The following is a 72,089-nucleotide window of genomic DNA, read 5'->3' as shown; positions in this document are numbered from 1 at the left end:
ATGTTACTTATGCGTTTTTACCAAGCGTCAAAAATAGCATTTGAGCCACTCAAACTTGCTGCCTTATTTGTGTCTGCGAGAAAAGCATCAATCTAATACAAAGATTTATAAGATCTATTTAACTTTATAGGTAAACTACCATTCCACTATTGAATAGGTTACATTGATGAACCAAATAATAACATTACCATTGTGTCTCTTTGGTTAGTCTCAATCATGTAGTAGCTTTAATCTAGTCAGCAATTGGATCAGTGAAGAATCAGAGAGAAAGAGCACCATGTCTCAGTGTTGCACAGATTAGCCAAGATTGTGCTGAATTCCTATCTGTGGATTTAATTAATCTTATCTGGAATTGCACCAGGGATTCTGCCATGGTCACGTTTTATCCAGGAATCCTTATGACTCAATGCGCAATTCTTGAGTAGAGTCTAGACTGATAGTCTGAAGTTATCCTATGCCTTTTCTCTTGAAAATGGTACAGACTGACAGAGATGAATGTGGACTAAACATGATTAGAGAACTTAACACTGGAACTAAAGCTACTGAAAATCTTTGGTAAATGTATTAATAGAAATACATAAATACTTATAAAAATAATTTATACTTTAACTGTTGATTTCAGTAAAGCTGCTTTGAGACAATGTCTGTTGTGAAAAGCGCTATAGAAATAAACTTGACTTGACTTAATGAGTGCCTGCCTCCTTTCTTTGGTCTTTTTATATGATTTGAAGTTTGAAGTAAAATATACTTCATGCCAACTTACAATATATTGTAAAAATAATAATAATAATAATAATAATAATTGATTTTCATATTATTCTTTTCAGTGTCTTCAAAAAAGAAAAAAAAAATTTCTTTTTTTTATGTTAAATAGTGTAACAGAAAAATAGAGGAAAGTACAAAACTACAAAAAATATAATTAAGCTATATATTTTTGTATACACTTGAGAAATATAAATGTCCTTATGAAAGAAACTTCATCTTGCTACTTGTTTTTTTAACATTATTGATGTAGTTTATATCACAGATTATGATTTTTCTAAAATTGTAAAACTTTTGGGTGCCATCTTACTTTTACCCAGGTTAAGCAATGGCTGCTGAATAATGTAGGTGATTTTATTTTTGCTCTTGGCGTTGTCTAGATAGAAGGGAAAAAATTAGTCCAAAAAAAAAAGACCTGTCCTGAAGCAGGTTGGCCAGTTGGAGCCATTATCATACTCCCTTCTAAGAAGATGCCCAGTCCAGATAGGTTGAGCTCAAGATGTTTTTGTTCAGAGGTTTCTTCCTGGATTCATACTGTACAACAGTGGTGGACAAAGTACACAAAGCATGCACTTGAGTAAAAGTAGGGTTACAGTAGGTAAAATATTACTCCAGTTAAAGTAAAATCTTTAAACTTTCACTTGAGCAAAAGTACATAAGCGTTTGTCTTCAAATGTACTTAAGTATCCAAAGTAGTATGATTTATTATGGCTTTAATGTCATATCATAATTTTTATCATGAGACTCTAGCTTAAATAAACTCAGTTTATGTAAATAGACTCTAATGTTACTCTAAGCACACCAATCTATTTATAGAATGATATTAATGACTTAATTTATTAGAGATCAATCAGTGTTTATCATGAGCCCAAAACCTTCTCAACAACTTGTTGATGTGTGTAAATGAAGCCACTGGTGTTATGGCAAGTTATAGTCAGGAGTTTCTTCCTAAATTTATTACTCTCAAAATGTTTTGCTTGATGTTGAAATGACACTGAACTGTATGTTGTTTCTAAGTAGATAACATTAATGAGCAAATGCGGTTCTAGCTTAAATGACACCCTATGTGAACCACACCATGACCCAAAGTCTCCATTGATTAGTTTTAGCTTTGAGCTTCTCTGCTTCAGCTAACATCACTAGATGAGTAAGACATATTTTCATAGCAGTCCGAAAAGGTTGGGTACATTTATAAGAGCTCCCTTTCATGTATAAATATCACCCTAAATGCATTTATTGCACAATTAAATATCATTGTGCAAAATTTATTAAACTCTCAGAACCAAGAACCATACAACTCCTTGGCTAATTATACCCATAAGATACATACAACACATATTCCCTTATAATAAGATGTCTTTTAAAATGATCCTTTTAAAGTGCACTGTAGATTCCGCTTACTGAACTTAGTTCAGGTCCTATTCAGTACAATCACAGAAAACAGGGAACCAAATAAATAAATGCTAGTTTACTTACAATCCAACAAGACTAGTGATGTAATTGTTTTGTTGCAAATACACACATTATGATAAACTACATGCTATAAATAGCAGGCATCACAGCATATCCTAAGTGATATATAGTTAATAGCCTATTTAATTAAATGCATTAGCCTTTACTATCCTAATAACAAGATGAGCTGCATACAACTGTATATAACCTCTGTACTATACATGTACATATTACATACTTTTCTATTACTCATCACATCTGCACTATTTTTATCTATGTATCTTTATATCATTACTGTACATTCTGCCCAACATTTCATTCATTTGTGTATATAACCTACTATATATATATATATATATATATATATATATATATATATATATATATATATAGTAGACTGTTTATTTGACTTGATAACTTCTAATTACTCTTCAATGCCATAACCTTAAGAACCATTCCTGTACTTCCTTATGATGACCACACATCTCTGCACTGTTACTGCCTTTATATTTATTCACTGTACATATGCTTACATATTTATATATATAGTAGACTGGTTATTTAGCTGCTAATTCTTAAATGCCATAATCTTATAACATTCACTTCTGCACATTACTCTTTAATGACATAGCCTCAGAACCATTCCTGTACTCTAAAATGATGTCAACACATCTCTGCACTGTTACTGCCTTTATATTTATTCACTTTACATATGTTTACATATTTATCACTTTATCATTTGCTGTAAATATGCCATATATTTATCTGCACTTTTGCACGACTGCTACATTTTGCACTTCTGGTAGATGCCAAACTGCATTTCGTTGCTGTGTACCTATACAATGCAATGACAATAAAGTTGTATCTATCTATCTATACACACCTTTTATCGTTCTCACATTTCCCCCCGATTTCTTTTCTTATTTTTCTAAACCTGAGGGCTTAGACCTTTTTTGTCATCCATAATTTTAATTTGGATTCAGCTCTTCCTAATGATGTGACATCACTCTTTTATGATTAATGATGTGACGCCTCTTCTTTCTGAGTGTCTAACTGAGGGAACCTCTCCAGGCAGTGGGTGCACAGTCCGAGTCATGACCAGGTTCATTTACCATATGATATGATATAATATTTGATGCAACTGTGTAAATGAGTGGTAAAAAAAACAAAAAAAAAACACATCGATTGTGCTTGACCAGGTATGTTTTTATCTGCTTATAAATAAAAAGGAATGACTGATTTCACAATATGTAGCTGAGGTATTTGACTTTGAAATACATTTAAAGTAAAAGTCTCCTGAAGCAGAAATACTTCATTAAAGTACAGATACGCGAAAAAAACATCTGTTTACTGTAAGTACAGTAACAAATTACATTTACTTTATTACTGTCCTCAACTGCTGTATAAGTCCCTGTTAGTTACATCCTAGCAAAAAAGTGTGGTCACACTACTGGCCGGATATAACTTTTTCTGGATTAAATATTAAAAATATTGCCATGTCTACTGCTTGTAGTTATTTCAGTAATCTCCCTAATATATAAACTTTGATTAACTCACCTTCTGATTCCAAAGAACTTAAGCAACTGAATGCTTACGCTTTACTTTTAAATAAACATAATAAGTGAGAGAGACAGAGAAAACATTAATGTGGATGCAACAATCACACATGCACCTTACAACAAATAACTCAAAAATGAGAAGTGGTATTAAAGTGCATTGGTAGTATTCCAAATAGCATGAAAAGAGAGCCTCCTGAGCTGTTAATACTGCTAGATCAACAAATATAATCCTAGAATCTGAATATACTCTATATAGCAAAATAATAACAACAAAAAATTATATATATATATATATATATATATATATATATATATATATATATATATATATATATATATATATAAATCATAAATATATAGGTGCAATGACTTTAATGATAAAATGTAATCTAATATTCAGTTCTTTCTTGAGCATTGGCTATGTACCAAACACCTTTAAACTAGAATTAATGATTCCATGGTTAAGGCCCTGATTTACCATTTATAAGGTTTGGGGTTTAGGCTCAACACTGCAGAATTGTTGTAATTCAGCCACATTGGAGGGTTTTTCGAGGATGAACCGCCTTTTTAAGGCCATGCCATGGTCATTATATATTATATACATACATATTATATATATACACAGTGGAACCCACTTATCTCGACCTCGGGTAACTCGCCAACCCTCTTAAGTAGACGTTTTGAACTGGAACCGCCAAATTCTCGCTTTGTCTTAGCATTTTCCTCATCGGTTATGTCGGTTCTTTTATGTCGCCGAACCCTAAAATCTCGAGCACATGGGGGTGGCAAATTTGCCACTTAACGTCGGTTATCTCGATCGGCGCTGTGTAGCCGCAGAAGAACTCGCGGAAGTGGCGAAAAAATCTAGCCTTATAGATGCTACAGGTGTAGGATACTTTTCAGAGCTGTGTCAGAGTAAAATGACTCGAGAATTAAATTTTGACACTGGTTAGCTTTTTGTAAAAACAAACTACACCCTGCACGTTTTTAGTGATTTTGTGAGCGATCTTTGTGTTTATAATGTTGGAGAATATAATAAAAGTTTGTATCGAGAATCGACTTTGGTTTGTTTTTATACTGGTAAATCTCTGCTGTTAGTTGGTGTACATATGCCTTTTGTTGTTAAATGTTATGCGATGAACGGGAGGCGAAAGCCGAAGTGAAAGCAAAACAGTTTATTGCAACACAGGGCAAAGCCAAACACAAACACTCGCCTTGAAAGTAAGTATTTCTTTCTGGGAGCGCAGTCCGCTAAGACCCAAACTGAAAAGAGGCAGTCTGTATATATAATCCACGGGTGCGCTTGGTGGAAGCGCGGCACTGAACAGCGCACGGGAGAACGTGGGATGAGCAGTAAAAGCATAGAATTAAACACGGCAGGATCGGGGAATCCGCGATGCCCTTTGGGGAGAAAAGCGCAGCCGTTGAGAGAGTGCCGGTGGGAAGGCGCGTACCGAGATCCAGATTTTTTTATTTGTCAAGAGATTTTGCACTAAAATTCAGTTGTTGGCCCTATAATTATATTATTATTTTTTCTTTTTTGTTATTGATGCAAACTTGAAACAATGTTTAAACAAATATACCAGTGTAAGTTCAGTTCAGTTTGTGGTATATGATGAAAGAGCTGTGAATTTGTCACATACTGTATGTGATGAAACTGTGTGCTGATTTTGCTGTGCTGGAGGCCCTTTAACTCAATGGCAATGCTCTCATGAGGCCTGGCATCACATGTGTGACAACTCCATAGCTACTTTATATATTCCACTGACATGTTCGACAGCTGTGGAATGTCAGTGGGCGAACCCAAGGCAGTAACTCCCTGCTAGAAGCAATAATCTCACTCGCCCACCTTGGCAGGAAACTCATCAGGGGCAAAACTAAGGGCAACATGTCAGAGAAGAAGAAAGAAATGACAAAGATGTAGTCCCAATGTGCAATTGCTGAGTAGTAATCACAGATTTGCTGGACAAAGCCTGTTCTCCAGCCTTTAATGAAAAGGACAAACACAGGACATTACAACAGATCACAGGTAATGAGCATAATGTATCACAAGTATAAAAATGACCATTTTGTCTTGAATCTCTCTCTATCCACCACACAAATTAAAATATTTCATCCTTCCTTTCCCTTATTTATTTTGCTTTAATTTGATGCTGGAAACAGAATGCCAATTTTAGAACACACCATAACATACAAAATTGACCCATTCATAGTTACCTGATTTCTTTACTCAGTATTTCAGAACTTTAATTCTGCATTGCAAAATTGCATTCCGTGTAGTATGAATTTACAAAGCCTTTTTTTATATCTGTGGTGTTGTTCTTTTCTTTTCTCTGCTCTGCTCTGCTCTGCTCAGTTTGTAATGTTTGCACTAGTGTTTTTTCAATAAAACTTCAATTTGCCCGTTTGCATTTGGAGGTTGAAAATTTGAATGTTAATATAATTTTTAATGCATTACAATGTTCTTTGGGACCAAGATTATAAAAAAAAGTTGAGTAAAATGAGCTTCAAAATCTCACTGCATTAGCTCACTGTACTTTTACATCATTGCATCATATTCCTACATCATATTTATACTATGAAAATTTGAAACAGTCAACAAACAAAAAAAATGTTTTGGGCCCAATTAAAATAGAACATTATCCTTATGTCAGCAGATAGAATAGAGCAATATGCAAGAAGAATTATAAAGTGATTTGTAAATAAATTGAACAGACTGACTTGGTGACATTGGCTGCATCATATTTGAGCAACACATTACAATGCAAAATCCAGGAAACATCACTTGGCAGGTCCAAATTGCCTCTTAAACTGACAGCTCTTAATCAGCACAATCAGCAGCAGAGTAGAGTATGATGGCATGGTGGAATTATGTGCCCTCTATTCCATTCATAATTTGACATTTTTTTCAGACCTTTACTTAAAAAAGAGTTATTAGACCAGTGTGCACACCACTCAAAAATCAGCATGACAGGTGATATTTAGGTACCCCCTTGCATGAGGGTTGAAAGCACTCAATCAAATTGCATTACTTTCTGCAAGACTGGCAAGCATAATAAACAATTCATGACAATGTAGCATAACAAAGGTTCCATTTCTGTCCTGATTAAGTAGGTAATTTAAAACACCATAATTTCTTCAAAACGTTCACAAGAATATTCCGTCTTCATGCTCTAAGCTGAGTATGGTTTCACTAAAAATAAACATACATTTGCATGAAGCACCAATTTTTGTCATTGCCCATTGATTAGAGTTTTTAAAACTTGAAAAGTATTCATTTAAGGTACATTTAGAACAGATAAAAATGTGCGAATAAGTTGCGAATAATATAGAGTTAGCTCGTGACAATTGTGCGATTAATCGCAATTAAATATTTTAATCGATTGACAGCACTAATATTAATATGAAGGGGTTCAGTTACTTGCGTGACACTTAAACAGGTAGTAGTAATGGCTACTTTTAATTTAAGTACATGTCAAAGCCCAAACTTTTTACTTTACTTCAGTAAGAAAGTAAAGTCAGTACTAAGTGTACAGTATTTAAAAACATAAGTATCTGTATTTCTACTTGGAGAAAGATGTTTGTACTTTTACCACCTTTGGTCCAGCATGACACTAAAACAGGTAGTAGAATTGGTTACTTTTTTAATTAAATACATGTGAGCCTCCAAACTTCTTTACTTTAACTTGAGGAAAAAAGTAGTAAAACTGACAAGGGCCAAATTCTAATGGCAAGATGATTGAGTCAAAAAAATTCAACCATTCATCAGACACCTTTCTACGTTCATGGGCACCCAAGGATCACTGTTGCAAAGGCTTGATGAAAAAGTTGATATAGGCTAAGGTAAAAATGTGTCAGAACACAATGCATCACAGCTTGCAACAGAGCTGCAGACATGACAGAATACCCATATTGGGCCTGAGAAATTTACCAGAATTGTGCGATGCAATCATGTCCATATTATCTTAATCCAACAGTTTTAGAATCCATGCTATAAAGAATTAAGGCTGGTTTGAGTGCAAAGGGAGGCCCTCCACAGTATTATTATAGTGTTCATAATAGGGTGACCAGTGAAAGTCTTGTGAAGGTTTTGCATTCAAACCATTGTTCCCCGAGGGAATGAGATGCTGTGTCAAAATGCTTTCGGAATGCCTCTGTGTTGTCCATGCTCTGAATCACGTGTATAGTCAGTCCAAATGGTAAGCGCGGCGTCACTGTCGGGGTGATGTCATAACCAGAAAGCTTAAAAGCACATGGAGTAAAACCAGCAGCAGCTTCTGAAAGGAGAAGAAAGCGCTGCAGGGATGGCAGTGTGGCATTGAGAGGCAGCATCTTGATTGCTTAGGGGAACCATGGTTACATAAGTAACCTGTACCCCACAGCGTTGCAGATATTCTGGAGGGAAACTCCAGAGGAAAAAACCTTAGAGGCCACCACACCTGAGTAGAGTGCGTTCTGACCACAAAGGGAGCAGGGAGACCAGAGGACTCATAAGAGGTTGAAATCACATCCACAAGCCATCTGCTGAGAGTCTGCTTATTCACAGTGGAACCTCTCCTCGGAAGGCCATAGCAGACAAACAGCTGCACCGACTTTCTTCACAGTTGTGATATGTGGACGCGCACTGGACACAGTCGGTTAAGCTTGTCCTGGCAGTGTGACATCTCTTAAAACACAAACAGGTTCACCTGAGCTCTGTAAAACTTTTCCTAGATTTGCTCCACCACCCGGGGGGGTTGGCCCTTGCCTCGAGAAGGCACCTGCTCTCTGGTTAAAATGGCCCAGGATATAGGATATAGATATACGCAGGAGGCCAAGTGGAACCACATTGGACACGGCTGCCATAAGACCCAGCAGTCTCTGAAACTGCTTTACAGTGAGTGACTAGCCTTTCCCCACTCTCTCGATGACTGTGAGAATGGACTCGACACTAGTCAGGGACAGATGTGCCCCCATAAGGGTCAAATCCTATGTTACGTCTAAGTAAGTGGTCCTCTGTGATTGAGAAAGCATTGTCTTTTTTCCCGGTGCCAAAATGCCAGTTGCTCTGATTGAGACAATATCAACCAATCGTCGATTTCTTTTAGAATGCAGATGCTCCAAAGCCTCAGTGGGACCAGCACCGCATCCACATACTTTGTGAAGGTAAAAGGGCAAGACCAAATGGAAGGACCCAATACTGGTAAGCTTCGGCCCTGAAAGCAAACCTCAGGAACTTTCTGTGAGCTAAAAAGATGGATACATAAAAGGATGCATCCTTCAAATCTATGGTCACAAACCAGTCCTCTGACCTGATTTGGGACACAACCTGCTTTAGGGTCAGACACCTACACTATACTTCAAGAGGAATAAGGCAAAGCCCATGACCTGGACACCACAGTGCAGGTCTGGGAAAATCTCGGCGCAGAGGTAGTATGGACAAGCCTTCTGCCAATCGACCAGCCATTCTATTTCGAGTTTGAGGATTGCATTGGTCACTACCTCTAGGTGCTCCCCGAAAAGGACCACCGGAGGAGTGGTTTTAGAGACCTCTATTCCCCTTCCCCTCCTTTGGAAAGGGAAAGACCCATCAAAAGGCATGCTTCTGTGCCTTGAGATCGGGTGCTGGACCCAGCAGGTGAGGGCGGCGAAAGGGACGAGCCCATCTCCAACCTCTCTGCGAGGTCCACTTGCGAGCCCCAGGTCCTAGCACCATGAGCCAGAACCACGAGGAGTGGGAGCACCATCCTCAAAGAGTGCTCTCCGAGAGCTGAGTGTTCGGATGGCATTGTGAGCGCAACCTGGGCAATCAACTCCCTCGAGATCCGACTTAGCATGCTCTGCTCCCAGACAAGCGGCACACAGTTTATGCATATCCCCCGTAATATAGTAGGGGCAAGAAGGAAAGCAAGGATGGAAGCAATGCTTTCAAGAAAGGATGTAAACAGCTTCTACTTGCTTTGGACAAACACACACAGACTGCTTCCTGAATAACAGAAGCTGCCGCTGATTTTACTCTTTGTGCATTTAAGCTTCCTGGTCATGATGTCACCCCATCGGTGATGCTGCACTTTCCATTTGAACCGATTATACACGTGATTCAGAGTGTGGACAATGCAGAAGCGTTCAAAGTCTTCCGACGCAGCTCAAGTTCCTGAACGGGAACATATATGCAAACCAGGTAAATGTTTTTCTTGTATATTTTTGTAGTATATGCATATTTCTTGATTTGCAAGATGGTATGCTTACTGGCACAAGAGAGTTAGCCACAGTCTTGCATTATGAAATGCTGCTCTTTCTTCTGCCAATCTGTTAATGTCCATTAATTAGAGCTGCAAGAGTAGAGTAACAAGGGCACAGTTCATAACACACTATGATTGTCACAGCTTTTTCTAAAGGATTAAACATTTGTAAATTGACAAATGTTTTTCTAGATAGATAAAAATAGAACTGCATGATAGGATAGAGGCACTTATAGTTTGCACTGCAATTGGAAAGAGGCATGTTTAGTTTATTAAACTGCTGGCCTATTAATATATGTGGCAAAAGCTTACAATATCACTTCGCTTATCTTGCTTTGTAAAACTTAACGATAAACTTTGACAATTTTTATTTTTATAAATGTTTACCCAAAGTATGTGTTGTATTAGAAAACAATTTTTCTGACCTGATTGTAAAAAAATTTAAAAAGGGAAGCACTGGTTCTCACCATGTACACCTGCAAATGTCTGATATAGTGTCTTCCTGCATGCAGTCATGGCAACAGCAAGTTCGTCTGAAGCGTGTGCTGTCGGGAATAAAAAGTTAAACCAGGCAAAACAAGATCAATAAAGCCACACAAGAAAACATATAATGTGACTAAAAATATTATATATAATGTAAAAATATGATACACAACTTTAAACATGTTTAATAGTTTACTACCATGTCCTTTCCAGTTTTTAGACTGAACAAACACCTAAGCAGACTCCCACACAGGTCATCTGCATTCTACTGAGCCAATGCCATAAAGGCCACTGCTCTAAATTAAAGGCAAGAAATACTATATAAAAGAGGCTATATGCTTTTATAACCATTTATCTGTGTGTTGGTAAAGGCATTTGAAGCTCCAAGAGTAGATAATCATTGAGAATCAGTAGTTATTGAATACATCCCACACAAAACTTCACTGTCTTGTTCTGCTGTGTCTAAAACATATCAGACCTTTCCATCTGTAGCATAAACCATTGAAATGACCCCCTCCCAGTCTACTTTATTGAGATTTCTTGTTATGTTGCAGGGGGGCAGGTTCTGGGTCTCCACTGATGCATTTATGGGCCTGCTGAATCTCTCATGCAGGAGAGCACAACATCCTCTGAGATAATCTTACATAAATAACTTGACTTGCTTTCTGTCTCAGTTGAATTTAAATCGTTCTTCAGAGGCTCCCACTCTGGGCACTGAGCCAGAGCTGCACTTGAATTGCCATGAATCCCTATGACCAAGATAGAACACCGAACAAGATCATTCAAAAGGATCACAGATTTATCACTGAAGTAATACCTTATGTTATTCTATGTTTTATGATGTATTTTATGTGTTGTGCTTTATTAACAAACTGGGTATATTCACTTTTTATTTTTAGCAATACATCAGTTGTTCCAGAATTATTAAAACTACACAAACCAAGTCAATACAGTGTGCAGTGTTAAGTTTGTCTTGTTTGAGATTCTGTCTCACATTGACTTTTTTGTTGTGCACAACCCCATCTTAAATGTCAGCATAAGCTTTATTGCTTGGGCTAATGTGATGTTGCAAACTTACTTTGGGCCATGGGAACTCATTGGACTTAAAAAAATCTTTTTTTTTTTGTCTCTATATCCTTTTGACAGGAAGCATTCTTTTTGGGAATTAGTTTTTTGTGGGAGCCTACAGAGGGTGGCTGGAGAAAAAAAAACATTCACTGGGGTCTCACAAATGAATATGTAAAATGAAAAACTAAGGAATGGAAAAACATTGTATTAATCCTTTTGTGGTACTATTACATTGATTAGCCTTTTGTACACACCCATTTAATGGTATCATTGTAACTTATTTAAATAATCACAAGAATATTACAAACTATCTGACTTTAGGTGTTTGGTTTTGTTTTAATTTATTTTGGAATTAATATGAAATTTAATAAAAAAAAAAAAAAAAGATTTAGAAAGATTGTGATTTTAGTAACGTGTTATCACATCTGTCACTAATAATTAATAATAAAAAAAAGCCAAATTCCTGAACATCCCAACGAATTAAAACCCACCACATGACCATTTACATGATTAGTATTTCCATTTACAGTCTCCATCAAATTGGATAAACCTGTTTTAACATACTACACACAAACAAAACAAAAAAATTACTTAACCACATATTGCAGTCTTTTTCCAGCCATTGACAGTGGTGTGGTATTGAAAGCTTTCCAAGAACAGCCTGTCTAAACATGGCCCATAAATCTGGTTAAGACTAATTTCTGATTTGCAGGTTATGATGTCGAGGCTGTCCAAAAAAGAATAGTACTGGAAAAGCAACTGCTGGCTGCCATTCAGGCCATATTAGATAAACTCATTAAAAGACTGAAAAAGAACAGCAATTTCACAAAATTATAATGTTTTTTATTGGCAGATTTGCTTTATTTCTTCTCATAAATGTCACAAATTTTTCTGCTCACTGTACAAGCGATAACCTGAGATTTTTCAAAAAAAATGCTGTTGAGGTTTATAATAACAAGATCACCCAGTCTTAAGTTAATTTCATTACACTATTCTTAAACCTTTTTGATCATCCCCTGGAGCAAAAAAAGGCTGGTGAGCAACTTCTGACATTCAAGAAGGATGGAGAACTGTAGCTGAGTATGATCTACAGTTCAGAACCCACACAGCAGGCAATGGATGAAACAAGCCAGCCCTCATTTCCATTTTCCATCAGGGACTTTGACAAGGCATTTGGACTGAATTGGCATGCTGCGACAGCCATTCATCTCAGATCCATTCACTGATCATGCCAATTAGATGATCAAGTTGTTAAAAGATAGATGAAAAATTCCAATTCTCAAGCTTGCCAAAACATAACCACAATTCTGTACTCAGTGGTCCCACATGACTCATCCCAGCTGTTTGCATTACATAGAAAAAGTTATATATTCTTACTGTGAAAAATAACTGCAACCTCTGTTCTACTCACAAAGTCCAACATGCCCTAAAGTTGAAGAGTTTCCTTCAGATCCCTTTCAGGAACTCCATGTTTGTCAACAAAGTTTTCGGAATGCTTCTACAATGGAAAGGCGTGATGTCATCCACGGGGTGGGATACGTGGAAAGAACCTATGTTCCTGTCTCAAGGCCCAGTCCTGGGAGCTCCTTGTCATCGTGTAACGCTAACAATGGATGCATCCCTCACGGGGTGGGGACCCCCGTGAGGGATTCCCCGTGAGGGTCCCCTGGGGACCCCGGGGAATGAAGGCTCCACCCCGAGTGGTGGAGCAGATATGTCGGAGGTTTTACAGAGCCCAGGTAGATCTGTTTGCGACTTAGGAGACTTCTCACTGTCTCCTCTGGTTATCTCTCTCTCACCCAGCCCCCCTTTGGGGTTGGATGCCATTGTACAGACGTTACGAGGCTACGCCTGTATGCCTTTCCCCCTATTGCGCTTTTTCCAGGAGTTCTGGAAAGAGTTCGCCGGGAAAGAGCCCATCTCTTCCTGGTGGCACCTTGATGACCCCCGGCCAGAGTTATAGAGGCTATAGCTATGGACACTGAGGGGGCATAGTTTCTAGCAGCTGGTCTCTCTACTGAGGCAGTGGAAACTATCTTCCATTCCAGAGCTCCCTTAACGAGAAGGTCGTATGACACTAAACAGCACCTGTTCGCCACCAGTTAGACCCAGATAACTGCCTGGTTGGTTCAGTGCTGGAGTTCCTGCAGGAACATTTTGCCACAGGGTTGGCTCCTTTAATCCTAAAGGGTTACGTGTCCGCTATCACGGCTTATTGACTTGCGGGGTAGTCGCTGGGTAAACATCCCTTGGTGACACGTTTCCTGCATGGCACCCAAAGGCTGAGGCCCGGGACGCGACCCAGAGTGCCTGTGTGTGACTTTGCCGTTGTGCTGGAGGCTCTGTTTAAGCCCCCCTTCTAGCCCTTGGCCGAGGTGGCCCATAGGTACCTGTCTATTAAGACTGCGTTTCTTTTGGTTATATCCTCCCTAAAAAGGGGTTGGGGACCTACAGGCTCTTTCTGTAGCCCCTTCTCTCCTGGAGTTTACACCTTGCATGGCCAGTGCCTTCCTTTACCCTAAACCAGGGTACATACCTAAGGTGCCTGCGTTTCCACCATGATCTGTTGTGGTGCAGTCATTCTACCCTCGTGCCTTTCAAGCCCGAAAGGGAATGTCTTTAGGTTACGTATGTGGGAACCAAGGTTGCATACATAACCTAGAGACATTCTGGAGCCTCTTAAACTGTGACCTCTTTGTCAGGTGCATGATTCCACTAACTTAAGGAACATCAACATTCAATCAAAGTGTGTTTTTTCAGCCAGACAGGCCATATGATATTCACTGAGATGACATTTTCCCATTCTGATGTTTAAGCATTTAATGAAACTGTTAATGACCTTTATTTGTTGGCCTGTTTGCATAAAAGCAGAATGAGCACAGCAGTCCTTTTAAAGAGAGTGTGAGTGCGATTGGTTTAGAATTATGTGGTTTCATAATAAGAACATACGACATGCTACATTGATTGCCGAACAGTGAACAGAAAATTATTTGTCGTTGAGACATGCAGCATTTTTTTTAATATGTTGGAATTGCAGTCTGTTAACCAAAAATCATATTGCGCTTTACAGAGCAGAGATACAATATATTAACAAAACTTTGTAGACACCTACTGTAGTCATAAGGTCAATATGTGCATTTTGAAATCCTTTTCCACGATTAGTGCATATTTGCCTGTACTTTTCTGAGAAGATGCTCCACTATATTTTAAAGTGTAACTGTGGAGATTTGTGCTCATTCAGCCACAACGTCTTTAGTAAAGTCAAGTATTGATGTTAGGTGAAGAGTCCTGGGGTACAGTCAGTCTTCCAATTCATTCCAAAGGTGTGAGGTATGGGGTCAGAGCTAAATACCCCCTGTAATCCAACCCATGTAAATTACAGTATATCTTCATGAAACTTAATTTGTACATAGGAGCACTTTGAAACAGGTTTGGATATCATAGTTCCAGTGGAAGGAAAAATTAATGCTTCTAAAACCACATCATATACAATTGTATACCTCAACTTTGTGGAAAATTCAGAAAGCACCTCAATTGGCTGGAAAATTCAGGTGTCCCAATAATTTCGTCAATATGTTTCACATACTTTAAAGTATTTTTAGAACGTTATAAATTATAAAGACTTTAGTCAATATGTACTATACTGGTAAATGTATATAGACACCTGCCCAATTGTAGCTATTTGTGCTTGCTGAACATTGCATTTCAGATTTAGCCCCCCCACTTTGCTATTTTAATAATCTCCTGTACTTTAGTAAGGCTTTTTACTAGAATGTGGTCATGGCTGTGGGGATGTCTTGCCTATTCTCCCACAAGTGCTCTGAAGTTGTATAAAGGTTTTTTTTTTAATAGAAATGTTCAATAGGGGTTTAGGTTTTTCCACACTTTATAAATCACATCTTTATAGACCCCTCTTTGTGCATAGGGGCATTTTCATGCCAAAAAATATTAAAGCTGGATCACCTAATTCAAGTGAATGGGAATCTTAATGCTATAACATACATACATACATACATGCATACATACATAACATATTCTTGAAAATTGTAAGCCTCCAATTTTGTTTCAGCAATTTAGTCCACATATGGGTGTAGCCACTTCTTTGCATCTAAAGAAAAAAAGATTGACTTGTATGTCAACTGCCACTCCCTTTCAATGACATCTCTTACTATTTCACAGCAGAAAGCAGTCATAATTATATGCAGTTCAAAGATTTTTTGCCATTTTTTGTGCAAAATTAGAAGCATAAATGGAGTGGAAGAATCAGACAAGCTGTTCCATTTGCATTTAATGAGGTGCAAAAGTCCATGGTCAGGGTCACCCGCAATTTTGAAAATGCATCATTACAATAGATACCAGTTTTCATTTGGTACTTTTGGCTTGCTTTCTATTTCAGGACCAAGAAACTCATCTAATTGGAAAAAAAATGCATGGCAGCACACTCCTATTTTCAAGTTCTTCTATAATAAATAATAGTTCTAATCAGCCTAAAACAATTCACTATTATTTCTTTCAAATAAAGCATTTTTTAGAAAGAAAAAACAAATGTCATTTTAACTCTGAGGTTATTGTAAAATCATATTAAAATATTTGTATATATCAGTTACACATGTGAACAGATATCCTTTACCTCAAGCGTTTCTTTGTTCCTTTTTTTTAAATTTAAATCAACTATGCTACTCAGCTTGAAAACATCATTCAATCTCAAACAAGTTAAAAAAATTTACCATTATTTAGAATCCAACATGCTACTTCGCCAAATATATTAGCTACTGCAATTGATGATTCTGTAACTTGGCATTAGCACAGAGGGTCCTCGCGGTTCTGGCCCCGCTCTCGGTGTGGCAGTTCTTGGGGGTTGCAGATAGACTTTGCAGAGGGTTTTCGAGACTGGCTTGTCCCTATCTCCGACCTCACCTGCTTGGTCTAGCTCTCACTCGCAGGCTTTGGAAGCACACCTTTCACCAGTTTCTTCCCCCTATGATGAGGGCACGCAGCTCCACCTCTCTTCCTCTGGGGGGGGTGGGATGGGGTGGAGTGCTGGACTCTGCGCTGTTGCCAAGCTCGACATAGCTTGGCCGGCTCATAAGCAGAAAGTCCCTACATCCGGCAAGCTGGACGAGTGTTTTCTGACACCAGTGTCGCAACCTCCACGTTGGGGTCTCCCTTTCTTTCCCAACCTGCACACTGAGGTTTTGAGGTCCTGGGCGAATCCTTTTTCGGCCTGCCCCTTTAGCCCCAAATCGAAATTATACTTATACATCATGGGGCTGAAAGAACAGGGGTATGGAACCCTTTGTAATACGTCAGCTTGTGGGGAAGGCAAATGCCTCAGCCGGTCAAGCCGCTGCTTTCCTGCACACTATGGTGGTGTTGCAGGCATATCAGGCTGCATGCTGCAGGAGCTGAATGTGAGGGTGCTTCGGACGAAGCTCAGCGGGCGCAGCCCCAGGATCAAATGAGCACCTCTCATCAGGAGGCACAAAAACGTGTCATGCACTCCCCGTCATCCTGCACCGCACTCTGGGTCCCCAGGAAGTGACAGATCAGAGGACTATCATTTTCAACAAGATGGCCCTTCGAGGAGAGGCCTCCCTGCCAACAAGCAGACACTAAGCAGATGGATAATTGATGCTATCGCATTATCAAATGAGCTCTCTGGACTCCCGGCTCCATTTGAAGTCAGAGCTCACTCCACCCTGTGTGTGGCTGCCTCAAAGGCTTAGTCCCCTCGAATACCCTTCCAAGACATTTGCAACGCTGTGGGCTGATCCACCCTGCTGATCTTCTTTCGGTTCTACAACCTGGACCGCAGTGCCATTCCTGGCCCCTCTGTCCTTTGACCTAGCTGTGCTTATACACACTATTCAGGAACTGGTCATTCGTGATTTGACGCTTGTTCCCAAAGCGTTTCAATGCAGCTTGAGTTCCTAAAAGGAAACGTCTCTTGGTTACGTATGTAACCCTAGTTCCCTGAGGGAATGAGAAGCTGCATCTCTAAGCCACACTGCCAGCATCCCTGCAGCGCTTCCTTCTCCCTTACAGAAGCTGGTGCTCGCCACGCTTCATGTGTGTTTTATACTTCCTGGTCGTGACGTCACCCTGCCGGTGATGGCCAGCGTCCATTTTTTGACTGATTACACACATTATTCCCTCAGGGACCTCAGGGACCTAAGATTACATATGTAACAGAGTCGTTTTGTCCCTTGAGAAGATATAATACATTTACATTTGCAGCATTTAGCAGACACCCTTGTCCAGAGAGACGTACAAACAAATAATAAAACGGTTGCTGAAATGTTTTGTGAGATACTGTGTGTGTATGTATATATATCATATAAACATCATTTCATCTACAATTGCAGACACAGGCTTCTTTGGCAATGGTATTAGGAAAGGGTTCTTTCCATCTACAAGCACTTCATTAATTCTGTCTGAAGTGACAAGGGTTTTATTGTTGGGTGTAGTCAACTGAAGGTTACCCAGTATATTGTGTAAAATACTTGCAGAATAATGACAGAAAAAATCACTAGGCAATCAATCAACTTTTGTCTTTCCACACAAATGCCTGTCTTCTGTTTAATGGAAATGCAACAATAGTGTCCTTGCAAAGAGGTCTCAATGGGATAGATAAATAAAGACCATTTACTTTGTGACTTAGCATGACTTAGTTCATCACTTCTCTGTCATTTTGAATTATTTTGTTGATTATAAATATTGTCTTATTTTCCGGCATGCTGTCTCTATTATCAGCTTTACCAATTCTAAGCATGCTTTTGTTTTTTCTGCCTTTATGCATTTCATTTAGATTATAATTTTTCCCTTAAAATTGAATTTCTCATTTGCTCAATGAGAGGCCAGATTATTATCCCTGCCTAAATTTTTCAGCAACCAGACTCAATCATTATCTCACAGCAGTGTAGAAACTAATGTTTTTCGACAAATAAAAGTTATATGTTTGAATAAGCTGACAAGATCACTTGACAGTGAGACTTATTGCAGCATATTGCAGCTTGTATTAAAATAAGCAATTGGGCGGGGAGGCAAACCTAGGTTTTAACATAGGATGTAGGTTTGAAAATGTGACAGTTTCTATCCTTGCTGTCAACCTAGTTTTATGTGCATGTAAATGAAAATTGCATGAATCAAATGTAGAGCTGTTGGGATAGAATTTTACTAGGAATGCCTTAGATAAAACGGATTATGATCCTGCATATAAAATTATTTGATTAGTGTAAAGCCATACAGTCTTAATAAAACTAATAAAAAGACAACACATGCAACAACCATACCTTGAAAAAAACACCATAGTGTATTATGCATATACGGCTCATTTAGTTTTTTGTTCTTTTTCCATCAGACAGGATTGCATTGTGTTCCACATTGTGTTTTACCTTTCAGTATACAGTACAGTATACAGGAAAACAAAATGTTCTCACAATAACAATTTGCTACATAAGACAACAACAAATTAACAAAAAACTAACAAGGACACTTTAAAAGTGCATGTGAGTCCATTTAGTGCAAAACAAAGACAGTGAGAAGATAGACACAGTTACACTGCAGAAATGAGCAGTCATTTGTGCAAAACAGCAATTTTGTGCAAATAGTTAGTTTGTTAATTTGTGTGCATGTGAGTGCATGTGTGTGTGTGTGTGTGTGTGTGTGTGTGTGTGTGTGTGTTTCTACTACTGTAGAAAAAAAACCCCAATAATGTTTACCTGATTTGTCCTATTGCAGTACAGACATCTCAAATTATCATTAGTCACAGACTAATAAATAATGTTGACTGAGGTAATAGTCTATTTATGATGTCTCCCATAAAATATTCAATCCAGATATGACGCATATTCACTGAAAGATGAGTCTTGCTGAATACAGAATAAAAAGATTGGGACGCTTTCTCCATATCCAATATTTAGCAGTCACTGTGCTTCTGTGTTAAGTTTAATTTGAGTCAAGTTATGTCTCATCTACCACAGTAAATAAAAAACTATATGATTTGTTACATTTTCAATACATGGTTTAGTCTACAAGCTCCTCCTTTTCTCTTCCCACCTCTAATAAACATGCCAGTACATGAAATGGTGACTCTAAGTTGCCCCTAAATTTATTGAAATTTTAATGTATAACAATTGGTATACATGTTTAGACCATTTGGTTTGACACGGAGACAAACAATATACATAATATTGCAATATTGTATTATCCGCCAAATAAGACTGAAGCACACAATCTATAAAATAGTCATATGGTTGAATATTCTGCAAGGAAACATCAACTGTTCACTATAGTATTTTGATGAGATAATTCATTGTTTGAGTTTTGTATCTTTCATAAGTGCTTAAATTGAGGAGGGGCTGGGGAGATCCAGGATCTGCAAAGGCATAAGGGACCCCATTGAAAAGTAAAAAATAGACTTAGGGGGGTCCCCAAGATTATTTTAGTAAAAAATATATGAATTACACAACTGGGGACCCCCATAAGACTTGACTCAATTCGAGCACTGTTTTTCATGATACACAAATGCACACAGGATTTTTTTTCACAGGACTTCCAAGTGACCAAGCATGTGCAAATTATCTAATGGTGTTCCATTTTTATTATTTTAGCTGCTTATAGACATCAACTGCATGTTACAGAGATTGCTTTTAATTTTACTCACAGTGGAATGCTCCTCATATTCTTTATGTGTATGATTTATTTACTTTTATCATTTGAAAGCTAGAAGTAAGTTGGCTGTGAGTTTCTTATTTATTCATTTACCAGATTTGGAATTTTCTTTCATAAATTTTCTTTTAAAATTTAGCCATGTCACTGTAACACTGTCTTACCAGATATTAATACATGCCTGCGAGTTTATAATTTTCTTTGTCATACTTTATAGTTTGTATAAAACACTCAAGATATTCTGAGCTATAAGAGTGTCACTTGGTACCTAAAATATAAAAATTTTAAAAGTGAAACTGACATAAAGTAAGTAAAACTTGTTGTAAAATGAAACACATTTAATAGTTAGATAAAGACATTCACATGGCTATACGGGGAAATGTTTTTGCATTAAATTATAGCTTCAAGCTTGTATAAGGAAAATGAGAGAGAGAGAGAGAGAGAGAGAGAGAGAGAGAGAGAGAGAGAGAGAGAGAGAGAAGGTTGGATGGTGTGGAGATGGTAAAGCAGGAAGTGAATAGGATTAGTAAGGAGGAAGTGAGAGCAGTGATTAAGAGGATGAAGAGTAGAAAGTCAGTTGGCCCAGATGGCATACCAGTAGAAGCATGGAGATGTTTAGGAGAGATGGCAGTGGAGTTTTTAGCCAGAATGTTTAACAAGATTTTGGATGGTGAGAGGATGCCTGAGGAATGGAGTGTGCTGGTACTGGTTTTTAAGAATGAGGGAGATGTGCAGACATGCAGTAACTACAGGGGAATAAAGTTGATCAGTCACACCATGAAGTTATGAGAAAGAGCAGTGAAGTCAGACTGAGTGAAGAGGCGACCTTCTGTGGGCAACAGTATGGTTTCATGCTGAGGAAGAGCACCACAGACACATTATTTGCTTTGAGAATGTTGATGGAGAAGTATAGAGAAGGTCAGAAGGAGTTTCATTGTGTATGTGGATTTAGAGGAAGTGTATGACAGGATGCCAAGAGAGGAGTTGTGGTATTGTATGAGAAGGTCAAATGTGTCAGAGAAGTATTTGAGGGTGGTGCAGGACATATATCAGTGTGACAGCAGTGAAGTGTGCAGTAGGAAGGAGAGACTGGTTAAAGGTGGAGGTTGGACTGCAATAAGGATCGGCTATGGCCCTTTCCTGTTAGCAGTGGTGATGGACAGGTTGACGGACGAGGTAAGACAGGAGTCTCCATGGACTATGATGTTTGGGGATGATATTGTGATTTTGTGGTGAGAGTATTGAGCAGGTTGAGAAGAATCTGAAGAGGTGGAGGTATATACTGGCGAGAAGGGGAATAAAAGTCAGTAGGAGTAAGACAGTACATGTGTGTGAATGAGAGGGAGGGCAGTGGAGTGGTGGAGTTGCAGGGAGAAGAGGTGGTGAAGGTGGAGGAGTTCAGGTACCTGGGATCAACTGTGCAAAGTAATGGAGAGTGTGAGAAGTGAAGAAAAGAGTGCAAGCAGAGTGGATTGGGTGGAGAAGAGTGGCAGGAATGATTTGTGATAGTAGGGTATCTGCAAGAGTGAATGGAAAAGTGTATAGGACTAGGGTATATCGGTAGGAGAATGCTGAGAATGGAGCCACCAGGAAGAAGGAAAAGAGGAAGGCCAAAGGGGAGGTTAATGGATGCTTTAAAGGAAGACTTGCTGGTAGTTGGTTTGAACAGGGCAGTTGTGGAGCACAGAGTAGTAAAGAGACAGATGATCCGCTAAGGCGATCCTTAATGGGAGCAGCTAAAAGAAGAACAACAACAACTTCAAGCAAAGTTTATTTTACACACACTTTTAAAAAAATTATAATCATGGGACTCTTACACAAAGAGGTATTTTAAATCAGTATTAATTATGGTAATGACAAGGATTATATCATAACAGAAAGCTGCAACCAGAAAAACTTTTTTAAACAGCAATGCTTGATACAGCCTTAAAGTGGCCCTACAAATTGATTAATGTAGATGTTTGGTGATTTGGTTTAGTGACAAGACTAAGGGATGCAAACAATTTTAAGAAATGTTCTTGTTAGCTTAAGATGACCTGATATATGTGAGACACAAGAATTAATTAAAGTACATGCTTGCCAAGACTCCTATTACCCAAGAACATTGTGTTACTCACAAGAGATCAGATCAAAGTGTCAACCTAATGACTGCCATTAGCAAGGGGTTAGTGTTTTGTTTGCCTCAGGGGAAAATGGGTTAAGAAGTAGTTAATTGGATCATTTAGATAGTGCTGATATCAAAGAGTGAGTAGAAGTCTAGAAAAGCTCATTTTATGCATGAATAGGATTATTTTTCCTCCTCAGTAAGCAGTAGAGTCCCAAAGTTTATTTGGCTTGCGACCTACTTCACATAACTGGGGTGGCTTTAAAAGAAAAAAACAGACATGCACTCATTTAAAACTGGTTATTTAGGTAAAATCATATGTTTATATACATATATTTGTACTGCGCATGATGGGTGGGTGGATGGATGGATGGATGGATGGATGGATGGATGGATGGATGGATGGATGGATCATGGAATAAGCACTGAGGTGTAGAAATGGGGGGAAAAATTCACTCAAAAAACAAACAAACAAAGGATTGCAGATTTTAATTTGTAAATCAATAAGAGCATGCTGAATGAACCATATTACGGCACTGCAGCACACAGCCCTAAGGATCGATACACACCGGCACAAAATTGCATTAGCTTGAGAAAATAAATAAAAGGATTAAAGCATGTATAATCTTATTAAACCAAAGTAACGGTTTGCCTCAACACTGGCTTAGGAGCCTTCAACACAGTGAAAAGCTGCAAAAGACTGCTTTGGCTGCAGTGTTCAAGGTACAACTGGCAGTATGTGAGAGGGCATTAAAGCGCTTCATCATATTACAGAAAAAAATACAAATCATCTTATATTGTTTTTTGGTGATGTAGAAATCAGAATTTTCAATTTTAAGTAGTCCTCTTTGCACAGGCAAATATCAATATACACAGTATTAGTTGCACTGTACACAGTACACAATAGATTTTTAATGTAATATACAGTATTACACAGCAACCTAAGTAGGTACAACGTAGATAATACAAATTAGTTTGGCTGAATTGGAATATATTGATATCAGTTAATATTATAACAGTCAATTATAGAAGGATCCACATTTGAATGCTTCCCAATGGCTAATGAAAATTTGAACTGGGTATAATCAATTAATTTCACCACCTAAGTTATTAATCTTATTATCAAACTTATTAAGATGCAATTTGTAATAACCTGTTGCATTCAGGGAGACAATATAATGAATTGGCAGGTAATTTGTAACTGCCATCTTTCAAAGGTCTAAACATATATAGACTGTAAAAAAATGAATTTTTAATGTGCAAATATAGTGATTAATAGCGGAGTGAGTGTGCGAGTGTGTGTGTGTGTGTGTGTGTGTGTATGTGTGTGTGTGTGTGTGTGTGTGTGTGTCTGTGAGGGATGATTGGTATTGGGTCATGATTAGAATGACTTTAAAAACAATTCTATTCCAAACAATGACTCACACTTCATTTATGCACAATTTTTCATCCAATAACCATTTGCAGCTTTCTTTGTGCGGGCTGTGCCAAAATGCCTTCCCTCCTTTTTCTCTATGGGGTTTGAGTTGGAATGAAAGTGTATCGCAGTCAGGAGCATCCACCCACACTTCAGCATTTAGGCATAAATGGGAGGGTGGACAACAAGACATCTGATGGGTCTAGTTGCAGGCAGCTAAATGTTACGGAAACTAAATGACAACAGGTTGAGAGGGTTATGATCAAAGTGTCCATGTGGCAATGGGAGACGGGAGTGTGGGGCATTTCAATTTTCTATAAGCCACAGCATCACACAGTGCTTCATGAAAAGGAACACAAAGGGGTTGCCTTAGTTTTGGTAGATCTCCATTAAAGGATTGATTGGAGTCAAGCAAAGGCAGAAAAGGGGAAAATATCAACTGTAACACAAACATAAACATACTTTGGGATTTAATTTGTTGTAGCTTACTTATTGAAAAAAATAGGTTAGATTACACAGATTACCTACAACTCCAAATAAATCAGTGTTACTAAGATTCAAGGAAATTATCAGCAGGTGAAAATTCAGCCCCACGTATAGAACTTTTTAAATGCAATATTATTTATCATTTATTATTTATAACTTATTTAAGTATAATTTTTTGTTGTATAAGTGTTTATAGTGGGACAGTGATCACCTCATGACCTATGCCGTTCAGTCAAAAGCCACTTATCTAGGACATCATTGGATGTTTACAGCTCACTAGTCCTGCAGGCAGGGGCAGCCATGATCGATATGCCCCTCTTTATTCGCTTCATCTCAACAGCTCTGTAACTGAACTCCATGCTTCACCAAAGAAAGGTAAACAAAGTTTGAATGTGAAAGGTGAGTTTGGGGAGGTAGGTATGAGAATTTTGTCATCACTTTTTTATTTTTTTTTTTTTCTTTTAAGGTATACCTTTTGTGAATTTTTGGTTTAATCTTAATAGGATAGGGTCTTTTTGTCCTCTCTCAGTGAATGTATTGTATCTTTCACATTCTAAGCTTTCCTTACAAACTAGATAGAGCATAATACTTCTAGTGGGAGGCATTATAAATGCTATGTAATTAACTAGTCTTTGGAATAACCATATTGTTTCATGGTAAAGTATTGAAGTCTAAATAAAGATTTGGGTCAAATATGCGGGTCACGAATTAGAATTTCATACCGGATCAGTCGAGGACCAGGTTACCAACAACCTCCACAGGTATTGTTAGCCAACAGGATACCGGTGGAAATTGGGCTACTGTTGACCCAAATGATGAGAAGGAAAGGATTAAGACAGTTTCCTGTCTACAGCAGGAAAATGAGAAGTTGTGCTGGACTGTGGAGGTTAGGGTTGGTACTTTAAATGTCGGTACTATGCCTGGTAAAGGGAGAGAGAGGTAGCTGATGTGATGGAGAGGTGAAAGGTAGATATGTTGTGTGCTCAGGTAACCAAGTGGAAAGGGAGTAAGGCCAGGAACATTTAAAGCTTTAAACTGTTCTATCATGGTTTGGATGGAAAAAGGGAACAGTGTAGTGGAGGTTAAGAGAGTTTCTGAGAGTGATGAATGTTGAGCTAGAAGTTGAAGGGGTGATAATAAAAGTCACCAGTGCTTATGCGCCACAAGTGGGTTGTGAGATGGAGGAGAAAGTACAATTCTGGAGTGAGTTAGATGAAGTATTGGAGAGTGTACCTAGGAAAGAATGATTGGTGATTTGGACAGACTTCAATAGCCATGTTGGTAAAGGGAACAGAGGTGATGAGAAGGTAATGGGTAGGTATGGTCTTAGCAAAAGGAATGTGGAAGGGCAGATGGTGGTAGATTTTGCTAAAAGGATGAAAATGGCGGTGGTAAATACTTATTTTAAGAAGAAGAAGGAGCATAGGGTGGCGTATAAGGGCAGAGGAAGGTGCACACAGGTGGACAATGTTCTATGTAGGAGATGCAACCTGAAGGAGATTAGAGACTGTAAGGTGTTGGCAGGGGACAGTGTAGCTAGATAGCATCATCTGGTGGTCTGTAGGATGGCTTTGGAGGTAAAAAAGAAGAAGAGGAGAGCGAGGACTGAAAAATAATTAGATGATGGAAACTGAAGGAGGATGACTGTAGTGTGAGATTAAGGGAAGAGGTCAGACAGGGGCTTGGTGGTGATGAAGAGGTGCTTGATGATTGGGCAACTACTGCAGAAGTGATAAGGGAGACAGCTAGGAAGATACTTGGTGTGACATCTAAATAGAATAGAAGACAAAGAGACATAGTGGTGGAATGGGGAAGTACATGAGAGCATAAGGAAAAAGAGGTTGGCAAAACAGAATTTGGATTGGCAAAGAGATGAGAAAAGTAGGCAGGAGTACAAGGAGATGCGGCAGCAGGTTAAGAGGGATGTGGCAAGGTATATGAGGAAATGTATGAGAAGTTGAACACTAAAGAAAGAGAAAGGATTTGTACTGATTGGCCAGGCAAAGGGACCGAGCTGGGAAGGTTGCTGCAAGTTAGAGCAATAAATAATGGAGATGGAATGTGTTGACTAGTGAGAAGAGTGTCTTGAGAAAATGGAGGGAGTATTTTGTGCAGCTGATGAATGAGGAAAATAAGAGAGAGGGTTGGATGATGTGGAGATGGTGAAGCAGGAAGTGGATAGGATTAGTAAAAAGAAAGTAAAAGCAGTGATTAAGAGGATGAACCGTGGACTAGATGGCATACTAGTAGAAGCATGGAGATGTTTAGGAGAGATGGCAGTGGAGTTTTTAACCAGATTGTTCAACAAAATTTTGGAAGGTGAGAGGATGCCTGAGAAATTGAGAAGGAGTGTGCTGGTACCATTTTTTTAAGAATAAGGGAGATGTGCAGACCTGCAGTAACTACAGGGGAATAAAGTTAATCAGTCACACCATGAAGTTATGGGAAAGAGTAGTGGAAGCCAGGCTGAGAGAAGAGGTGACCATCTGTGAGCAACAGTATGGTTTCATGCTGAGGAAGAGCACCACAGACGCAGATAAGTGAGAAAAAGAGTGCAGGCAGGGTGGAGTGGGTGGAGAAGAGTATCAGGAGTGATTTGTGTAAAAGGGTATCTGCAAGATTGAAAGGGACAGTTTATAGGTGGGACCTGTAGTGGGACCTGCTATATGGTTCCAGGTACCTGGCCTAAGGTACCAGGCCTTCGGGGACGTGTTCACTGCCCAGGCTGCTACCCGTCTTCCCCCTCATCGACCCTGGGACTGTTGCATTGACCTGCTCTCCGGAGCTAAGATGCCCAAGGGCCGTGTGTACCCGCTGTCTGCTCCATAACACCGAGCGATGGAGGAATACGTACAGCAGGCTCTCCGCCAGGGTTTCATCACACACTCATCCTCCCCAGCTTCTTTTTCGTGGGAAAGAAGGATGGAGGTCTTCGCCCCTGTATCGACTACCGACAGCTGAACTCACAGATCGCTCCTCTTCCTCACCCCCTCCCACTCGTGCCAGCTGCTCTGGAGGACCTAAGGGAGGCGAGGGTTTTCACCAAGCTCGATCTACGGAGAGCTTATAACCTGGTACGCATAAGGAAGGGAGACGAGTGGAAGACCGCCTTCATCACACCTTTGGGGCAGTATGAGTACCAGGTCATGCCTTATGGCCTCTCCATCTCTCCAGCCGTCTCCTAGGGGTTCATGAATGAGGTGCTCCGGCCCTACCTCCAAAGGTTCGTCATGGTTTACATAGACAAAATCCTGATCTACTCACAGAACCTGGAGGAACACCTGAGACACATGCGTGCCGTCCTGTAAGCACTTCGTTCACACCGGCTCTACCTGAACCTCTCGAAGTGCGAGTTCCACTACCCAACGATCCACTTCCTGGGCTACGTCATCAGTGTGGAGGAGATCCAGATGGACGAGAAGAAGTTTAGGGCAGTGAGGGAGTGGCCCATCCCTGAGTCGATCAAGGAGATCCAGCGTTTCCTGGTGTTCATGAATTTCTATCACCGGTTCATCCAGGGTTACAGCTGGATCACCGCCCCCCTCACCTTGCTCCTCAGGGGTAAAGCACAAATCCTGAGGTGGACCAAGGAGGCTCAGGAGGCCATCCACGAGCTCTGCCGACACCCTCTCCCAGATGTCAGGAACCCCTCCTCAGCTCCACCCGTGTGCCTTCTTCACCCACAAGCTCTCCACCGCCGAGCACAACTACAACATCAGCAACCACAAGCTCCTGGCCATCAAGCTGGCCTTGGATGAATGGAGACACAGTACCTATGGGAGGCCCGGAGGCTCAGCCCTCGACAGGCTCGCTGGGCCCTCTTCTTCACCAGGTTCCGGTTCCAGATCACCTACCGGGCCAGTGCACTGAACGGCAAGGCCGACGCCCTGTCCCGGATGTACGGGCCGGACGAACCCAGCGACCCAGAATCCATCCTTCCTCCCGCACTCATCCTAGGGCCTATCGTCTGGGACATAGACCGCGAGATTCGCATGGCATCACTCCAAGAGACCAACCCTGCGGGGTGCCCAGAAGGGCGTATCTTCGTCCCGACCTTCTGCCGGCGTGGCCTCATCAGGTCAGTCCACGAGGGACCGGGCATGGGCCAGCTGGGTGAGAAGCAAACGGTCCAGCTCATCCAAGCGCGTTACTGGTGGCCGGGGATGACGGAGGTCACGCGTTATGTGCAGAAGTGTCCCACCTGCACCGTGTCCAAGGTCCCGCGCCACCTGCCCGTGGACAAGCTGATGCCGCTCCCCATCCCTCAGCGCCCCTGGTACCACCTGGGAATCAACTTTGTGACGGATCTGCCCAGGTCGGAGGGCCACACCTGCATCCTGGTGGTGGTGGACTATTTCTCTAAAGCCTGCCGCTTCGTCCCCATGAAGAGCCTGCCTACCGCCCTCGAGACAGCAGAAGCCCTGTAACCCTAACCCTGCCCCTGTTGCCCTGGTCGAACGAGCCAAGCAATGGGACTGCGGTGGATTCCTGGTTCCGGGAGATCAGCTGGGTTTGGGAGTCAGCGCACACTCAGCTGCGTTGGGCCCTCCGCAACGCCCACCGACACGCTGACGCATGGCGGCTGGAGTCTTCGCGTTTCCGTCCTGGGGACCTGGTGTGGCTGTTGACAAAGGACCTGAAGCTGAAGCTGCCCTGCTGTAAGCTGAGCCCCCGGTTCAGTGGGCCCTTCAGGATCTCCGACCAGATCAGCAACGTGTCCAACCGGCTGGAGCTGCCTGCGAGGTACCGCATCCACCCTACCTTCCACGTGTCCTTACTCAAACCTTGTGTCTCTCCTATCTCTCGCCCCCCAGGTGGCCCCGCTGTGCCTGCCCAGCCGGAGGTCGTGGATCAGCCCGGTGTCTATGCAGTGAGGGAGGTCCTGGATTCCAGGCGGTGCGGGAGTCGCCTCGAGTACCTGGTGGACTGGGAGGGGTACAGTCCGGAGGAGCGGTCATTGGTGGCCAGACAGGACGTGCTGGACCCTGCGCTGCTGGCGGAGTTCCACGCCTCGCATCTGCGCCGCCCAGCGCCCCAGGCGAGGGGACTTTATTGGACTTTATGTACGCTCTATCGCTCGATACATTTCGGCCTGGCTTTCCACATCACTTCTTCCCCCCGAAGCGCTCACTGGACATTCCTTCATGGACTCACTTTCGGCAGGGTGGGACTTTACCGAACGCGCTCCCTAAGCATGCCCCGCATTTACCTACACACCGAGGGTATTTGTGTGTTTCTCTGCTTGCTATTCATTAAAGCTCTGTTTGCTGGTGCTTCGGGCTTATGCCTCCATCACTGCCGCCCAACACTTAGCTTGCTTTTTACTTAATATTATTTTATTTAAGGTCTAAAGACAAAAAAACGTAATTTCTCGCTATTGTTACTGAAATGGTAGCAGGAAAATGTGAAATGTTCCCCCCGGACATCTTGAAATTCACATTTAATTTCCTTTGTTTTGTTTTTTTGTCATAGTGTACCAATTTCCCCTGAACAGGGTTGTTGTTTTTTTTTTTCTGACTGTCACTCATGAAACGTTAAGATATTTAAAACCATATAGACATGAATAAGATTTTAATTGGTGCACAGGCCAGTTGCCATGACAGGGGCATCTAGAAGAAAGGTTCTGTCCCTGCCACTGAGATCAGAAAAAGTCAACCACAAGTGCTTCTTGATGGCAAGAGTGCCTGCAAGACTGCCATAGTGTGCAGCCTGACATGCCGCCATGTATGCTTTGCCCAACAAAGCCAAGGAGGTCTGAAGAGGCGTGGTAGGCAACACTGGGGCCTTAAGGGAGGATGTAGCACTAGGGGAGAGATAGCTCGCAGGCATCCACGACCCTGGGAATCGTCTCATAACCACACTCTTTCAGTACAACTACATTAGAGTAGAAGGTGACATTGGGGCTGAAAAGGCGGGCACCTGACCCGTCACAGAGTCAGCATTCCATTTTATCCTGAAAGTGTTCAGTGAGGTGGAAATCAGGTTCTGGGCAGGCCATGTAAGTTCTTTCACACAACTTTGTAAAAAATAAAAAACATGTCTAATTAGTTATTAGGTAGTTAAGTTGAAACGCACAGTTGCACTTTAGGTAGAGATTAAACTAGGCCTAAATCCCACTAACACCTCTGTTACCTGACAAAAAGCATTGTGTACAAATTAAAAAACTAATAGTAAAAAGGGAAATTGATCAACCAGTTAATGAATGGAGTTTAACCTAAAAAGTCATCTCCAAAATGCATTACAAAATAAATATTGGATGTCACTGAAGTTCACATTATGAAATCATAATGATTAATATGCAAGTCATTCAGACAGGATTTTTCCTTTAATGCAGGTAAGCTGCCTTTTCTAAAGGTTGATTTATGGCATACCGGTCCATTAAAGACTAAAATCAAAACTGACCTTTTTACCTCGTTAGCTCTTGTCCTTGGACACACTGTGGATGATTCATCTGTACCAAACACATAAAAGATAAAAAATTCTTCTTTGTCCATAAACTTTCACTAAAATACATCATCATTTTAACCTTCTCAGAGGTCCCTGACTTTTGACATTGAGAGTTGCAGGTGAGATAGAATTAGTAAGGACTGCTCAGCAAAGACACTCCTGAATATGCTTACAAAGGTTACAAGCTTTGGCCATAACATTCAAGTCTGTATATCTACTCTTATTTAAAGGTACAATTTCAAATACTTATTTCCTCACTTCTGGAATGAAAATTTTATCTTTCTGAACCAGCAGGATTTTGTTCCAAAGTCTGGCCCATGCAAATATTCCTTTTCACCATTACACAATTTTGTGAAAGAAAATGTGATCCACATTGTTTTTAAGATTTCCACATGCATTCAATGAAAAGCCTGCACAAATGCATGTTTGCTTTGTCTTAGTTATAACCTCAGCTCCAGTCAATGCAAGGAGTTCATGATTGGTCTGAACCAGATGCCTTGTGGAAAGCTTTCTATTTAATGTGACTGAATAAGCTAGAGAACTTTATTATTTGGTCATATATTACATCGACAAAGTATGTGGACACCTGACCTTCACACCTACAGTATATGTATAAAAACACTACTCACCCCGGTAAAATGCCAGGCTTTTATGTAGATAAATAATTTTAGCTCAGTTTTCTATCTTTAATGTGAAATTGCAATATACAAAAATTAAATGAAAAAAAAAGAAAATATTTAAGATAAAAAATTTACACCATTTTGTTTCACATTGAGTATAGTGTTCTTCTTGTGATGTGCTTTTTTGTAGCATTTTTGTCTGCTTCTTGATGATGGCATTCACCGTGTTTAGTTGTACATTTAATAATTTGGAATGCATTTATCCCTCTTTCCTGACTGATATTGTGACAAAGTCAGCTACCATGGATCCAGTGTAGCTATGTGCAGACTGTGACTTTACCAGTCAAATGAAATAAGGAAGGTGCCAAGAAAATCCTAAAGAAATAACATCTTTTTTGAAGACAGTTATATGATAACTACTTTTAAACATCATGTTCAAAGTGAGTATTATATATATATATATATATATATATATATATATATATATATATATATATATATATATATATAGTACAATATAAATGTCTTAACATTTAGTTACATTCCGAAATGTGCAGCACTGCCAGCTTGATCTTTGAATTCTGGCAGCATCAATGCAGTTGGTCAAGTTTTTTTTTTTTTCCCCAGAATAGGTATAGTATACCATTATACTATTATACATTCGAAATAATTTAGTTGGTTTTCCCAAAATAGCAAAATGCAATGAAAAACTTAAATAAATAAATAAGATGCCTCATTTAATCTTGGGCAAGCCTGACCACTGCATCTTCACATTAATTATTATGGCCTTAAGACCTCAAAACAGGAATGTAATATTTCCTTAATGTTATTTAAAAACAACTAACAAACCAAACAAACAAAAAAGAAATAGCAGCAAAAGATCTATAAATCACTAGTGTACTTACTATTTATTTTGTTCTATTTTCCATTTAGGACATATTTAAAGCACAAGTCAAGTCAAGTTTATTTCTATAGTGCTTTTCATTGTCTCAAAGCAGCTTTACAGAATTTAACAATTAAGGTGAACGATGTGTATTTATAATGATGAGCAGGCCATCGCGACTGTGGAAAGGAAAAACTTATGTTATAAGGAAGAAACCTTCAGCGGAACTAGACTCAAAGGGGAACCCATCCACATTTGGGTGACATCAAGAGTGTAATTATCTATTCAGCACATGGATTATTCAGTCCAATTAACAAATAAGTAGTCACTAAAATCCCGTAATTTTATATTAGCTTAATATGTCACTGTCTGTACTGAGTCTCTTTCATGTACACAATGTTTGTGTCTGTATGAACCTGCCCCCAGGATTTTCTAATACATTTGGTTGATGCTAATTACCATAAAAAAAATAAATAAATAAAAAAATGAAGTTCGCAAAAGCATCACCAAGTTATGATCAGATTAGCTAGAAGAGTGTTCAATATGATGCTACTCTTTAATTATAATCTTTGTGGTGTAAAGCATTTGGCAACCTCAACCAAAACTATTAGCTTAATTTAAAGCACTGAGGACCAGGCCGTCAATATGTCAAAATAAAATGTGCAGTGCTAAACTTTTAAATTAAAGACCATGGTCTTTATTTCTGACCATTTATGTCAGCCTGAAGGTAAAAACCACCTGCTTGTGCTAAGCACACTACTAGTCTCAACCAGATGCCATGTGACCTATTACCTACCTGGTAATAATAAAATATAAAAATTCTAGTTTTGCTTGTAGACCCCATCACCTAACCATATTACACAATAAACTGGCACAAAAATCAAACAAATAGCCCCTACCCTGCCACACATACACATACACACAAACATAATTTGGCAGTTTTCTGTTATGACAGTAAAATCTTTTGGGCAGGTAATTCTCTCAACAGAAGAAAATCTAGCCCTATACACATAAGTTGGGTAGGATGCAGGATTTGTTGACGTGTTTTCAGTAAGGGAGTCTCTTCTTCCTCATCTTTTCTTTTTTACATTTTATCTCTTTCTTTTACATGGATATTTAATTTGCCCATTCATCACATGCCATGTACTGGTTACATTAATTCCCATCACAATAATGTAGTTTTTTCAGATTTATAGCAATTTTGGTACGCATGCAGCGAGGCAACAGCAGCCACTTATTTAATTTGAAGAAAGATAGAGAGTCCAAAACCAGGAGGTAATAAATGTGTTTCTCTTTTGGAGCACAGAGTGAGAGAAGAGCATCAGTCTTGATAGTAGCAAAATTTGGTAGCTTTGGATTTGCATGCTGGGCAATGAGAGACAGGCTGTCGGAGTGAGTACAATAACAAAGATGGAGCACTTAGGCCTTGTTCAGGTATGAGCATTGCAGAAAGTTTATTTATGCGTGAAACTGTGTGTATGTGTGATAGCACACAGCATGGGAAACAGCTGGTAAGGTATTAGCAACTGTGAGGTTGTTGTGTGCAAAACAGCCTGCTATTAGCTATAATGATGAGCATCTTAAGGTTGAGCACACAAAAAAGGATGTACAAACACTTTTATTATGTGTGCAAAAAAAATAAAAATAAAAAACAAGCACCTGGGGTTTAATCTTGCTTGATTTCTTAGTGAAGCGAAAATAGGGACGTTTATTGCAAATGCAATTATCTAAGAAAGTGCTGAACTATGCAGAATTACTATTGAATGCCTGAAAATGATTCTTTTTTTTCCCCCACAGTCAATCAATGTCTCTCTCTTTTCAGCTCCCACGTCTGCTTTTGCATTTTTAGGTGTCAGTGCCCTGCAGCACTCTGGAATTGAGCTTCAACTAACTGACAACAAGCTTTGCAATAAGACAAGAAATCTTGCCTTCCAAACTAAGCTCACAAAGCCTTAATTTCCACAAAGCCTATTTAAAAATAGCAACTTTTAATTCCCAGACAGAATGCTACCATACACCTTTAAGTTCAAAGTCATTAGCAAGTATTTTTGTTTTCCATTAGTCATGCCTCTGATAAAAAGAAAAAAGAGTAAAAATGTGGTTATATTTTTCTTTTTATTTCTCCAAGCTTCCAAATCATACAGTTTTATTAAAAAAGGAAAGGATTTTAGTAAGAGAACATGAGAGAATGTTCCTCTGTGCAACTGTATTATCAAGGTTTGTTATGCATGTTTGCTTGATTTTTGGCAGCCTGCCAAAATTGTGCATGACACACACACACACACACACACACACACACACACACACACACACACACACAGTGATTTATGTCGCTTTAATATGGCCATAAGACAGGTCATAATGCAAAACTCATTCATTATTTATATTAATTTGTATTTGAAGTACAATTCACATTTCTTAGTGTTACTTTGTGTTGCTCCGGTATTTCCATGAAACACCTAAAGCTATTTTTGTTTACTATTTTCACTCTATTTACTATTTATTTACATAATTTATTCTGGTTCTAGTTAATGTTCACTACATTAACTTACAAACAATTGAGAGGTATATTCTTACCTTCAACATTCATTTTGAAACCTGATGTGTGTCATGAAAGTCTTGTAAATCAGATGAAACAGAGTATCAAGGTATCTGTCACTAACTTGTGATAATTAAGTGGTACCCTTGTTGATGTTTTACATCATTCTATCTGATTTGACTTAAATTGACTCAATAAAAAAAAGAAAGAGAATGAAGTGAATCAATGCCTAGGGAAAGTGAGGCTGATTAAACACCAGTGATTCTCTGTCCCTCTCTCACTAGCTCTTCCTGTCTCTCTCTCTAAAACACACACACACACACACACACACACACACACTTACTTTCAATGTCTCTATGCAAAAATCAGTAGCTAGAGTGCAGTTTATGCAGTGTAACCTGAACATTGTAGTTCTCTCCATTGTCAAGTCTTCAGTCTCAATTCACTCCTCCATATGAACTAAGTTGGAACTGTATAGAAGGCAACTGTCAAAAAAGTTTTAGCCATTTCCTTCTATTATATCAAAGGTTAGGGTGGCACTTCGTTGTAGATTTCAATATATTATGAATAAATATTAACAAATAATTGTTAATAAGAAAATTTTAAGTTTATATTTTTCATTTAGAAAGTTTATCACAGTTTAAGATAATACTTAACAGTTCAGTTAATGTGTAATATGTTCTACTTTTTTAGACCAGCACTTGCCAAAACCACATTTTGCTTTAATGACAATTTTAAGGTTCCTAGATGAAGTTCCTACCAGCTTTTCATACTCTACTCTCTGGTGAGTTTAAAGGGAAGGCTTTTTGTCCAGGCAGTTCCTCGATGGTATGAAGCAACTTCCATTTCCAACATGCTCTTTAGCCATAGCTTTCCATCATATTTACAGTTTGTCCAATGGTATTTGAATTAACAGAGCCATTTATGCAGATTCCTAGGTAAATGCCAGTTGTGAGTTTCACACAACACAGCTAATAACTATTTTAATACATGCAATATTAAAAGGTTTATTCTTTAAAAGCAAAAAATAAAAAATAAATTAAAAAAATCATTTTGGGCAACACTAATTTAGCTGTATTATTCCATTTAACAGAGTTTAATTAAAAAAAATGTAATGTTGCCTGGTTATGTAAGCCCATCTGCTGCCATAACCATATTTTATTCAGCATAAAAACAGTGCCAAGAATCTCAGGAGCACAATGTCCATTGCTTATTGCTTTCCAAAGTGATCGTTTTATAGGGACTTCATCATCATTTCAGTGAACTAACAAATGGCTGCCATAGGTGCTTCCCTCCATGTCAGGCTGTGGTGATTCCTGTGAGATCTTGGCACTGCAACTGCTTCATGGTCTTTGTTTTTAATGGTCAGTTTTGACATTTTATACATATTTAAGTAAATTCTATGGTATATTCTGCATAAATACCAAAAGATGCCATTTTGTTTGTTATTTGAAGTAAATGGAAAAAGGCATTTGTCAGCCAATTGAAATGACTAAATGAACTAAATAAGCGAACAAAAAGTATAAATACATATTAAATACCGTTCCTATTTTAATGACACATTGTCCATTGTCCTCTAAAAGAAGTGTCCCAATAAAAAGAGAAGTAGTGTTTAGTGTATTGCAAAAAAAGTATATTTAGAAACATGTTAGTGGAATTTCATTAAGTTGGAAGTTACTGATGCTTAAGAATTTTTACTTTTTTTTTTTTTGTCAAATGATTATGGCACATGGAAGTATCTTGTTAACGGCAATTATAACAGCACTAACAATATGAGTATGACTGAAGTTTATGACTTCATTGGGAAAATTAGTTTTTCTTTTAACAAAGTTGTGGTTTTTTATTGATTTACTACCCCTATGTGTATTGTCAGGACAACAAAATTATATAGCTATCTCCTACCAGAAACTATTGATAATACATAACACGTTAAATCTATCCCTGGTGTTGAAAGGCACACTATGTACGTAGTTCTTCTCATAAAAGTACCAAGACATATCACAGTACCTATTGTTGGAACTTACAGCTAAAATATGTCTGTTTTTTAGTCTATTTGATGCATCCTAAACAGCAAGGACAGAGAGAATTAACTAAATACCTCATTAAGTATATGCACACGTCAAGACCTTCATCAAAGTGACCAAATAGCATTGTATCTTGCATGCATACTGTTTCATGCACAAGCATAACAAATTTATATGAGAGGCAAAGAAACCTGCACAAGAATAGATGGAATCTTTTTAGTGGATGAATCCATTTTCAATGTTTTTTTTTTTCTTTTCAGAATTATTCAAATACCACATAGCCAGACTGTTGTCCTTTAAGCACCTGCCAAATTAAATTCCCCTTAGTCCCAACTGGGATGATATATTCATGCCCAAGGCGACTGCCACTACATAGCAATGTGGTTCCTTTACATTGGCCATGCACCACACAGACTCCTGAGCCACCCTCCTATGCTACAGCAGCAGCATTTGTCTGCTTGGATTGACTTTTCATACCACTGGGTGTCAATACAAGCCCCACCTGACAGTCCTGCTGTGCCAGCCTTGTTTGCACTGACAATGACTAGAGGTAACTGCAGTGACAAGAAGCTCCCACTTTAAAAATCTACTGCTGCCCAAAATATTTGATTATGTGATTTTCTGTGGTTTGGAGAAAGGGGGCAGTGTTTTACATTAAATGCCTCATCCTATTCTCATCTCATCAATATTTCATGTTGTTCATGGTTATGGTAATGCTTAATCTTTAGCAACCTACTACTGATTCCAGATTAGAAAGAAACATAGAAAATAATAATGAAAGCACTTTTTTCTTCTCCAGTGTAATTTCAATGTCACCCAAACACTGCTAATGAAATACAATGATTTATGCATATGCATTTGGATTTACTATGAGGTTGCACTTTTTTGATTGCTTAGCCTGAAGCAAAAAGTGTGGTAAATGACAATAAAAAGTACTTTTCATATTTGCTGTCAGAAAACACTTGCATAAGCATGTAATATATGCCTGTCAATATAACACAGAATAAGACTAGCAGACTAGCATATACATTTTAGATAAGTAAGAATGATGTATCTGCCATGTGATGTAACTGTCATACTACATGAGTTCTAAAACATTAAAAAACATAATTTAATAAGATTCATCATTTAGCCGTCTACCGGGTTTATGAATTTAAAAATAGCAAAGAATGTTTTTAGAGGCCATAATTGTTTTTGAGGACAAACTGTTCAAAATGCTTAAAGTCTCCTTTTAGAAATAAAATGGCATTTTGACTATGTAGATAAATGATCCAAAAAAAATAAATAAATAATATATATATATATATATATACACACACACACACACACACACACACACACACACACTGGCGATCAAAATTAGAGAACAATTTATAAACAATTGAACAATTCTGAAATAATTTCATCTTCACTGCTCAACAGTTGAAGGAGTTTTTGTCCTCTCTATACCATGCTACCAGAACACCTTTTTCAAAAAAATAACTAAGGCATTAAAAAAAACATTATTTTCCAAAAAACACTGATCAAAATTAGAGAACACTTTCGGATACCTCCCAGTTATTGGTGTTAATCTGGTACCTGGTGCTAATTTCCTTGATTATCTGTCAACCCCTTATTTAACTGGCAGCCTAACTTCCAGTTTCACTGACTCTGCAAGATGGTGGGCCGCCGTTCTAAAGTGACTGAAAGCGTCCAGCAGCAGGTTGTCGAGATGAAGGCCAAAGGGATGACCCTATCGGCCATAGCAAGACAAGTTGGTCGTTCCAAATCTGTGATTTCAAGAATATTGAATCTTTACAGCATCACAAACTCAATCAAGTCCACCAAGAAGGCTGGTCGTCCACGGAAGACAAATACAAGAGAGGACAGGATACTGCGGAGGATCTCAATGGGCAATCGTTTCCACACTGCAGCTGGAATTGCTCACCAGTTCAGAGCTGAACAGGGTAAGGATCTGTCTCGTCATACAGTGTCTCGACGTTTAAGAGCATTTGGACTGAAAGCCCACTCTGCAGTGACCAAACCTCTCATTAGCAGAAAGAATCAAAAGGCTAGACTAAGCATGTTGTGTGGACAGAGGAGAACTGGTCCAAAGTTCACTTCAGTGATGAAAGCAAGTTTAATTTATTTGGGTCCGATTGGAAACATTATGTTTGGCGACAAACTGGAGAAAGACTGAACCCAAAGTGTGTAAAGAAGTCAGTGAAAAGTGGAGAAGGAAGTGTCATGGTTTGGGGCATGTTTTGTGCAGGAGGAGTTGGGCCTCTTATACAGCTACATGGCAGAGTGAATGCAAATGTTTATCAGAACCTTCTTATGGTTCCAACATATGGTTCCTTCCATGCGTTCATCACCCAATCAGCCCGCAGTGTTCATGCAGGACAACGCTCCATGTCACAGAGCAAAATGGGTAAAGCAGTTCCTTGAAACTGAAAACATTGAAATAATGACATGGCCTGCCCAGAGTCCTGATCTCAACCCAATAGAGAACCTCTGGAAAATCCTTGGCGACAAAGTTACGGCCAAGAAACCCACTACAGTCACCGAACTGTGAAGGAGACTGGAAGAAGAGTGGACCAAAATAATACCAGAGCAGCACCACTGACTGGACACTTGATTAATAAATTTCCAACTCTATCGAGTGTTCTGGAAATTTGTTTTTCTTTGCACAGAGGCAAAATCTAAGGGTACATCCTAGGCTCAAAACAATGGTTTCTACCTTATGTACTTCTTAACTCAAAAGAAGGACAGCAGTTCTTTTTTTTAATTCCTGTCATAATGTCTGTCTGGCTATCAAGTAAACTATGCTGTGCAGCCACAGTGTAGGTCATATTATTCTGCTTCACATAGGTATTCAAATTCAAACTTCTGACGGGCCTCCAATAGGAACTAGGACCATATGCAAGATATATTTATTGAATATATTATGATGTTTTGTAATAAATAATCCTAATGCCAAAGCAGATTGTGTGACTTGTCGCAATTATGCTAGAATTAGTCGCAATATTTGGCATCCTTGGCCGTACACGTGGCAATCTTTGCCATGCGCACCAGTTTCCAGCTGTGAAATATTCCATTGCTAGCAGCTAATGGAATTAAGAAAGAGACACAGACAGACATGCATTCTTATTTAAATGAAAAGAGTATGTACACCAAACCATTTGTTTTCTCTTTGGAAATAAATACAGCACATCAATCTGTTGGAACTTAGGATGGCTTCTGGCCATTAAGTTGTTCCAGCATGTGTTAGGATATCTTGAATCCTTCTGACAAATCACCAGAGGTTAAAGGAATGCTATTTGCTTGCTATATAAAGCACCTGAAGTGAAGTCTACTTGTTCAAAGATAAGACTCACTAGGGGTGAATTACACAGCAGGTCAGAACAGTGGTACAGCTGTTTGTCCACTGACAAAGCAGCACACATGCCCAAAAGAGTGACATTTCCACCCAGAGCAGTTCTAGGTATTTTTTTTTGCAAGTGGAACCAAACAGACCTCTGGGACAAGACAATAGCCCTTGACTGACATTGCTTCTTCTGCATGAATTCCCTCATCTTTCACTAACTGTTCCCATATACTGCCTTTAGTGTTTAAACTCCAGTAATCCACTTACGCCAAAAAAAAAAAGAACTTGGTGTCCAGTGCTGTTCTCACTATCAGTAAGAATGTTGTGGGAATCTTTTACTGTTAGACTCATTGTCATTCATTATAACAGACTCATTGTCACAGTAATGTAGTGTAGCAGGCTGTATATATAGTAAAAATGTTACATATATCAATTAAGGGTGAAATTATTAGCTTATTTTTAATTAATAATAATAGTACATTCAAGCCATGTCAAACAATGTACATGCCTGGTAACTAAACCTATTTTTCCATCTAAAGAAAAGGATTTTAGTATTTAAGGAAGTTCCAGAATTAAGACCATTCCTGAACAGGAGGCCAAACGAAATTTTTAATAGTCCTTTAAGCTATTTACCATATAATTAAAAAAAATAGTCATCGCTGCTTGAATTCATCCAGGCAACTGTCTTTTATTTAACTATCAACTCATACTGTGACAATCACTGCAAATAATATTTATTGATTTTTATTGTAAAAAAAAATTATTTTGGTTTCGACAGCTACATTTGGCTCCTTTACTGAAAAATAAATAATATTTGTCCAAATCTTCAGGCCTGTTAACAGCTCAGTAGAAAACAAATTGATTTGTGAAGACTATTGAAGACACTCTAATAGTGGAATGTCCCATCTATTGGCTTCACATTGTTCTACAAAAGGTCAACCTGCAAAATATTCCCTACCACATCCAGTGTTATCCATACGTTTTGATGCCACACTGTAACTATTTGGTTCTCTAAATGGTTTTTCATCTGTCAAGACACAGGGTGCTTCCTTGTCTGAGATGAGCATGTCCCACAGGGTAATGGGTCATTACCACTGCTTATAAACTGGCTAGAAGCCCAGTCCTTGCATGATGGGTCACTCTACAAAGAATGTTTCATCCTCATCAGCAGCACTAAGTAGTGTGCAGCTTCAGTTCTTTACTGTGTCTAATATAGCCCTGCAGATTTTATAAAGCTCAGCATATAGAATGAGTGAGGCGATCATATCTGAATGTCTAAGGTTGAGTCAGTTCCTTGAGACATACCGGTATAGGTTATCCAGGTGTTAAAACATTGCCCCCTGGTGGTTAATAGAGGTGCACTAGAAAGTTAGGCTACATTTAACTAGTGTTCTCTAAGCACATGATAATCACCAGGGTCTCCTGTCACTTAAAAAATTAGACCGTGAATAAATTGGGGGTTAAACTCTCATGCAGAGAAAATCAAAATACATTATCTCAGTCCAAAATTAAAAATTAAAAATAAATCGTACAGTTCAAAAAGATGTTGGCAGCTACTGATTGGTGTAAGCCATTGGTATAAACTACATGGGTAAATAATAACAAAAACTGTGTGTGTCAATAAAAATTTATGTGCATGTAGCACATACAGGTGCATCTCAATAAATAAGAATATCATTAAAAAGTTTATTTATTTTAGCAATTTAATACAGAAAGTGAAACTTGTATATCATATAGATTAATCACACAAAGACTGATATATTTCAAGTGTTTATTTCTTTTAATTTTGATTAATTTGGCTTACAGCTACTGAAACCTAAAATTCAGTATCTCAGAAAATTAGAATATTGTGAAAAAGTTTAATATTGGGGACTCGTGGTGTCACACTTTAATAAGCTAATTAAATCCAAACACCTCCAAATGTTCCCTGAGCCTTTAAATGGTGTCTCATTCTGGTTCAGTCTACACAATCATGGGGGAAGACTGCTGACTTGACAGTTGTACAGAAGATGATCATTGATACCCTGCACATGTAGGACACCAAAAAGACACAAAAGGTCATCGCTAAAACAGCTGGCTGTTCACAGAGTGCTGTATCCAAGCACATTAATGGAAAGTTGAATGGAAGGAAAACATGTGATAAAAAAAAGGTTAAACGAAGCCCAATTCAAGAATTTGGTGGAGAGGACTGCAGCTGGAGTCAGTGCTTCAAGAGCCACCAAGCTAAGACCATGGGCTACAACTGACACCTTCCTTGTGTCAAGCCACTCCTGAACCAGAGACAATGTCAGAGGTGTCTTACCTGGGCAAAGTACAAAAAGGACTGGACTTTTGCTCAGATAATAGATAATCTATGGGGTATTGTCAAAAGAAAAATGAGAAACAAGAGACCAAAAAATGCAAATGAGCTGAAGGCCACCGTCAAAGAAACCTGGGCTTCTATACCACTCCAGCAGTGCCACAAACTGATCACCTCCATGCCACACCGAATTGAGGCAATAATTAAAGCAAAAGAGCCCCTACCAAGTATTAAACAATTAAAAAGTAAAACAAATAAACACTTGAAATATACAGTGCCCTCCACAATTATTGGCACCCCTGTTTAAGATGTGGTCGTGGACTTCTAAAAATTCTCCTTTTTTTTAAAACAACACAGAACCCAAATGCAAAAAAAGAGAAAAATCGAACCTTTCATTTAAGTACATAACTTTGGTGGTAAAAAAAATCATACATTTAGAAAAAAAAAAACCTTGAAATCATGTGTCCCACAATTATTGGCACCCCTAACAATTCCTCTGAAAAATTTAATTGTTTTTTTTTTATATATATTTTTCTGTAGTTGCTAAGGTTGGTCAGGGTATCTAGGGACTTTTAATTAGTAATTCATGATTTCCTGTTTCCCTGGGGTATAAATATGACGTGACACAGAGGCCTAATTCTCTTACCCATTTGTCAACATGGCAAAGACAAGAGAACACACCATTCAAGTAAGGCAGATGTGTGTCGACCTTCATAAGTCAGGCAATGGCTACAAGAAAATAGCCACTCGCCTTAACTTGCCGGTATCTACAGTCAGAGGAATCATTAAGAAGTTTAAAACAACTGGAACAGTGACAAACAAGGCTGGAAGAGGTCCCAAGTTTATCTTGCCACAACGCACAGTGAGGAGGATGGTAAGAGAAGTAAAAAAATTTCCCAAGCTCACCGTCACAGAATTGCATCAAAGAGTGGCATCTTGGGGTCACAGAGTCTCCAAAACAACCATCAGACGCTCTCTACATGCCAACAAGCTGTTTGGGAGGCATGCAAGGAAAAAGCCTTTTCTCACTAACACTCACAAACGTAAACGTCTGGAGTTTGCTAAGCGGTACTGGGACTTCAACTGGGATCGTGTGCTTTGGTCAGATGAGACTAAGATTGAGCTTTTTGGCAACAAACACTCTAAGTGGGTCTGGCGTAAAACAAAAGATGAGTATGCCGAAAAGCACCTCATGCCCACCGTGAAGTATGGTGGAGGATCTGTGATGCTGTGGGCCTGTTTCTCTTCCAAAGGCCCTGGGAACCTTGTTAGGGTGCATGGCATTATGAACGCTTTGAAGTACCAGGATATTTTAAATAAAAACCTGATGGCCTCTGCCAGAAAGCTGAAGATGGGTCGTCATTGGGTCTTTCAGCAGGATAATGATCCAAAACATGTGGCAAAATCTACACAAAAGTGGTTCAGCAGTCACAAACTCAAGGTCCTCCCATGGCCATCTCAGTCCCCAGACCTCAACCCAATCGAAAACCTGTGGGGCGAGCTAAAGAGAAGAGTGCATAAGAGAGGACCCAGGACACTGGATGATCTAGAAAGATTGTGCAAAGAAGAATGGTCAAAATCCTCTCTCTGTGTTCTCCAATCTTGTGAAATGTTATAGGAGGAGATTAAGTGCTGTCTTGTTGGCAAAAGGAGGTTGTACAAAGTATTAACATCAGGGGTGCCAATAATTGTGGCATGATTTCAAGTTTGTTTTTTTTTTTCTAAATGTGTGATTTTTTTACCACCAAAGTAATGTACTTAAATAAAAGGTTGGATTTTTCTCTTTTTTTGCATTTGGGTTCTATGTTGTTTTCAAAAAAAAGGAGAATTTTTAGAAGTCCACGACCACATCTTAAACAGGGGTGCCAATAATTGTGGAGGGCACTGTATCAGTCTGTGTATGAGGAATCTATATAATATACGGTTTTGTAAAAAATTACTAAACTAAATAAACTTTTCAATGATATTCTAATTTATTGAGATGCACCTGTATGTAGTCAGAGTAGATATTTTTATGGTATAGCAGGAAGGTTTGGTATCAACATGCAGTTGTTTCTCAAAACAGGGTGAGCTTGTGTTATGTCCTTGTACAACTCTAAATACAGAGTAAATCCAGAATGAATACAGTTCATCAAAAACTGTTTTCTGAAATGTTTCTTTACTGATGTATTAAATTTGCATTTCCAGATGTTCTGTCTATTATTAGCTCAATTGCCTTAACCATTTTTCATAATATTCTCTAACAAAAAGTAATATCACCAAAATTGCTGCTACTGATGATAATCAGATTAATTTTTGTTTTTCATCAAAACTCGATATATATAGTATGAATATAACTTGAGACTGAAATGAGATTTAACTCTAACACCTACAGTTAAACTTTATTTAAACAGTGGCTATAGCACTGTTTCACAAACCATATTTGTCATGCACTAAATTAGTCAATAGAATTTCTGCTGTAAATAAATGTGCACAAGTTTGTATTTTTGTAATAATAGGTCCTGGTCACAAAGCAGGAATAGACCCTGGATAGGATCAGACCAAAGCAGCACACCATTCAGACATACACACTGTCATAGTCATTAAATCATTTATACGCTCAGTTTAGAGTTTGCAAAATCACAGGCACGATTTTTGGTTAGTGAAAGGACATTCATTCAAGCTCAGTTTTTATTTAGAGATCAAAAAGTATATTTAAAAGTATTAATAGTACAAATATAGAAATAGCATTACTTTTGTTTTAATAAAAGAAGTACATAAGTGCAGTGAATGATACTAAAATATACATTAAAATATAAACAAAGCATACACCGACATAAGACTGAAACTAGTTCTAACAGTAGAGTTTGTAACTGTAATTATATTAAAAAAAAATTCTGAATAATGAATTGTTTACTCAAAACTGAGTCTACATACAATGTCAACTTTGTGAGTGTCATTGCATTTTAATTGCAAATCATGCAAAATAATTTTAAATATTTTTCACTGTCCTCTCTGAATCAAGGTCTTACTAAAATTTTAAATAATAAAAAAAAAGGTAAATAAATAATTTATACCATATGACTTCTGCAGGGCTTTATTTGAGAACTGATTAATGGGTATTGGTATGCACACCTTCTGCACAGCTTCAAATTTGTTTGTCCATTCTTTTGGGCATTCACTTTTAATTACACAAAAAGACCAAACTTAACAGAAAATAAGAGACAAAGCCCACTAGGGCTATTATCTTCTCCCCTGTAAGCCTTCACGATGGGGCTGTGTCATGTATAGCATCTGGTACTTCTGGGATAGTCATTTTGATCCATCTGGTTTGAACCAAACCAGTTCCCTCGATAAAACAAAGCATTAATTAAGCTAAAGGAAAACAACAATTTTCATCCTTTTTGCGAGTCCTGCATGTGCTTATGGCAGGTGACTGTGATGATTCTAAGTGCAAGCAGAATTTATTGCAAAAGATGAACAAATCCAAATTAATAACCAAAACAGCAGAAATCAAAAGCCAGAAACTTTTGTGTTAAGAGTATACTCAAAGCGAGACTTTGCATTGATTTGATTGTAACTATGGGATGTTTTTGTGTGTCCATGATTGAGTCCAGCTGTGTGTGATCAATAGTCAAGTAAACTTGAACATGATAGTAGCTGTTTGTTATGAGAAATCGAATTCAGGTCAGGCATGTTATTATATGGTGAAATCTGATAGCCCTTTGGGAAATATGGCAGTGGCATGATAGCCATTTAGAATAGTTTTTGTTTATATACAGTATTTGTTCTTACCAAAAGTTATTTTCTTAATTCTCCTATCTAAATGGCATTTGAAAAATCTATACATATGGGTAAAATATATAAAAAGGCCTTTTACTAAGCCATGCTCTGCAAGTTTATAATTCTATAAATTACTCCCTTTCAAGCTGTCTTTTAATGTTTAGTAGGCATACTTCCTCTCCCTAAAAGTAGGACATATTGTTTTCCCATGATGCTGGATCTTTGAATAAAACTGTGCTAAAGTATGCCATGCCTAGTATGACATTTGGATGAGTGATAAATATTTTTATTTTGACTGTAAATACTTTGTAATTAAATATCACACTCATTATTATTCACTAAGCTAATATAATGCGGTCACTAATTTAGTAAAGAAAAAAAGCACATTTGCAGACTGTCACTGGATTTAAAACCATGGTCCTAAATAAGCAGTCAATATCTAATTACTCCATTTTGCCGATATTGGTTTCTTGAAAGATACAGCACTACAGAGAATGGACATGTCAGTCCATTGCACTGTCACCTCTGAGAGGAATCAAACAAAGAACTTAACGATCATTCATTATTTCAAACGTGGAAAAAAATTAATTAAACATTTATGTGTGCAAAGGTCAAAAGGTCCATGAGATTTCAACATGGAGGAATGTTTGGTTTAAATTATTTTTGTCTATATTTGATTTATGGTTTGATTTAAGTCTAGGCAGAAATATACCAGTGACAAGAATGGATGGATGGATAGATAGAAGAACCAATGTAATGCAGTGAAGAATATGCAAATACCTGGTCCCCAGTATTTTTTACCCCAAAAAAAGGACAAAGGACTACTTATTTAATCTAACTATGCAAGATTTTATGCATGATTACATTTATTTAACTACATGGTTTTAGCCTTATGTTGGATGCTCCTGTTTTGCTTAAATAAAATATCTGTAGCTACTCTGATGAGGCACTTCTGCAATATTGTCATAGCAGGGCACCTGTGACCTTATAAAATACCAGTGGCACTGTTGTAAATGCTGAGGCACATGCTGAAATACGCTTTGCTCTTTATTTGCTTTAGGCAAATTAATGATGAAGTAGATAAAAGCAAAAATGGTAAAAAAAATGTTTTATTATTATTATTTAACGTTATAGTGATTTAGGTCCACTCCAACAATCCTTAAATTCTGCATAATGTTTTGTCCACACAAACATGATAAATTCATGGCCAGAATACATACACATATACATATATACATTATATATATATATATATATATATATATATATATATATATATATATATTTTTTTTTTTTTTTTATTAATTGTTTATTTAGTTGCAATTTGTACAGAGTTCCTTTTTAATATATCTTGCAAAGTGATCTAACACCTCAGCCCCAGCTGCCATTCTGAGCTCAAGTAAGTAAGAAATTACTTTTACTTACATCCTATAAAAATGCACAATTAAATGCTTAAATAGTTAGAACATGGGCTTAGGGACTTCTTGAAATAGTACTGCACATCATTTAAGATTATTCAATCGGCACAAGAAGAGTAAAAGCTTAGTGAGGCTTTGGGATTTTTCACAAGCAGGGCACATGTAACACAATTAACATTCTCTCTCTCTCTCTCTCTCTCTCTCTCTCTCTCTCGCCACTTTCCTGATAAATGTACTTTTTTTTTGGTGGTGCAGAAGTTGCTGGGTCTATCATACTGTTTGCATGTTGTAAAAAAAATTATATATTTTCATTTGCACCCTATTGGGCCATCTAGAAATTATGTTTGCTGTTCAAAATAACAAACCCTGTGTGTGTTTCAAAAGCAAAAATTTATTTTGGTGCAAATAACACTTCATAAATACATTACATTTAATAAACTCTCTCTCTTTTTCTTTCTCTTTCACCACTACATGTGCAGGGTAATTCTTTGCTCTCTTCAAATTGCCTTAGAATCAAACCAGGATATTATTGCCATATTTTTGACAATTTAAATAGCCTTATTAATGGATTCCCTTGATCCTGTTTAAACATGTATGCAGCATGTAACTTTCCAGGGTGTACCCCATAACAGCAGGATTGGGGTCTGATGGCAGCTGTTTCCAATGTGGAACCACTTGGCCTCCTATACTTGAGATCCCTGCAGTGGTGGCTCAGGACCAGAGGGTTTTCCAGGAGAGGCAATGCTCTGCATGATGAAGGTCACACGGCGAGCCAAACGGGCCTCAGACATGTGGAAAAAACCCGGATTCCTGTCACAGGGCCCCATGTTTTTGGGCTCCTTGTCATCACTTAAAGCTAACAACAGATGCCTCCCTCACCAGTCATGCTCCATGCGTTCTCTTCTCCTCCCTTTCAAGCCCCAGACCAGGAGAAGCTTATTTGGGTTTGTTCAATGCAAGCACTGGACACATACGTCCACAGGACTGCCCCATGGGGGACAGCATACCCTCAGTAGGTGGATTGTGGATGCTATCTCCTCCGCTTATGAGTCCTCTTTGGAGCTCACTCTACCCTGAGTGTAGCGGCCTCTAAGGCCCCAGCTGACCTTCATCTGGTCTTACAGCCTTGATATTAGTGCCACTCCCAGCCCCTCTGTCCTTTGGTCTAGCTGTGCTCATCCACACTAGGCAGGGACTGGTCAGTCTGGTGGTATTGTACACTTGTTTTCAAAGCGGATTTGACGCAGCTCGAGTCCCCGAATGGGAACGTCTCTAAGTTACGCATGTAACTCTGGTTCCCCAAAGTAACGAGAAGTGGCGTCTCGGTTCCACACTCCCTGCATCCCTGCGAGCACTTCCTTTATATTTTGAAGCTAGCTCTGTCTCCACGGCATGTCTTTTTATAGCTTCCTGGTCATGACGTCAACCTAGCCAGTGACATTCATAGTTCAGAGCGTGGTAACGCAGATGTGTTCTCAAAGCATTGCTGACGCAGTGTCTCTTTCCATTGGGGAACCAAGCCACAAAAATCAACAATTAAACTATGATAGTTCAAATGTACAGAAATACAGAACCAGTCAAAAGTCTGAACAAACCTTCTCCTTCAGTGGTTTTTCTTTTTTTTTCCTTTCAACATTGTATATTAATACTGAAGACGTCTAAACCAGTGGTCCTTAACCTTTTTTGCGCCACGGACCGGATTATTGTCGTACAATATTTTCACGGACCGGTTTTATGTCAGACAATATTTTCACAACAAAATAAAATAAAAATTTTCCAAGGTACCAATTGACCAATGGACTGGTGCCGGTCCGCGGCTCAGGGGTTGGGGACCACTGGTCTAAACTATTAAAGATGCCATACATGTGTGGAATTATGTAGTAAACAAAAGCGAATATGTGAAAATGCTTTCTTTTTTAGCTTATACAAAGTAGCTATATTTAGCTTTGATGACAGTTTGGCAAACCCATTGCATTCTATTATCAAATTCGAGATTGTGTCCCGGAATGTTTATCAATTCACAGGTGTGCCTTGTCGAGAGATAGTTTGTGACATTGGTTCCCTTCTTTATGCTTTAGACCATCAGTTTTCTTGTGCAAGGAAAAGGTGACCACAACTAGTGTACAAATCCATATTATAGCAAAAAACACTTGTAGTTTAGTAAGTAGAAAAGACAGTCTATCACTTTAAGAAATTAAGTTTAGTCATTCCGAAAAATCATAAGAACTTTAAAAATATTGCCAAGCACATTCTCCAAAACCATCAACCACTATGATTAAAAAGGCTCTCATGAGGACTGTCCATAGAAAGGAGGACCAGTAGCTACCTCTGTTGTGAACAATTAGTTTATCAAAATTACTGGCCTCAGAAACCACTGATTTACATAAACACTTCTCAGGGTTCAAGTATTTCATATTTCAGACATATTTCAACATCCACTGGTCAGAGGAGACTGCATAAGTCAGTATCTCATCAAAAACAGGCAAGAAACCCACACCCAACACAAATGGCAGCCACAGCCTTACTACCAGTGAGCATGACAACACACATATGTACATATATTTACAACTGATTTAGTACAGAAAGTATTTACAATCAGCTCTCCAAGACGCAAAAACAGTACAGGGCAAACTCGAAGTCGGAACAGGCGTAGGTAAATTCAAATTTAATCACAAAACACGAAACACTTTATACGGCCGCCTCCTGGTGAGGTCATCTACAGGAGGTGGGCACGGCTTCATTAACCTGGAGTGCAAAGAAGGCCTCTATTAGAGTTTGAAATGGCACCTGCACACATACAAACCCACACATCCAACACATTGCAATACAACACGCAAATTACTGTGGCTTGTAATACAAGAAGCACAAGGAAATGGACTTTAGATCAGTGGAACACAGTCTGATGACAGTGGAAGTCTGAGGGAGTCCAAATTTAAGATTTTTGGTTAACCCCTATATCCTTGTTAAACGTACAAAAGGTGAATGTATAAATTGTGAATGTGTGGTTGTTGAATTCTGCTTCAGACATTTCCAAATCTTAGTTCTGGCTGTTCCTTCTTTAACATCAGGCAGCATTGCAAGACAGGGAAAACATTGGACCTTCAGTGCTAGTTCCATTGTACACCGAAAGACATAAGGTTGTTCATGATCTATGCTTTTTTCTGTCCACACACAGTCAAAATGCTTCAGCCAGAGACACAAATTTTGTATGTATTATTGTGTATAGCGCCCTCTTTTCACAAGTCATATGTTCAACAAGTCATCAATGGGTTTACTTAATTAAGTTACACAAAAATTCTATTAGTACCGACAGATAGTACAGACAGACAACACAAGACAGTGTGGGACAATACACATAAAACAAGATACGGCCAATCAGTAAACCTACTGTATACTCTGAATATACAGTGCTGTGCAAAGAGAACTATAAAGATTATAACAAGAGTATATGTAAACTAACACAATGCAGTGCAAAAAACAGCAGTAGCAGCAGTTGAGAGTTGCAAAAAACAGCATAAAAATGGTATAATATGGTTAAGTATAAATAAATGGTGGTAGGTTCCCTGGTGGTCTAGTGGTTAGGATGCGGTGCTCCCACCGCTGCGGCCTGGGTTTGATCCCCGGTCAGGGAACCAACCAGAGCCACTTTCAGTGCCGGTCCCAAGCCCGGATAAATTGGGGAGGGTTGCGTTAGGAAGGGCATCCAGCGGAAAAACGTGTGCCAAATCAAACATGCGGAGGATCCGCTGTGGCGACCTCTAACGGGAGAAGCCGAAAGAAAGTTTTTAATAAATAAATGGTGGTGGAATGGATTGAGATGAGTAATGAGTGTGTATTAAGTTAAGCTTGTACCGTTTCAGTAACAGTTGAGTGAGTGAGTGAGTGAGTGAGTGTGTGTGTGTGTGTGTGTGTGTGTGTGTGTGTGTGTGTGTGTGTGTGTGTGTGTGTGTTCGAGTTAAGTTCTGTGTGTTGTGGAGCCTAATGGCTTGCGGGATAAAGCTGTTACACAGTCTGGATGTGATGGCCCGAATGCGTAGGAACCGCTTTTCTGATGGCAAGAGTGTGAGGGGTGTGTGGGGTCATCCACAATATTGTTGGCTTTACAGATGTGGTGTAAATATCCATGATTGAGGGAAGAGAGACTCAGATGAGCTTCTCAGCTGTCCTCACTATCCTCTGTAGGGACTTGCGATCCGAGATGGTGCAGTTCCTAAACCAGGCAGTGATGCAGCTGTTCAGGATGCTCTAAATGGTCCCTCAGTAGTAAATGGTCAGGATGGGAGAAGAGAGATGAGCCTACCTCAGCCTTCTCAAGAAGTAGAGATGCTGCTGGGCTTTCTTGGAGATTGAGCTGGTTTTGAGTGACCAGGTGAGGTTATCCACCAGATGAACACCAAGGAATTTGGTGCTCTTGATGATCTCCACTGAGGATCCATCGATGATCAGTGGAGAATGGCCACTCTGTGCACAACCATCTCTTTGGTTTTGTCAACGTTCAAAAACAGGTTGTTGGCTTCACACCAGGCTGTTAAATAGTGCACCTCCTCTCTGCATGCTGACTAATCATTCTTGCTGATGAGACCCACCATGGTCATGTCATCTGCAAACTTGACAATGTGGTTCAAGCTGTGTATTGCTACACAGTTGTGAGTCAGCATAGTGAACAGCAGTGGGCTGAGCACACAGCCCTGAGGGGCCCCAGTGCTCAGTGCCGTGGTGCTGGAGATGCTGTTCCCGATTCGGACTAACTGAGGTCTCCCAGTCAGGAAGTCCAGGATCCAGTTGCAGAGGGAGGTGTTTAGGCCCAGTAGGCTCAGCTTATCGATCAGATGCTGAGGAATGATTGTGTTGAATGCTGAGCTGAAGTCAATGAACAGCATTCATACATACGTGTCCTTGTTAAGGTGGGTGAGGGCCAAATGGAGGGTTGCGGAGATGGCCTCATCCATGGAATGGTTTGGACGATACACAAACTGCATGGGGTCTAGTGAGGGTGGAAGTTGGGTCTTGATGTGCCTCATGACGAGCCTCTCAAGCATGTCATCACGATGTTTGAAATAGGACGATAGTCATTGAGGCAGGAAACAGTAGACTTCTTCAGCACAGGGGCGATGATCATCGTCTTGGGGCACGTAGGAACAACGTTGCTGCTCAGGGAGATGTTAAAGATGTCGGTAAAGACATCCGCTAGCTGTTCTGCATATTCCCTGAGCACTCTGCCAGGAATGTTGTCTGGTCCAGCGGACTTCCGTGGGTTAACTCTGCATAGAGTTTTCCTCACTTCAGCTGTGCTTAGACAGAGCACCCGGTCACTGTAAAGAGGGGTGGTCTTTCTCGTCTTCACGTTGTTCTGTCCCTCGAACCAGGCGTATAAGTCGTTCAGCACATCTGGGAGGGAGGCGTCATGGTCACAAGCAGGTGATTTCTTGTAATTCGTGATCGCCTGGATGACCTGCCACATGCGCTGAGTGTCTCCGCTGTACTGGAAGTGGTTGTGGATTTTGTTGCTGTGTGCGGGCTTGGACAGTGGAACAGTTTGGCCCTTGCTGTTCTTAAGGCCGTCTTGTCCCCTGCTCTGAAGGCAGAGTCTCTTTGTTTTGCGCACGCACTTTTGCGTCACGTCATCAACACACTTGCTGATGTAGCTAGTCACTGATGATGTGTACTCCTCCAAGTTAAAGGAAACGCCATTGGTTGCAGCCTCCCATTCAGTGCACTCAAAACAGTCCAGAAGAGCAGAGGTGGCTCCTGCTGGCCAGGTTTTCACCTGTTTCAGAACGTCTGAGTAGCCGAGATGGGGCGGGGCTCTGCACGATACATGCCGGGGATGTTTGTGTAAACAAGATCCAGCGTGTTCGCTTCTCTCGTTGCAAAGTCCACATGTTCTTGTTCAAGAATAACAATATTCTTGTTATTTGCAGATGATGTTCTTTTAGCACCATCCCAAATAGATCTCCAACCCTTATTTGGCTTCTGAGTGTGAACATGAATGAAATGCTCTCTTCAGGTCAGCAAAGAAACATTGTGCCTGGTGGAAATTATTTAATACCTCTGTATCTTATTTATGAGTGATGGGAAAAGAAACTAAGAGTGAACAATCCAGTTCAGCAGTGTTGCAGTCACTGCGCCAGACTGTGGTGGTGAAGTAGGATCTCAGTTTTTAGACAAAGCTTTTTGTTTACAGTCAAATTATTTCCCTATCTCACTTATGCTCACAAGTTGTTGGTAATGGCAAAAACAAAAAGTAGTTTAGTCACTTAAAGGGGATTATATATTTGAATTGGATTGAGAACATCTGGCACCCTCAGAGGGTGTTGGAATGCCAGGGATAGACTGGCCTTCTGAGCTTAGTGCCAACTGTGAGTAGCAAGAAAGATAGAAAGAAAATAAATAACGAATGAATCCTTACAGAATCCTTTGTATTTGTTTTTGGTTTTGGATGAAAGCATCTGCTAAATTATAGTACAGTAATCATATTGCAGTGTACTATACAGAATAGTTTTTTTTTTTTTTAATAAAGTACTTGTCTTATTTTACATCAAATTATAATAATGGCATTTGGCAGATTCCCTTATTCAGATTGAAAAGACTCACTTATTTTGTATCATTGTATGTGTGTGGATCAAGTGCTACTGTGGAGGTGATTGCTGTGCAGCCCAATATGTTAGAATATCCCTCAATCATTTAGCTAAAAATGGCTAGCAAACAAAGACGAAAGGCTTAGTATTCTAGGATAAATGCTCACAGCAGAAGGTCTATAGATCACACTCGTGTGAGAAGAAGAACTAGACAGATACCTCATAATTAAAAGCAGGAGAGATGGTAGCTTAGTGGTTAAGGCTCTGGGTTACTTATGACAAGGTTAGCGGTTCAATTCCTGGTATTGCTCCTACCACTCTTGGGGCCCTTGGGCAAGGCCCTTAACCGGCTGTGCTCCAGGGGTGCCGCAACATCGCTGACCCTGTGCTCTGACCCCAGCTTCCTAAATCGCAAGGATATTTAAAAAAAAATAATTCACTGTGCTGTAAAGTACATGTGAAAAAGCATAAAGCACCTCTCTCTCTCTCTCTCTTGCTTTAATACTGAAATCACAATGACTAGTGAATTGCTAAAAAAAAAAGGTTTATATTTTTCTAAGAAAGATTTACTAATCTGATACAAATAGATTTTTAGACATCTACTGTAAGTAATGTTTGTAGAGGATATCTGCAATTAATCAAACTGTATGGCATAAGCAATCACTCTATAAATGGCAGGAATGGAAGTGTTTTAGAAATGTATGTATTGTTGTTCAAATAATAATTAAAAGCATATCAAGATCTGACTGACAGAGCACTGAAAGCTCAAGCTTTCCAAGCTTGCAAATCAAGTATTTTGGTCCAGACATTTTATAGTGTCTTTTCCAGCGCCTTCAAAATCCACTATGGTTTGGCAGAAACTCTAACATGCTGAATGTGCTAGAAAATCCTATCTAAGAGGGATCACTTACAACAAGCATAACATGTAGTAAGACAGGCTTTGTCACTTTGGCAGGGCAAAAGAGAAGCTGCAAATCAAGTGGACATCCTGAAATGGCATTAAAATGGCAACAGAAGGTCAACCTAGAGAGACAGCTTAGGCTTAGGTGTAGGCCAAAGAGAAACTTTTAGGCCGAATATTGTCAGAATCTATTAGAAGTGATCCTTTGGAAAATTATATGGAAATAAAAAAGAAAAAAGGATGTTGGTCTGGTTGGAACCGGATATGTGTATTTGTTAAGTGTAACAAGAAATCCATAATGATGAATGAATGAAAAATACATGAATCATACCATTGCTACACCCTTAGTCACTGTGGAGGCCTGTATGGTTCTGTTGTTGACTTGTTTGCAACACTGAATGATGTGGAACTTCCATAGAACACATAAGCTACTTCAACACAAACCAGGGCCTAATCAACCCAGGCTTAATGTATGCATTGTTACTAATGATAAAGGATATAGGAAAATACTGTTCACGTGTCAGAGAACCACCAGCCATGCCTCACTTCAAAGCTCACAGTCTCACTCAGCCACTACCTGCTACTAATCAGCTACACCTGTTCCCCATTTACCTGTCCCCTTTATAAGGTCCTTATTTCCCTTCACTCATGGTCTGATCTTTCAGTTAAGACAATAGATACCCTGGACTTCCTACCTCTCTGGTTCCCTGTGCGGCCATGCTTCTGGCTATGCTTCTAAGGAAGCATTCAGTTAAGTTTACCATTTGCTCCAGTAATCTCTCTCATGTGTGTATGTTGAGACAATAAGAGACATTCTGTTTTACTCCCGGTTTCTGACTCCTGGTCTATCCGTGACAACACGAATGCTGTGTACAGTATACTACATTTAACTTTTTTTTTTTCAGTCAACTAAAAGACACTGTGCATGTAAATATTTGTATTCTTTTTGTAAACAGTGAGTCACTAGTTAATTAAATTTTATAACTTATTTCATCTGATAGGGTAATTAATGTAAAGCTGGAAGTTTAAGGGGTGATGATAATTGTCATCAGTGCCTATGCTCCACAAGTGGGTTGTGATATGGAGGAGAAGGAAACATTCTGGAGTGAGTTTGATGAAGTGGTGGAGAGTGTACCTAGGAATGAAAAATTGGTGATTGGGGCAGACTTTAATGGGCATGTAGGTGAAGGGAATAGAGGTGATGGGTAGGTATGGCCTTAAGGGGAGGAATGTAGAAGGGCAGATGGTGGTAGATTTTGCTAAAAGGATGGAAATGGCAGTGGTGAACACTTATTTTAAGAAGAAGGAGGATTATAGGGTGATGTATAAGAGTGGAGGAAGGTGCACACAGGTGGACTATGTTCTATGTAGGAGATGCAACCTGAAGGAGATCGAAGACTGTAAGGTGTTGGCAGGGGACAGTGCAGCTAGACAGCATCGGATGGTGGTCTGTAGGATGGTTTTGAAGGTGAAGAAGAAGGGGAGAAGAGTAAGGACTGAATTAAGAATAACATGTTGGAAACTGAAGAAGGAAAACTGTAGTGTGAGTTTCAGGAAAGAGGTCAGACAGGGGCTTGTGGTGCTGAAGAGGTGCTGGATGATTGGGAAACTACTGCAAAAGTGATGAGGGAGACAGCTAGAAAGGTACTTGGTGTCACATCTGGAAATAGAAAGGAAAAGAAAGAGACATAGTGGTGGAATGAGGAAGTGCAGGACAGCATAAGGAGAAAGAGGTCGGCAAAAGAATTAGGATCAACAGAGCGATGAAAAAAGTAGGCAGGAGTACAAGGAGATGTGGCAGCAGGTAGAGAGGGATGTGGCAAAAGCCCAAGAAAGTCATATGAGAAGCTCTATGTAAAGTTGGACACTAAGCAAGGAGAAAAGGATTTGGCCAGGCAGAGAGACCGAGCTGGGAAGGATGTGCTGCAAATTCTAGCAATAAAGGATGAAGATGGAAATGTGTTGACTAATAAGAAGTGTGTGTTGAGAAGATGGAGGAAATATTTTGAGCAGCTGATGAATGAGGAAAATGTGAGCGAGAGAAGTTTGGATGGTGTGGAGATGGTGAAGCAGGAAGTGGATATGATTAGTAAGGAGAAAGTGAGAGCAGCAATTAAGAGAATGAGTGAAAAGTCGGTTGGACCAGATGACATACCGGTAGAAGCATGGTGATGTTTAGAAGATATGGCAGTGGATCTTTTAACCAGGTTGTTCAATAAGATTTTGGAAGGTGAGAGGATGCTTGAGGAATGGAGGAGGGGTGTGCTGGTACCAATCTCTAAGAATAAGGAAGATGTGCAGACCTGAAGTAACTACAGGGGAATAAAGTTGATCAGTCACACCACAAAGCTATGGGAAAGATTAGTGGAAGCCAGGCTGAGAGAAGAGGTGACCATCTGTGAGCAACAGTATGGTTTCATGCCAAAGAAGTGCACCACAGATGCATTATTCGCTTTGAGAATGTTGATGGAGAAGTATAGAGAATGTCAGGGGTTGCATTGTGTGTTTGTGAATTTAGAAAAAACTTACAACAGGGTGCCGAGAGAGGAGTTGTGGTATGGCATGAGGAAGTCAGGTGTGTCAAAAGTATGTGAGGGTGGTGCAGGACATGTAGGGCAGCAGTGAAGTGTGCAGTAGGAATGACAAACTGGTTCAACATGGAGGTTGGACTGCATAAAGGATCAGCTCTGAGCCCTTTCCTTGTTGCAGTGGTGATGGACAGGTTGACTGACAAGGTCAGACAGGAGTCTCCGTGGACTATGATGTTTGCAGATTATATTGTGATTTGTGGTGAGAGTAGGGAGCAGGTGAAAAGAGCCTGAAGAGGTGGCGGTACATGCTGGAGAGAAGGGGAATGAAAGTCAGTAGGAGTAAGACAGAGAACAGGTGTGTGAATGAGAGGTAGGGCAGTAGAGTGGTGCGGTTGCAGGGAGAAGAAGGTGGAGAAGTTTAGGTACCTGGGGTCAACAGTGCAAAGTAATGGAGAGTGTGTTAAAAAACTGAGGAAAAGAGTGCAGGCAGGGTAGAGTGGGTGGAGAAGAGTGGCAGAAGTGATTCGTAATAGAAGGGTATCTCCAAGAGTGAAAGGGAAAGTTTATAGGACTGTGGTGAAACCTGCAATGGTGTATGGTTTAGAGACAGTGGCATTGACTAAAAGATAGGAGGTGGAGCTGGAGGTAGCAGAGATGAAGATGTTGAGATTTTCATTGGAGTGACAAGGATGGACAGGATTAGAAACTAGTTTAGAGGGACAGCACATGTAGGACGTTTTGGAGACAAGGTGAAGGAGGCACAATTTAGATGGTTTGGACATGTGCAGAGGAGGGACATGGGGTATATAGGAGAATGCTGAGAATGGAGCCACCAGGAAGCAAGAAAAGAGGAGGGCCAAGGAGGAGGTTTATGGATGTGGTGAGGGAAGACATGCAGGTAGTTGGTTTGAAAGAGGCAGATGTAGAAGACAGGGGGGTATGGAGACGGATGATCCTCTGTGGCGACCCCTAATGGGAGAAGCCGAAAGAAAAAGAAGATTACTGGTATTGCACATACACTCAGAAATATCTACTATATCATTCACTTTTCAATACAGTACAGACCAAATGTTTGGACACACCTTCTCATTCAAAGAGTTTTCTTTATTTTCATGACTATGAAAATTGTAGAGTCACACTGAAGGCATCAAGGGCTATTTGACCAAGAAGGAGAGTGATGGGGTGCTGCGCCAGATGACCTGGCCTCCACAGTCACCGGACCTGAACCCAATCAAGATGGTTTAGGGGTGAGCTGGACCGCAGAGTGAAGGCAAAAGGGCCAACAAGTGCCAAGCATCTCTTGGGGAACTCCTTCAAGACTGTTGGAAGACCATTTCAGGTGACTACCTCTTGAAGCTCATCAAGAGAATGCCAAGAGTGTGCAAAGCAGTAATCAAAGCAAAAGGTGGCTACTTTGAAGAACCTAGAATATGACATTTTTCAGTTGTTTCACACTTTTTTGTTACGTATATAATTCCATATATAATTCCACGTGTGTTAATTCATAGTTTTGATGCCTTCAGTGTGAATCTACAATTTTCATAGTCATGAAAATAAAGAAAACTCTCTGAATGAGAAGGTGTGTCCAAACTTTTGGTCTGTACTGTATATAATTAATAACTACAGATAATTCTATTCTATGCACAATTTTTTCAGCCTTTATGTTTCCAATTAATGACAGAACACAAACATGATCTATGATGATCTCATTATACAGAAAAAAAAAAAATTGCTCTAGTTTCGAATGGGTAAACCTACAAGGTGGCCCTACAAAAAAGAGATATCTAATTATATAGCTGACTAAAAATATATTGTTTTTACAAATTGTAGAAATTGTGTTGTACTCCGTGTGGCACACTGTTAGTAGGGTGTAATATAACTGTTTGCAATATACGGTAATGCTTTAAATTAAGGTTCTGCTAATTTATTACTATAAACTTATTAATTAACTTATTATTAACCGAGATTGCAATTTTTTTTAAGTATTGCTTCTTAACTTTACAATGTATATGGCTTATAAGCACATCAAATTTTTAATATGCTAAATTATACCTCAACCCCAGATCAAGGAAAATCTCCATGATGATGACATTAGTCTGCAGCACAGTGGGAGGGCAGCACAGGTCTACAGAATCATCAGGGAGCTTGGAAACTTGGTGCAATTTAGTACCATGCCTACCCACCAGACCAGAGAATATTCTGTACCAGTAGAACACTCATCAAGAAGACAAAGAATGAACCAATCCCAGTCCCATAGAGACCACTTATCCAGGAACCATGTTCAAAAAGAGCACAGTGCAGCTGATCATGGTCCCAATTGCCCTATCCCAGCTACCTGCTGAGGTCTTGCCACAAACTCAAAGACACTGAAGAATTTATCAGATACTAACTTATGCTTGTTTTTCTTACTGGCTAAGGCTTTCTCATAAACAGTACTTGCTCTTTTCTTATATATTCTGCATGCATAATAAGCATTATGACAAACATGCTATGCATTATTCATTTTAAACATAAAATTAGTGTCACGATAAGGAAAAAGCAACCAAGTAGTCATACACCAACCATTTAAAAGTTTTTAAATTATACATAAGGTTACTTGTCAAACCCCACAAGGGAAAATAAAGTGTTTCTGTAGATTTGTTCTGTTCACAATGTGAATCAATGAAAAGAAAAATTCTGTATAAACATTTTCTAATAAATGTACAGTATGGAGTGACTGCTGACAATGATATTATATAGGAGGACTAAAACCTAATATCTATCAACAGCAGTAGCATGTGTCCACAGTTTTTTGTGCGGTAGTATGATAACGGCAATGCGTAACATTAACCATGATTTAGAGGGTTTGGCAAAATTCATAACCCCTTAGCTTTTGTGAAAAAAATATCCACCCACACACCTTGTCTGCACGAACACTTTAGCAGAGCTAAAGATGCTGAGATTTTCATTGGGAGTGATGAGGATGGACAGGGTTAGAAATTAGTTTATTAGAGGGACAGCGCATGTAGGACGTTTTTGAGACAAGGTGAGGGAATCACAAATTAAGATGTTTTGGACATGTGTAGAGGAGGCATCTTCAAGCAGAAGGTAGAGAAGTGCCATGTGTCTAACTTCTAGTAGCTTTGTGATGTCATTATGGAGGAGTGGAAGAGGATCCCAGCAACAACTGTGCAGCTTTAGTAAATTCCATTCCCAAGAGGATTAAGGCAGTGGTGCTCAGACAAAATATCGACATTTTGGACAGTTTTGACGTAATTTTTATAACAATATTTATATTAGTAGGTTTAGCCAATTTATATAAGTCAGTCTTAATATTAAGGAACTCTCTCTTACTATTATTTATTTAAAGATAAAATATTCAGCATTTACAAATTGGCCTTTAAGTAATAATCATTTCAAATTTAGTAAAACGCAGCTAACATTGCAGGAATTAGTGTCTGCTTGCTTCTAAAACCATAAGAAACCATATGTTTTACATGTGCTGTGAACTGTAGCAGCATTGCTAAACCTTTCAGTTATCTTCTATAGTAACTACTCAGATGTCACAGTGGTGATTTGCATATCAGCAGTGGCATCTATCATTGTCAATGCAGGTTATAAAAGCATTTTGTTTGTGTTTGTGCATCCGTTGTGCACAAAAGATAAAGCAGAGCTGTATCAGCATACAGTATTTTCAGCCATATCCATGGGGACCTTGCTTCTTCCATTTGTTTTGACAATAAAAAAATCGTGTTTTAAATGCACACCTGTAACTCTTAGTAAACCAGCTTAGGTTCCATTTATACTGTTAAAACTGCATTCCCTCAAATTTTTCAGCACAGACTTTGAAAACAGAAAATTGAGTTATAATCATCTCTGTTTTTCATGTCTTATATCCAAATATTCTTTAGAATTGCAGCTGAGGTAAGGCAAGATCTTGCTGCCTGTATAGTATTTGTGGATATTTTACAACCATCATTTGTGGAAATCATCCTTTAGGATCCCTTGTAGTGTGGCCTCTGGAGGAGGTCCAAAATGATTAATGATTTCAGATCAAATAATGACACATCATAGTGGATCTTTGTTTGCACCTACTGCTGGTTAAAATATAATTTAAAGACAGTTGCACAATACACATTTAGGGTACTTAAATACAAAGATTTTTTTTTCTCCATATGGAATGACATTCATCGGTTTTGAAGAAACTAGCTAGATTATGAAAACAGTCTATTAATGACAATATCCTGACAGTTATTTTTTGTATTTTAAATGGGTTAATTACTTTTAGTCCCCCACACGCACATATACATAAATAATCCACACACACGCACATGTTTGTTTTATTGATTGATAGAGAAAAGTTTTAAAGATATCTATATCATTATGACTGTCTTTTGATAATTTGATGTAATTGTGAATCACCTGAAAGTACCAAATAAATAATACATGAGAGTAAGTGTGCAGTTAAATTACATTATTTTGAACCATTTATTCATTCATTCATTTATTTATTCAACTGTTTTATCTTGGGCCACAGTCTGGAGCCAGTATTGGCAACACTAGCCTAACAGTTTTGGATGCCAGTATATCACATTGCACTATGCACCACATTCAGTAGTATCAATTTAGTATAACAAATGCATGTCTTTGACAGAGTGTGAAAGCTAGAGAAACTGATGGAAACTGATACGAACACAGAAACAACATGCAAAAAAGAGTAACCTTAACTCACAATCAAGATAACACTAAACTGATCCAAAAAGAAATTGCAGCTCAAACCCTGGAATTGTAAACTGGCTCCCACTAAGCCATCATAGCACTTGAGCTAAGTGCATTCTTGAATGTTTTCCTATTTATATGCAAAGGTCACCAGCAGTTACACCACAGAATAAATTGTCAACACCTATTAACTGTCTTTTGTCCTTTAGCCTGTAAAAAGTGAGATAAATCCAATTTTTAAAACAACAAGCTACTGCTCAGGAACTTGAGTCAATGTCTTTCTGGTTAAATTGCTCGTTATGGAAACACTAAAAAGATTGCCTTTAACAAAGACGAAGATGATAAGAAGGTCACATTGGTTAATTTAACATGGATATTTAACAATTCCCAACTGGCTTGACAAATGTATGGATAGACAAGTGTTCCTATTCACCAAACAATATTAAACAGAACAAAGTGTTCTCTAAGCTGCCCAGTGCCAGGGGAGTAGGATGAAAGGAAGCTGATGGGAAATCTTTCACTTCTAAGTATTTCAATAATGTAATCTAGCTCACTCCCAGTTTCTCATTCTCTCTTTTTCAGTAATGCCTGTCTCGAGGGGGCCATGCCGCCTGTAAAGCAACCAGCCATAGAGAAAGTGTCTTCGAGAAGTCACTCGATAATGCAAATTTCCTGAAGGTATCATACCAGACATGAACATGAAGACATTTGCGCTACCAAATTAAATGAACTATAACTGACCTGTGTTCTCTGCCATGGATCCACGTATAGCCCCATCATGAATTTTACATTACCCTTTAATGGTCCAGCCTAGAGGATATTGACTGACTGAGGGTCTAATTTATCATTAGGGTTGATGTGAACATGCATCAACCTAGTGCAATGGTAATCTGTCATATCCTGAAGGTTTTGACATTCACACTCGGCTGCCAAACTGATCGGATGATATATTCACTTAAGACAGATATAATGGTGATTAGGACAATCTAGAGGTTTACTGTGCAAATGGCAAATGCCAGGAAGGAATTCATCTTTATTTATTTTTTGTGTGAAAGTGTAAATCATAATTTTTGCAGGACCTGCCATATTTGATGCAAGTACTTCCACAGAATCTTAGCAAATTTTGTCAAAACCATTAAAACTACAACTACTAAAACATTGCATTCTACAGTTTGATGGATGAAACACTGGCAAACAATGGAGAATAGGACTGCTAATAGCCTTTAGCTTTTAGCCTTTAGCAAAGGGCGGATGATGGCCTAGCTGTCTCCAAGAAAGAAGGAAGGTGCCCTTCTGACAGTGAAAAAGCAGGGAAGAAAACATCAGTCAAACAGGGAGAGCATGTCATGGTTGCAGTTTGCACCATTTGGAATATAAAATAGCCTGTAAAATGTAATACACAGAATACACAGTTTTGTCTACTGTGTTGCTATGATAAAATTATCTGAACATTGTCAATCATGGAGTATTTATGAATAGTAATCAAATTGAGTAAAATCTTATACCTACATTTTGGAACAGTGTACTATAGATGCCAACTGACTTAGTCTTACTCAAATAGCTCAATCATTTAAAATGAAAGTCAAATAAAGACTCTTTTTCCTTTACTTTCTTTACAATTCTCTTTTAAATATTCTTAAGATTTATGAGTGGGTATTTCTAATAAGATTTGCAAGCAGTGTTTGTTTAGCCTTTTTTGGCTTGCACTCATTTCTGCCTTTCCAGTTTAAGTATTGATAAGGATTATGATAATGATGAATTTCTTTTTTTAAACAACGAATAGTTTTGTAGTATAATATTCTCTTGTGGCTTTCTGAATTCTGCATTATATTATTAATGCATATATAAAAAAATTAAAAATAAAAACAATGAATCATCATGATGCATTCATACTCCCTTCTCAACTAATAAAAAATATATATGATCTGGATGGCAAAATATAAACTTCAAACAAAAACCTTCGTCTACATCATTTCATGGCTTACGTATGTCTATACTGGTGTAAAATAGGTCACTATATAAACTGTACTGATTTGCAAAATTTCCATTTCTCCACTCCGAGTTAGCTCTTGCTATTTCAAAACAGCCTGCAGAGTGCTTTAGCCGAAGGCTGCTTACGTGTATCGTATCACATTCTATCAAACATACAAAAAAAAAATTACTGAGGCACTCATTGGCATTATACTACACACTATACACCAGAAGTAAAATGCATGTGAGCCAGAATGTAGAATAAAGGACTTGAGCATCTAATAGTTGTCTGAACACACAGGGTGTATGGTGGCTGGAAATTCCTCAACATTCCACAGCAGAGTATGTGCCCGTTATCAGAATGTCTACTGCAATGGCAGGTATATTCGTTATCGTCATTTGCCTGTCCCAGGTAAAAAAAAACTTTTTCAGAGTGATTCTGGCAGAAAAAATTTAACACTGAAAATAAAAACTGTGCCATCTGGGGCTGGACAAATGGCATAATGTCTGATATTGATCACAGATGGGTAAGAAAAAAATATACCATATGGATGCAGGTACTGTATTACTTTACCAGGTACTTTATTTAGAAAGTAAAAGAAGATGGAAAGTTTTAGTATATTTCTGTGTGTGTACCCAAGTGTTCTTTTTAGAAATATGTTATAAATGTTGAATTAATTAAAATATAGCCATAGAGAGCTGAGAGTTTTACATATACCCTAACACATGGCTGCTATAGACACAAATAAATTAAATATTGTAAATATACATTTAATTATGTAATTATTATACTTGGTTAAAATAAACTTAGCAGCAGGTATCCTCAAAAGAGATTTAAAAAAGACTAGCATTCTAGTCTGTCAGAGCAAATGATAAACAAACGTCTGTGTGCATAAATCCCTTCTCTGTTTAAAGTAAATCAATGCTTCCACCATGTGGCCATATCTTATTATTACTAGTAAGGGTCCTGTGTTATCCATGTATATATACAGCAGGGGTTTTCAACCGGTGGTCCGCGGCCCCCTTGTGGTCTGCGGCGGCATTGCATGTGGTCCGTGACAGCCTACATAATTTCACTATTAAAATCACTTTTTTTCCATAATTTATTTTTCCAAACATTTCCAGAATATTTGTACATAAGTGGAAAAACTGAATTTATTGACAATATCTAAAATATTTAAACTGACACAGGATAGGCTAGCTTTGCACCTATCAGGCCTATGCTTTGCTAACGTTGTGTTTTGCGTCATATACGTACACATTCATCTTGCGCGCGAAATAGACCAGCATCTCAGAGTTAAGAAAACACATTATTCTGGTTTTATTGAATAGACGCTTAATAGTTTTGGTGAATTGAAATTTGGAGTGGAGCTGTTAGCTAACGTTTCTAACTAAGGTGAAGTTTGCTAGTCAGCACCATCATGGATCGCTTTTTACAATAGTGGGCCACGGATTACTTGTTAGTCAGAATGGTGGTCTCTGGCACAGAACCAGTTGAAAACCCCTGCATACAGTATAGAAAGACATACAGTAGATTATATAAAATAAACACATACAACTGTGAACTTTTGTTCATTTAGCAGCTGCTACTACTCATGCTCAAACCACGATTGTTCTTTTTTTATTATTATTGTTAATACACCACTTCTAAACAAGAAACACGTACATAACCAATCCATGTAAAAAAAAATAAATAAATATAAACGAGCACAGAAATCTTTATGCACAAATAAGAAGTCCCTTTAATTTTACCACATTTTCCCAAATTACAGTGGAACCCCGTTGTACGAGCATAATTCCTTCTTGAAAATTGCTCGTAGGTCCATTTTCTCGTATGTTCAAACTAATTTTCCCCATAGGAATGAATGTAAAAGTGATTTAATCCGTTCCGAGATCTCATTTGATCGCTTATTTCTGCACTTAAAAAGTATTTGTAGCCTATTTTTAAAAACAAATACACCCGCAAACTACCGTAATATAAACACAATTTAACACTTACTCATGTGGTAGTGGTTGATTGCGAGTGCATGACGCGCACCACGCTGTAACCTCTTCGGTTTCCATGGTAATTCTATTTACTTTCGTTTTCACAGCACCATCACTGATTTTCTTGGGAGACATTTTTCAAGATTTCTAGTGAAATAAAAATATAAAACTAAAAAAAGTTACCACTTAGCCACTTTTATTTGTTTTTTTTTTGTGTCGGTCTACTTAGTGCCCCACAGCACGTCTCTGGCGCGCACGCGTGCACACACACACACACATACACACACACACAGCCACAGTTACGTTTTTGTTGCACTGAACAATGAGAGCCACTGAGTGATACGTCATCAACTAAGCGACTGATGCGATCCTCCGCCAAAAACGGGGAACCGGCAGTGTGGGTTTGCTCGTGCCTTTGAAATTTTCTCGTGAAACAGGGTAAAAATTTTGCGAGCGAGTTTGCTCGTACTATAGGTTGCTCGTACAACGGGGTTCCACTGTACTCAGTTACATATATATATATCATATGAGCACAAGATGGTGCTATTGTATCAACCTTTTTGCATTACAAATTCCCACTCTGACATGTTGCAACACAACCTTATTCACATATCTATATGATATTGTTTTTGTATATCTTGACAAATATTCATAAATACAAATATCTTAGCCCTTGTGTGTGAATATCTCTCAGAAGCGAACATTGAGAATAGAGCACAGGGTCTGGAAACTGTAAAATAGAGGGAGAAATGTACTGGCAGATATGCTGAAATGTAACCTTATGCACATTATATTTTAGGTTATACAGGCACAAGTTTTAACTGTGGGCAAATAATGTCTTTAGGGTAGGACCTGCCTGTATTTCCAGACAACCCAAGCCTTAAATAAAGTAGTTTAAGGGTTCTTTGGCAAATTAAGAGTCCCACAACACAACGTTCCAGGGTTCACCACAAAATCATTTAAGGGTTTCCCCCAAAAATCATTGTGCACTGCATTTTACAGTATGACCAGTAAATGTGTTTAATTTCATTAAAGAAAAAACATAGGTAACCTATAATTACCTTGAAATTAAATAGCAAGAAAGATTATGTGGTATCTGTCTGGAGCTTTTAATCAGCCAGGAAGATAAGGCAGAAGTAATAAATTTCAGTCATTTTTGTCTTAATAATTGATCCACCACACAAAGTTCACAAGCGTGTCATTTGCTCACTAACATGCAACTTCAACAGCTCCAATGTCCAATTTCGAAATAGCAGTAACACAATTCTACTCTTGAACACATCAGTTCTTTCACGAAGGTAGACATACGTGTCAAAAGTAAAGTGAATGCTATGTGTATGAAGTGCAGCACAGAAAGTTATGTACAATCACACACAAAAAGGAATTTGTTAGATGGATTTATTTTTACTCACTTGAATAATTTTTGCTTCAAAACCTTTCTAAATGAAAAACCGTTAAGTCAAGGGTTCCACATTGGAACAATTTAGGGTCTTGTTATACATAAATACATGTATATATGCTGTAAATGTACAAAATTGTATATGTATATGAACTATATATAAATGTACTAATGATGAAGCTTAAACATGTTGATTTATGTATTTAACCTCTATATTCCCCACCTGAAAGCTTTTGTTGTAAAACTTCATTTTTGTGAGAATTTTCACTTGTGAGAATAAAACGTGTATTTTAAACTGAAAACAGGGGTCTGGATAAGTATTTGTAACACTTCATTCATCTTCAAATAACCTTAGAAGCATAATTGAAGGTTGAAAAACATCACAGGAAGTAAAAAATGTGATAGGAGCCAACTATATGATCATCATCATCATCATCAACACTAATAATAAATTGTTATCAAATGTGAATATATACATCATGTAAGAGACACCCTTTTCCAACAACTTACAAATATCCTTTTTTTTTATACAAACAAGCAACGAATGGTTAAGGGCCTTGTTCAAGGGCCCAGAAATTGCAGCTTGGTATTTAAACTTCTGATCAGAAGTCCAACCTTTTAACCACTAAGTTACCACTCCCATGGATCCTCATTTATATGAAACCTAATAATTTAACACAGTTTCGGGGATAACAGATTTATTGTCACTTACACCAAGAACATTCAGCCTTGCTGCTTCTGTCATGTCAGTGTCAGCACGTGCTGGAACAAACTCCCTTTCCCAAGCTCCTCTGCCATACTCTGTTCTAAAAACCAATTACAAAACACAACTTATCTCAAGACTTCTGATGATGCACACCTGTTCCTTATCTTCATGTAATCTGGATTCACTAGATTCATCAGTCAATGCAAAGCTTTACTGTTATCTCAAAAGGCTGTGCATTGACTCTTTTATTGCTAATCTAATTCTCTGTGTTTTGTTGTTGTTGTTTTCCCAATTGTTTTTTTTTTTGGTCTCATCCTGATTTTGTCTTGTCTTGTTTATTTATTTGCTGATCATCAGACCTCCTGGGTGTTATCGCTTATTCTGTTTGTTTATTTTCTCTTAAAGTACTTTTTTTTATGAAACTCTGTTTGGCACTTCATGACACAGGACTTTGCCTCTGACATGGAAGCAGCAGGTTTCAACAATCTATTCCAAGCCATCACAGATCAGGCCCACATAGTAGGTAGGCAAGAATAGCTAATCACTGTTTACACTACTTTGGAAAACCTAATAAACCAGCGCCATAAATTAGTAGTGCCAATCCTGATCAAATTCATGCCAGGTCTTTGGACTGGACAACTCATTGTCCAACCTGGTGTATATGACAGCAACCGAGTCAAATGCTAAAGATTTCTGCTAAAAGTCTCACTTCATCTGAAGACATCAAAAAAAGTTGTGCACATATAATTGAGACTGTGCAGTCCTACAATCATTTTGGTAAGTATTTTTGTTCTGCCTTTAAATCCTAAATGAATGACACTGCACAGCAGCCAAATTTGACCCTGTAGTACTTTCTACAGAAATTGATTGAAACAATCCAGCTCTGAACGGCATCTTGTTAGGGGTGGAGAAGAGCTATAGTTACTGAACTGTCCTGTAGAGACTGCTATCTGTCACAATATTGACTCACTGAAATAGTTATACCTCTTGGCAAGATATTTATGGAAAGAATAAAACCTGGCCCTACACAAGCACCAGTTGTTGAAGAATAAGAAATGATTTCATTCTCACTAAACATTGTACAATCTTAGACTGGCCACAATCCAAGAACTCCACATAGATACTAGCCCAAGCTCAGAATCAATTCCTTAAGCTGAGTATTGACAATGCTACCCACTGTACTACCCTGTCATGCAGACATGTTACATGTTAGATAAATTCATCCTAGCATGTATATATGACATCCAGAAATATTCTGCACACAACTTCACTGAACATATCAATGTCTTACACAGACTCCAAGCCAACAACCTTCTTGTCAAAGAAAAAATAATAAGTGCCTTTCTTAGGATACATTATCCACAGAGAGGGCATGGTCATGGATGATGCAAAGGCCCTCGTCAAAGAAAGGCAGAATTAAAATGTGAAAGCCCTTCAAAAAAATTTTTGCTTCACGTTTCTTTTGGTAAATTCAAAGCTAAAAACTAGCTCAGAATTCAGTGGAACTCAAATTCTATGCAAGCATTTGCTACAGCCCCATTCTAAAACCAATTCTGACTCAATCCTGTCAATCAAATTGTTATTGTCTATAAATTTTTAAGAAGAGGCACCACTGGGAAGAGGAAGCTGAACATTTACCGTTACTGCTTCATGTCTCTACAAGCCTGATGTGTGTTGTTTTCTTTCAATCACTGGTTTATTATTTCTTAATAACTGAATAAAAATGGAAACCGATGCCTTGTCTCAGTTATTTCCTGGCAAAACAAAAAACAGCCTAGTGAATTATACTTCATAAGTTACACAAAATTCATGGTTCGGTATGCACCTCAGTTTTTAAGACGCAGTTTGGTTCAATATCGGTACAGTGAGGGGGAAGGAAATGTAAAACCTAAAATTCCTTGCTGTTTTTTTTTTTTTATTATTAACATTTGTGAACATTAACAGTTTACATTTTAAAAACAATTTTAAATAAAATACCTACTTGGTTAAATAATATATAAAATTATATTTTATAAAAATAAAATATAATTAATCAAAATAATGCAATAAATTGTTTTATTATACTTATTAGATTGAGCAATCAAATAAATAGGCACAAATTGAATTGATTAAATAAAATTCAATAAATGGAAAAATTTAATTAATAGTTTACATTTGTTAGACCCCATTTGGGTAATACATATGCTGAAATACATTACTTATTTTAGCATACTTTAACAAATGTCTTTAATCATTCCATCATTCATTTACTTCCTCGATATGCAGAATTGTCAGGATTTACAAATTTTAAGGGAATTGATTGAAGCTGGACATAAACCGCTAAAAAACCCATTGTGCTAGTGTTAGTCGATAACCAGCGGCTAACACTAGTGCTATGGATTCTTTAGCGTTTTCATGCATGCGCAAAACAAATCTTATGTCCAGTACAGAGTGAGTAGCCACAGTGACACAACTCTGGTTTCTTTTTTTTATACCCCTAGCATTGTGTATGTTTTCATCTTTTCCTGCTTCTTAATGCATTCCTGAGGGAACTCAGATTTTATGTTTTGCATGTGAAAAGGATTGCATTCGGTAAATATGTTCACCAAACCGAAAGCCCTGTACCAAAGACTTTCGGTACGAATACATGTACCATAACCACAATTCCCACAGTCCTACATATGTGCTACTTAAATGTTTCTTACTTACCACGTATTTAGGAAATGACTACCATTTTGGTAGTAATACTGTAGACAAGTCTTATCTCTCTCCCAGCACTGTCTTGCATGTATTTGTGTAGAATTGGTATAGTGTCTCACAATGTAATTCAGACCAACCGAGTCAATCCTCAGCTCTTCATCTTTATGATTATTGTACAAGTAGAGCAGGCTAATGATAAAAGGAGACACATACCAAAGACGTTTTGCCACAAAGAAACCAATAAACTATCATATTTCGGACTTTGGATAGAATATGCACATTATTCTCTCAGTCACAGGGCTCACACCTTTTAATGTGGGTCTTGGTTTTCTATTACTCTGAAAATGTAACACTACACCATGAAGGGAAATATCATAGGAGTAATTCGACGAATAGTTAAAATATATAGGTCCAACACAAACACTAAAAGGCACATATACTGTATATACCATGGCTCATGTTATCTATTATTACAAGAAATATTTTAAAATCACACAGCATGCTAATGACCTATGAACTGCAGCTACCACACCAGTACCGCTTGTCACCCAGTGTCCATGTTTCACTGCTCACTTGGGTGACGCATTTTAAGTTGACTGACATCTTCTACGCCTTGACATGCAGGAGCCTTAGACATTCAGACTATCCTTAACTGTTATTGTCACAGGGCCCAACTACATCATCTATTATTAACTCCTAACTGAATTGAAAACAATTCAAAGCATTAAGAGTAGATTTTGGTTTAGCCTGATTAGTTAGGATAAGAAAATGCATTATTGCAGGAAAAGATAGCAAGAAAAGATGATACACGTTATCATGCCAGTTGCAGATTGCATAGTAAATCAGGTAAAAGTCATATATTCTATATTTTTCTCTATTCTTCCTCTTATAACAACTGACTGGATTATTTAAATTTGCCATATAGAGGACTTTGATGTTCATTATAAAATTGGTTACATCAGCAGCCCCTTTTCTAACAGGGCTAAGGCAGGTGGTTAAATTATAAAATGATGCATGTATCACAATTTTAAAACACAAACTACAGCACAGCCTGTGCAATGATTATGCTGCAATTAGCCA

The 72,089-nt window shown here is 38.6% G+C and overlaps 3 long non-coding RNA genes across 4 annotated transcripts; 1 reads left to right on the top strand and 2 right to left on the bottom strand.

Annotated features, from left to right (window-relative positions):
• Nucleotides 1-29,776: 29,776 nt before the first annotated feature.
• Nucleotides 29,777-68,410, bottom strand: LOC124393236. The gene is made up of 3 exons (XR_006927302.1): nucleotides 68,337-68,410; nucleotides 30,625-30,673; nucleotides 29,777-30,238 (listed from the first exon to the last, which is right to left on the bottom strand). It is a non-coding gene; the product is annotated as an uncharacterized LOC124393236 (long non-coding RNA).
• LOC124393227 lies at nucleotides 49,742-55,593 on the bottom strand. The gene is made up of 3 exons (XR_006927298.1): nucleotides 55,371-55,593; nucleotides 54,358-54,542; nucleotides 49,742-50,305 (listed from the first exon to the last, which is right to left on the bottom strand). It is a non-coding gene; the product is annotated as an uncharacterized LOC124393227 (long non-coding RNA).
• On the top strand, nucleotides 55,707-63,875 carry LOC124393221. 2 transcript variants are annotated; one of them, XR_006927295.1, is made up of 2 exons: nucleotides 55,707-55,789; nucleotides 62,851-63,875. It is a non-coding gene; the product is annotated as an uncharacterized LOC124393221 (long non-coding RNA). The 2 variants fall into 2 exon arrangements; XR_006927296.1 differs by lacking the exon at nucleotides 55,707-55,789 and adding an exon at nucleotides 58,850-58,909.
• Nucleotides 68,411-72,089: the final 3,679 nt, after the last annotated feature.

This window comes from Silurus meridionalis, chromosome 1, assembly GCF_014805685.1.
Source record: "Silurus meridionalis isolate SWU-2019-XX chromosome 1, ASM1480568v1, whole genome shotgun sequence".
Lineage (NCBI taxonomy): Eukaryota > Metazoa > Chordata > Actinopteri > Siluriformes > Siluridae > Silurus > Silurus meridionalis.
The sequence above is the reverse complement of the archived record's forward strand: the minus strand, read 5'-3'. Positions and strand labels throughout refer to the sequence as shown.